This window comes from Gossypium raimondii, chromosome 13, assembly GCF_025698545.1.
Source record: "Gossypium raimondii isolate GPD5lz chromosome 13, ASM2569854v1, whole genome shotgun sequence".
NCBI lineage: Eukaryota > Viridiplantae > Streptophyta > Magnoliopsida > Malvales > Malvaceae > Gossypium > Gossypium raimondii.
This window is the reverse complement of record NC_068577.1, coordinates 4,224,107-4,296,195: the sequence shown is the minus strand read 5'-3', so window position 1 is coordinate 4,296,195 and position 72,089 is coordinate 4,224,107. Positions and strand designations below refer to the sequence as shown.

Genomic DNA, 72,089 nt, shown 5'->3' with positions numbered 1-72,089 from the left:
CCTTAGCCTGCATTAAATTGACTCGTCTACTTCTAAACCAAACATTTATCAAAATTCTAGATTTCTGTTCTTCAGCTATGGAAGCAGCTCATAATCTACTTCTTCCCTTTACTCTTTAATATTATTGGTCTATTACTTAAGTGGGTCTATATGAATATGCTAAAACTAAATATTTAGAAATAAAAACTTAATTGGCATGAATATTGTTAGTCATATAAGAGGATATGAGTTCGATTATCATCATGATTCATTATTAATTCTAGATATTGAGTAAAAAAGAAAAATCAATAAAAGATTCGAAATAGTTACATCATCAATGTTGACTTAAATAAGGCTTAGTCAAAGTTAAACTTTTCAAAAGAGTAAATATAAATAAATTTTAATGAAAAAGTTGAACGTAGGCTGCCGGCCAAGTTCTTATATAAACCATAGGCAACAATGCATTTCTGGCAAAAAGGAAAGAAACCCTCTGAAAGCTAAAAAGGAAACATGGTTTATTTAAGAGTTAGTGAAACAATCATGGCGGACACCTTGCTTTTCACCTGCCTGCTATTATTTCTTGCAGCCATGCAAGGCGCCCATGCAGTCGACTATGCCATCAACGACCAGACCGGCAACAGTGGCGGCGGCGTTCGTTTCCGAACCGAAATCGGAGCCCAAAGCAGCCTCCAAACCATGTCATCCGCCACAGACTTCATCTGGGACATCTTCCAACAAACCAACCCATCCGACAGGAAAAATGTCCCGAAAGTAACACTGTTCATCGAAAACGGCGACGGTGTAGCCTTTTCCATCAACAACGAAATCCATGTTAACGCCAATTACCTAGGAAACTACACAGGCGACCTGAGGAAGGAATTCAACGGGGTGCTTTACCATGAAATGACGCATATTTGGCAATGGAACGGGAACGGTCAGACCCCTGGGGGGTTGATTGAAGGGATAGCTGATTTCGTGAGGCTGAAGGCTAATTATATACCGAGCCATTGGGTGAAGCCAGGGCAGGGAGATAGATGGGACCAAGGATACGATGTTACGGCTAGGTTTTTGGAGTATTGTGATGGTCTGAGGAATGGGTTCGTTGCAGAGCTTAATAAGAAGATGAGAAGTGGGTATAATGCTGGGTTTTTTGTTGAACTGCTGGGAAAAACTGTTGATCAACTGTGGAGTGATTATAAGGCCAAGTATGGCAATTAAATCACTTAATTTACTATTGTATTATATATCGCCTTCTTATAAATTGTCCTAAATATTATCTGAATCTAAGGTTAATGAATAATTAATTACTTGAATCATTTCCTTCTTACAAAATGGTATAAGGTTACAGCTATAAATGTAACGGATGTTGCAGTGGCAAGTGAGGTTTCTCGTCACTAATTCTAAAAAGAAATTGTAAGGCTATAAATTTTTGGGATAATGTAACTTTTGGTCCCTGGTCTTTCTTTTATCCACTTTGACCCCTGAATGTCAAAACCATTATTCATTTAAGCCCATTCTCTTAATGACTGAAAAAAATGGGGATAATGTAACTTTTGGCCCCTGAACTTGGTAAGTAGGTCCACATTGGCCACTAAACTTGACAACTAGGTTCGCTTTAGTACCTGTACATTTTTTATTCATTGTGGCACTTAAAATTGACAACTAAGTCCATTTTGATCCCTAAACTTGAAAAATCTAAAATGTTACTTTTTTTAATTATTAAAAATCATAAAAATCTAAAAAGCCAAGTAAAACCAATTTTAGTTTTTTTTAGATTTTTATGAATTTTTAATTATTTAATTATTGTTGGTCCGACAGTCAAACCGGTTGAACTGGTGGTTTAACCTATTCAACTAACGGTTCGGTTATTAAAACACTGAATATGGCACTCTGAGATAGTACCACATCATCATCTAATTTTTTTTTTTTTAAACTCAGAGTGCCACATCATTAAAGTTTTAGATTCTTCAAGTTCAGAGATCAAAATTGACCTAGTTGTCAAGTTCAAGTGCCAAAGTGAACAAAAAAAAAGTACAGTAGTAAACCCAGCTGTCAAGTTCAAGGGCCAATGTAGACCTACTTGCCAAATTTAGGGGCCAAAATTTACATTATCCCATTTTTTTCAGAGTCATTATAAATGAGCTTAAATGAATAAAGCTTTTCAAGCTTAAGGGTCAAAGTGGATAAAAAAAAGTTCAGGGGTCAAAAGTTACTCCCATTTTTTTCACAGTCATTGCAAATGAGCTTAAATGAATAACGGTTTTTAAGTTCAAAGGTTAAAGTGGCTAAAAAAAAGTGCAGGGGTCAAAAGTTACCTTATCCCTAATTTTATTATAGAGCAAGATACAAATATCTAATCTAATACTTATATTTAAATTGTAACGCCTCAAATTTTGCCTACAATAAATGATAGAGATTGGATAGTGGAATTTTGAGGAAATTCAAAAGCAAAGCTTAATAAATGAAAACGTAAAGAATTTTTTTGACTTGTGGAAAGGTAATTTTGAGAGAATGATTATGACTAAGAGATTTCAACATAAAGGGATCAAATTATAAATTTGGAAAAGTTAAAGGACTATAATGCAATTTGATCAAATTGAGGAAATTGGAGTTAATGATGATTTTTGGGCACGAGGATGACTTAGGAAATGTACTATTATGGTTGACGCCACTTTTGGGACTAAACTGAAAAATGAAAAGTATGAAGATCTAAAGTGCACATTTTCAAAGACGAAGAAATGAGTTAAATAGCACTTATAAAGTGCCATATGATGGAAAAGTAAAGTGCGAAAAAAAAGAAAAGAAAAGTAACATTCTCAAATTCAAATATAAAATCATATATTAAAACAATAAATTGAAAATAAAATTTATTTTATTTTATTTAAATTATACAACTTTCATTTATGCATTATTAATATTTTTTATAAGACTTTATATTAAAATGTCCATATATTAAACCATAAAATAGTCTGCTGCTACATCGCGATAGACCGCTATTTAAAGTTTTAGGATTAAAGTATAATTTTACCATATAATTAAGCGATGTTAATCAAAATTGTTTTTAATCCACGAACAAGAAAAATATTTTTCAATTCGTAAATCAGAACATTAAGAATTCCTTTGCTAAGAATTTTACCCTTCTTTCCATCAAGAACGTTACATGACCACCATGGTTATCATCAAAGTCGAAAGAAAAGTAGCATTAACAGTCCTGTGGTGATAACATCCACTGTCAAGATACCATACATGGTCTATACTGGTCTTCAAAGATTGATGAGCAATAGGCAAACATTTCTGATCCTTCTTTCTCTAGACAAGATTTTGCTTCTTCCTTTGAACAGTGTTGGGACCAGTGGGCATTGGAGCTAGCACTACTTGTTTCCATCTCAAATCGTAGAGCATCATAAAACATATTACCTTGATGTGATCTGGTGCACCACAAAAATGACAAATGATCTTATGTTTGGAGTATACCTTTTTAACAATAGGCTTCTTGAGCTCTCACCTTAATTAACATTCGCAGCTTTAACAGAGACTATGGGTGGGTTTGGATGCGCGATTAGGTGCGGTGCGGTGCGTTTAGCTTACTTTTTGTCTCACGCTACAGTATCGCTACAGTATCTAATCTCACCGCCACTGCTGTTTTTACACTAACCGCAGGTAAACGCACCGCCCATCCAAACTCACCCTATAGATCCTTCAGCAATGGCTTTACCTTTTTCCTCAACCTAACCTAAACCTTCTTTATCAGGACTTTGTCTTCCTGCGGTCATAATTTCATTTAGTTTTTCGAGCTTCTACTTGGTTGACTCAAGCTCTTTCTGAGCATTATTTAAATTTTCTATTTTGATAGCAAATTCGGACTCTTTTGCTTCCACTTGTTTGATCAACTTCGGTTTTTTTTTTCTTTTAACTGGTTGTTGTAAATGATTAGTCTGAAGTTAACATTACACACCATTTCCCACTTGTCAAGTATTGTCTTTTAGGTCTTAAAAAACTCAACATTTGACTCAACTTTAGAAGCTTCATCAGTATCACTCTCAGTTGCAACAACAATGTCTACCCTAAAAGTAAATGCTATATAATTACTCAACTGTTCTTCATTAGAACCGAAGCTGCTGGTGGAATCTTCAGCACTCCATGGCTTTTGTCCACTATAAGTCTTCCTCATCAATCTTCGTTCAACGATGCGTGCACGGTGTGTGACATATGGACTATGGCTAGTAATCTGTTCGCGGTCGATACTAAAGCGAAGCAATCGAGGATTCGACATGAGCTTCATTCTTTAAAGAAATGTAATCTCTCTATTAAGGCTTATGTTGCTCGAATCAAAGATTTGTGTGCTATTCTAGAGACTTCTGGTTCGCGCATCTCAGAAGAGGAAAAGATTGAGGTGATGCTTGCGGGATTACCGCCGGAGTATGAGGCGGTTATTTCTTCCGCACTATTATCGACTGATGTTTTGGCCTTCTAGCGACTGGTTGATGCGCTAGTTGAGTGTGAGACTCGTCAAGCGCGAGTGTTTCAGGAAGCGGTGTTGCATGCGAATCTTGTTGAGCATGCGTCGTCCGATTAAGGGGTTGTTCGTTGTGGTCGTGTGCCTACTCGTGGTCACGGTAGAAGTTTCAGATCTCGCATTCAATGCCAGATCTATAGTCGATTCGGTCATGTGGCTTAAAAGTGCTACTACCGTTATCATTGGGACTCGAACGACTCGTCGGTCATGCCTCCGGTCTCACACCAATGGTACACGTCTGTTTTTGATGGTCCTTGATCTGGGGTGTTTGCGCAGCATGGTGACGGGCAGTTCGTGACTCATCAACAGAAGAATCCAAAAGTTATTTTTGGTCAAGGTTACTATGCAGGTCAAGGTTATTATACTGCTGGTGGTCAAAGCCCATTTGCTTGGGTACCTAGTGGGTCGTTTGCACGTGGGCCATTTATACCTTATGCTCAACATGGTTATGACTGTTCTTTCCAAAATATGTCTAAGCCCAATATGCGTGATTTTATTCCTGATGATGGGCTATGAAATAATGATAAAAATGGGCCAAATGAGTTTAGTGCTGGTGTATAGACAGAATGTTGCACATGGGCCGAATGGTGTGTCATCATCTAATTTCGTTCAGATTGATCCCAGGTAGAATGAACCAATTGGTGTTGGTCCAGGTCTGCGACCTACTGGTCCGATTAGTGTTGGTCTGGGTCTGCGGTCTACTAAACCGACACTCGGGTGTATATTGGGCTTCATCGGTTAGGTGATTTACATGTTTCTGATTACTTTGACTCTCCTGGTTCCTATAAATTCTGGTGATGATGGGTCATATGTTCCTATGTATGTTGGCACTACTTCCTAGTATATTGATTCTGGTGCGAGTCATCATGTCTGTCGTGATGTGTCCGCTCTACATGATGTCATGCCATATTAAGATACGTCATCTTTTTTAATGGGTGATGGTACTCCTGCAGTGATTTCGTCAATTGGTAATGTTGTTCTTCCTACTCAATCTAAGTCATTGCGTTTGTCTAATGTTCTGCGTGTGCCGAGTATAAGAAAAAATCTTTTATCGATTTTACAATTTGAGCATGATAATGGAGTGTTTTTTTAGTTTCATCCTACGCATTGTGTATAAAAATTATAAAAATTAAAAAATAAAAAGAATATTAAAGTTATAAAAAAACTTGTAAATATTATAAAAATATAATAAATTATAAAAAAAATAAAATTAGTAAAACTTAAAAAATGTATTAGAAGTCTTAAAAAATAAAAAAAATACTTAAATTGATATCAACTTATAAAAATTATAAAAAAATCATAAAAATTTGAACTGATTTGTTAGCCTGAAATCAACAAAAGTACTAGTTCGGGGGAAGCCATTAGACCTGTTGATATGGGAATCGGGCGGTTGAATCGATTTTTTATTTTTAAATGTTTTTTTATCAAACTATTAGCATATGTCCTAATGAAATATTCTAACCATGGTTTTCAAAATTAGATCAGTGGTCGAACCGATCAGGCCACCAATTTGTCAGTTTGGGTGACTCATCCAGTTCAATTAAATAAAAAATAAAATAAAAAAGAATTAGTTCAACCATTTGGTTCCCAAGTAAACCGGTCTAATGACTTTCTTTAGATCGATACCCTTGTCGATTTTGGTCTAATTGGTCCAACAGACTGATTTGGTTCATTTCAAATTTTTATGATTTTTTTATAATTTTATATAATTTTAATAATTTTAATACTTTTTATGATTTTATAGAAATTTAATGGGCAAATTACACATAAAAGCCCTATTTTTTTAAAATTTACCGAAATGGGCCCGATATTTTATTATTTATCGGAATGGGCCATTTTCCCCAAAATCGCGTCCACGCCAGCGCGATGTCAGGGGATGTGTCAGCAAACCGCGTCCACGTCAGCGCGATTACTTACGTGGCAACAAATCGCGTCCACGTAAGCGCGATTTGCTGACGTGGCATGAACAGTTTATGTTTTTTAGCTTGGAAAACTTTGAAAGGCCATAACTTTTGGCTCGGTTGTCCGATTGAGACGATTTTTTTTAATTTCGAATAACTTTTCAAGATCTACGTGACGACAAACAGTAGAAGGCGGTTTGTCATGATTTCATCAAAAAGATCCTTTTTGCCTCTAAATTTTGATTTTTCGGTTTAAAATTGAATTTTGAAACATTCAAATCATTATTTTCCTTATTTATTTGAAGTAAACACGAATTTTTTTACTGAATTGTTGTATTATTTTTTTGATTTGACACGTGTATGGAATAGGTCCGATAAATCATTAGAACGTAAGTAATATAATTAAGATAATAACAGTATTTTTATAATATGTCAATTAATTAGTTTAGCTTAGTTCGTTAAGATGCTTGTTTTTTCCTTAATACCTTGGTTCAAATCTTGTTGGTAATAATTTTGAATCTTTTTGTACTTGTTGCATTTATTTTTAATCAATTAACTCTTCAATATTACATTAATATATATTATTAGTACAATAGTATAGACGGATTGACAATTTGAGCTACAATATTATGAATATTAATTACAATACATAATTTGAGCTACATATTACAGTAATACATTAATATGTATTATTAGGGGCAAAATACTAAAAAAAGGGTCAAATTACACATAAAAAAGGGGGGTATTTATACTTTTTTTTTGGACCGTTGGGTACTGTTCACGCGCGGGCCGAAATCGCGTCCACGCCAGAGCGAGTTGCTGACGTGGCAGCGATTTCCTGGCGCGTACCCTGACATCGCGCTGACGTGGACGCGATTTCGCGGAAAATGGACCATTCCGGTAAATAATTAAATAATTGGCCCATTTCGGTAATTTTTTAAAAAAAGGGCTTTTATTTGTAAATTGCCCAAATTTAATATGTTTTTAATAAATTTTTAAATATATTTTATTTATTTTATATATTTTTAGAATTTTTTAGAAATTTATTTTTATAATATTTATAAGTTTATATCAATTTTCATATTTTTTATATTTAATCATTTTATATTTTGATATTTTCGATATTTATAATTTTTATTATTTTTATGAGAAAATATTAGATTAAACAAAAAGTTGTCACGTATCACCATTAGATTGGTTTGTCAATATATTTTAACGATCAACGTGGTAAATGATTGAAACCATTGACGGAGGGACTTAATTGATTATTTTAGTTAATGACAAAAGTTCAATTGGATACAAATTTAATACAAGGCTTAATTATCTCATTAGGATAATAATAATGACATGAAGAAAGAGTGATATATTAATTCTTTTTATTTGAGTTAATTATTCTATCAATTATGAATTTTATTAATTTATAAGAATTATGCCTATATGTAATTTTAATATTTAAAATAATTTTTATATAATCAAATTTGATTTTACGAATAAATTATATTAATTATTTATAAATATTTTTTTTGAACAATATCATTATAAGTTTTGATCGTATATGCTCTTTTGATACAATACCTTGAACTACTTATAATACCTCTCTAATCCATAAATAGGAGGATAATGCACTTCAACGCACTCAATCTAACGTCCTCCTGCATCGGCAACATTACTCATATCAATTGAGATAATATTTTATATAATAAATTTAAATTCATTTAATTTTTACTTTACGTATTTAAACAGGGCAGTTGACACCATTTTTTGATAAAAACTGGGTCGACTTGGATTTTGAAAAATGAAAACGAAACAGGAGTCGCCACCGATCTTTTTAAAGAGGTGAGATCAGGACACCTCGAATAGTGGTTGTTTTTAATAAATAATTTGATTTTATTAAAACAACGATTTTGGTCTACGAAATTCAGAAAAATGGGTTCGGGAGTCGGTTACGTACGAGGAAGGGTTAGCACCCTCGTAATGCCCAAAAATTGGTACCTAAGTCAATTAATTAATGTCTTAATGTCGAAGATTGAAAATTTTAAAGAGATTTAGGGTACGATCCTTAAAAAAAACTCGAATGACATGGATTGAAATTTAAGAGGATATTTGGCTATTTAGTCGAACAAGAAATCGAAACCCAGCACGTTAGGGCCCGTTCTCTCGAATTTCCAAATGCAAAACATTGCCTCGTTTTGAAATTTTGAAAGGATATTCAACTATTTGGTCAAACGAGTAATCGAAACCCAACACGTTAGGGCACGTTTTCTCGAATTTTCAAACTCGAAATATTGCCTTATTTTGAAAGTTTAAAAATGATATTTGGCTATTCGGTCGAACGAGAAACCGAAACCCAGCACGTTAGGGCACGTTTTCTCGAGTTTCCAAATGCGAAATATTGCCTTATTTTTAAAGTTTCTTTTTGATGTAAAGTGTTAGTAGGCATAACAAAACGGAAATGAATAAGACAAGCTAAGCATGAATAATACAACAATCATCAAAACGAAATAAATAAGTATAAGAGACGAATCAATCACATAATATCAAACAAATAAAAGAATAGAATTAAAATGTCCTTTTCAAAAAAAAAATAATGAACACGTGAATACATAAATAATAACAACAATAAAGAAGATGAACAAAATTATGAAAATATAAAAGATATACATGTATGTACACATATATATATCATAAAAATATATGAAAAAGAAGTATGTATATATGTATTTTAGAAGTATAAAACCAAGGATAGATATATATGCATGTATTTGTACGAGTTATATATATATATATATATATATATATATATATATATATATATAAAGGAAAAAAACTATGTATATGGATATATTACACATATATAACAAAGTTTGAAAGATAGGAAGAATATAAATAACATCAATACAAATATAGTAATATTAATATAAAGATAAATATCTTTGATATTTAAACTAGTTAATATAAATACATATAACGATAGTAAAACAAATAATAACCATGATAACCTCCAATTTATTAATATAAAATAATTAAAACAATAAAACAAAATCGACTAAATTGAATTTAGAAACAAAACATGGGGTCTAGAGTGTAAATAAACGGAAAATGGAACCCAGGGACCAAAATAAAATGCGCTGCAAAAGCGAGGGATTGATCAGGCAATAGGCCCAAGCCCTGAAGCGCAGCATTTATGCGCGGACTTAATTGGAACATGCAGCCAATTTGCGGGGCCAGATTAAATAATAAAGAAACAAGCAGCAGGATCAAATTAAAACAAAACAAAAATGAAAGGGACCGAGGGCACAAATAGCCCATTCAATAACAACGTGCGGATCCCTTGGAGCGGGTCGGGTCATGCGCGGATCTTAAGGGCCAAAACGGTGCCGTTTCATTTTTATTATTTAAACTAAAATATTTTTTTTACCCTCATCTCAGCCCCATTTCTAAAAAAAAAACTCTCCCCCTTCTCTCTAGGCTTTCAAACCCAGCCTATGCCGCCGACTAGCTTGCACGGTGGCTCCGCCACGCACTGCCGTAGCTCCGTCGTGCCGGAAGGCCCAAAATAGGTTATTTTTAGAGAGGGGTCCCCCTTTTCTTTTCTTTTTTAAAAAAAAGGCAAATAAACCCTATTCGGGTGTTTTTGGAACCTAAACAAAAGGCGACCTTTCGGCCTCACCGTCTTTTCGGTCGCGGTCCGAGCAAAGTCCTAAAGGCTTCCGTGACCTTGACGAACGGAGAAGATCTCCGACGGTGGTTCATGGCCAAACCTCAGGTACGTTTCAAAACCCTTTTTCGTTTTTTATTACTATAATAGTACGCGAAAAAAGGAAAAAAATAAAATCTAAAAAAGAAGCAGAAGTTCGAAATAAAAATATCAACCTTGGATTTTTCTTGATTGATTTTTGTTCTCTGTTGTATTTCTCTTCGTTGTGTAAAGATTACATTTTTCCTCAGGCTTTATAGCCGATTACAAAGATTCGTTTTTTCTCTGCGTTCTGTCCTCTATTTTTTCTTTGTTTTGCAGGGTTAGGCAAGGTCAACGGAGGTGACCTTGCCATTTCGGTGCAAAGGGGAGGCAGACCTCGGGACGAAGCACCTCGGGTGGCCCGAAAGGGGAGAGCGGCACGAGAGGGGAGGGAACTCTAGGGTTCCCTGGTGCTTGCTTAGTTTTTGGGCCCCAATGGGCCGTTCAGGGTTTTTTTAAGAATTTGGGCCGTTTCGGGCCCGTTGTACATAAGTTGTTTCATTTTGGGCCCGGGCATAAATTGGGTCCTACAAAGGCATTCTAACATTTTATAACATATTTTTTACATCAATTGGTTTAGTCATAACCCTTTTCAAACGTAACTTTAAGCTATCAAAATATTTGCACCAAAGTTTATGTGCCTAACACATTTACTTGGGGAAGGCCAACACTATGATCATACATTTATTTTATTCTCAATTTTCATGTTCCTTTTTCGTTCTTTTTTAATGTCATCATATATATTTGATGTTAGTTTTCTGAGTTATAAAATTGATCTTTTCAAGATCCGTAATTGTTCTTTTCAATAAAATTATTTTCAAAGTATAAATTTAAAATTTCTCTTTGAAAATAATATATCTTCATAACTTCTTATTCATCTTAAAAATAATTTTCAAAATATTTTATATGAAATAGTGTTTTTAAATAAATAATTTTTAACTTTATCTAATACAAATTGCATACTATGACTCTTAGATATTGCAGTTAACTTTTAAGTTACTTAAAATAAAGATTTTATCTATACTTATTTTAAGTAATTTTATTTGAATCGGATTAGACTGGTTGGATAAAAATTGGTCGAAGTATTAACTTAGTGGGGGACTTTGAATAAGTTGATTTCTATTTTATTGTAAGTTTTTATGTTTGATTTGCATTTCTGTTTGTTTCACAGTTGTTTGTTTCAAAACCCATATATCTGTTATTCTGTCTTCTTGTTGCCGTTGAGTCCAGGGAGGACGTTAGGCATTGTGTGAAGACGATATAGATAATAGACGGTCTTAGGTACCAGGAACAAACATTATGGAACAAATTGAGTGTCAATTTCAAGATAAAACTTGTGATCATATTACGCATATAGACTCTAGAAATGAAAATAACATTTCATCTCTGAGTAAGGGTATAAATAATCTTGTTGATATGACTTCTTTTTATTTTGGTAAATTATATAAAAAGTTAGTAATGTAGAAGAAAAAGTAAATACTTTAAGTAAAGTAAAAATTTAGACTTAAACTATGAGTCTAAAGAAATATTAACTAATATTAATAATAAATTAGAACAAGTTTTTAATAATAATATCGAGTCGATGTAGATTTAGGTCCTTTATATTATGGTAATGGTAAGGATAATATTTTAGTTTTACCTAAAGAAAAAACACTTCTTCCGATGAGTCAACATCTATGTTAAAAATCATAAAAACATAAAAACGTAAAAAGATGATAAACAAAAGAATATGATTTGAGTCCTATAAAACCCTTACGAACATTGGAAAGAAAAATTTTCTAATAGCAATGATCAACTAGAAAGAGTTGAATATTTAAAATTAATAGAAGAATTTTGTGAAAAACATAAAGATCTATTTAGTATGTTTAATTATCATTATATGTTAAAATATGATGATAGTAGCGATTCGAGTAATTCTAAAAATACAGAATTATTCAAAAATCAATCTGATGAAGAAAAAACTTCAGCAGATCATGATATAAAAATTAGTAATCAATCTGATGAAGAAAAAACTTCAACAGATCAGGATGAAGACATAAAAGTCTCTAATTATAATTCTGATGAAGAAAACACTTCATCTGAAGATGAAAATATAGATATTCCTGAACCCATGGATACTGAACTAACAGATCCTAATGGAAAAAGAAAATTAGAGTCGATAATCAAATAGATAATTATCTAATAACTTTTGATCAAAATACAAACAGTATTTTGACTAATAAATTAAAAAATTAACTATTAATAAGATAAAGTCTGAAAAAGCAGAAAAACCATTTAGTAGAGATTTATTAAGATTTAATGCTTCAATTAATAAAACTTTACTAGGCTGGTTAACTTTAAAACCTAATTCTTTTCATAGACATAAAAAGAAAATTTATAAATTAGTCGGAAGAAAAATCGAAATAACAAGTTTTCGATAATAATTATTTTAGAAGAAAAATTTCTAAAAAAAAATTTAAATTATTTTTAACTATTAAAGAAGGTCATATTGCTAGCAACTGTCCCAACAAAGGGAAAGCAGAATCAAACTCCAAAAAAGGATTTGTACCTGCACAAATACCATTTTATCTTAACCAAGGATATTATGTGTCTTATCCAATAGTAAACCAACCACTTGGACCAAATATTTTAAACTATCCAATAGTAAACCAACCAATTGGAACCTCTTTTTCAAACACGGTGTATCAATCACCAATGTCTCAAGATATGAATTTAGCATCACAAACCAGTTATGCTGAAATCATCAAAGGTTCGGAAAATTTGTTGAAAAAACAACAAATTGAAGATGAAAAAGAAATTTCAAAAATAAAAGATTTTTATAATCCTGGTTTATCACCAGAATTTTATGATTTTATAAATGAGATATGGAAAACCCATATTTCAAATCAAAGAGCTAATTTCCGAAGAGCTCTTACCAGATTATATTTTTAGTTGAAAAAACAACTAAAGAAAATGAAGTGAAGATTTATTATTAAAATCTATTTTATATAGAGATTGGGATGATTTCTAACTCTTTGTTATGGATATTAAGGAGATAAACAATTTTCTTGATATTATTCAATATTTTATTCATAAAGGGAAAAACAATTCTATTATGAATAAGGTATTTAGAATATGTATGTTTAATAAAGCTAGGAAATTATTACCGTTAGAAATATTCACAAAATAAATGAAGTAATTTTGACAAACAAATTCAATTTCAAAAAGCTTTTTGAATATTTTCTACAAGCATATGTTTTTAATGATTATTTAGATAATGAATTTCCTACTTTAAAATATAGATTAGATCATGAACCATTTGATATAACCAATATTGAATGGGGTTTTACTAAGGAAGTAGTTGTACAAATTTTTCTTTCAATCTTTTAATGAAATTTCTGCTATAGTAAAATCTCTTTTACAAATCATCGTAAGCAATAATGATTTCTTTTATTATTTTCATATCGAAATTAGTAGTCTAATTGGTATAGCTGAACAAGAAAAATTTTATCAGCCATATCAAATGTGGATCATTAAAAAGATGATTGGAACCCCCCAATTATCTACGATAATTGGTTAGTAATAATGATATTATCTGTCTTATCCTTGGTTAGGAGAGTGAAGGGATTTGAGAGTATGAGCGGAAGGAAATATAGACTCTTTTATTGACAAAAAGGAAAGTTTACAAGAGAGAAAACTAAAAACTAAACTATTTGGTAATTTACAAGATGATATTATTCTATAAAATTTCGATGCTATACAATTGAACTTTCCTATCTATTTATAGAGGAGATTAAAAATTCTATACAATTGTATTTTAAATCCCAAACAGTATTTCTGATAAGGATTCGGCTTCAAATGGATGTGGCTGCTTCCACGTCTCATTTATCTTCTTGTAACTTTAATTGCATGGACTTGGTTATTTCCACGTTGCATGCTTGAATTAATGACTGCTTCCATCACTTGCTTGTGTCATGGCTGCTTTCATCATTGCTTGCATCATCATTGTTTTGATGATAGCTTCCATGTTGCAAGACTTTGTTGTCTCACTTGGATTTCTTCTTTTGTCTTCATCATGGATTTGATGATGACTTCCACGTTGCCAATCTTTGTTGTTGGTATATGGATTTCGTTCATTTTAGGTTGCTATCTTTGTTGACTTCAACCTTCTTGCATATTGTTGAGATTCATTTATTCAATCTCGTCTAAATGTAAAGAATCTGATGAAAGTCTTGGTGGTGAGTTCCAAGTCTCCCATGTATTTTTTATTTTTTTTATAATATGAGATGGAAAATCTTCTATCTCCATATCAGCTATCTTTTTTAACAGCTTCACAGATTTTTCATCTCTTTCCTCCTGGATGTTTCCATTAGGAAATGCCAATATCCTTCTTCCATCCGTCCATAATTTATAAACATCATCATGGAGAAGATAATGAGCTTGTGATAATAAATCAATTCCTGTTTGGACTTGATAATGATTAAATTTATTATAACATTGATCAATAGTTTTTGACAAATGTTCTTTATCTTCATTGACTGCAGATAATTGGGGCGTTCCAATCATCTTTTTAATGATCCACATTTGATATGGCTGATAAAATTTTTCTTGTTCAGCTATACCAATTAGACTACTTATTTCGATATGAAAATAATAAAAGAAATCATCATTGTTTATGATGCTTTGTAAAAAGATTTTACTATAGCGGAAATTCTATTAAAAGATTGAAAGAAAAATTTTGTACAACTACTTCCTTAGTAAAACCCCATTCAATATTGGTTATATCAAATGGTTCATGATCTAATCTATATTTTAAAGTAGGAAATTCATTATCTAAATAATCATTAAAACATATGCTTGTAGAAAATATTCGAAAAAGCTTTTTGAAATTGAATTTGTTGTCGCAAATTACTTCATTTATTTTTGTGAATATTTCTACCGTAATAATTTCCTAGCTTTATTAAACATACATATTCTAAATACCTTATTCATAATAGAATTATTTTTCCCTTATGAATAAAATATTGAATAATATCAAGAAGATTGTTTATCTCCTTAATATCCATAACAAAGAGTTGGAAATCATCCTAATCTCTGTATAAAATAGATTTTAATAATAAATCTTCACTTCATTTTCTTTAGTTGTTTTTCAACTAAAAATAATGAAAATCTGGTAAGAGCTCTTCGGAAATTAGCTCTTTGATTTGAAATATGGGTTTTCCATATCTCATTTATAAAATCATAAAATTCTGGTGATAAACCAGGATTATAAAAGTCTTTTATTTTTGAAATTTCTTTTTCATCTTCAATTTGTTATTTTTTCAACAAATTTTCCAAACCTTTGATGATTTCAGCATAACTGGTTTGTGATGCTAAACTCATATCTTGAGACATTGGTGATTGATACACCGTGTTTGAAAAAGAGGTTCCAATTGGTTGGTTTACCATTGGATAGTTTAAAACATTTGGTCCAAGTGGTTGGTTTACCATTGGATAAGACACATAATATCCTTGGTTAGGATAAAATGATATTTGTGCAGGTACAAATCCTTTTTTGGAGTTTGTTGCTGCAATCCCTTTGTTGGGTTTTCTGTGAACGGTAGTCCATTCACCTACAATTTCTTTTAGTGGGTTTTTACCTCTATCCATTAAAAGGCCTGCTCAAAAATCAACAAATATTAGTAATAAATCACAAATAGTAACTAATTAATTTTTAATAGGTGTAAATTTTTTATTACACACAATTTTATTATTTTCTTTAAGTGAAATTTCCACAAAATCTTCTTTTACTGACAACCAAATAGAATGTTTGTCTATAGTAAAAGGTAAATATCTATAAATAAAATTATTTCCTAATAATATATCTCTTTCATGTTTGGAAAACATACTATTTTAGGAATCACAAATCTAACATTGTTTATGTAGATTGGTATATGTTTAGCTTTATGTTTTATAATAGTTTTACTACCATCTATTACCATTATTTTATGGGTTTTTCATTAATTCCCATTTTTCTACAGGAATCGCATTTTCTCTGCAACTACAGATTGTAGCTCCAGTATCTATCAAGACATTTAGAGAGTATTTTTTTATATTTTCTAAACTGAAATGTAACTTTGATATTTATTCCAACTTTTGACTTTTTATCAATTTTTGAAGTTGGAATTTCTTCCATTCTAGTTTGTCTAGAATTATTACTTGGATCAGTTGGAAATACAGGAATTTGAACAGTTTTAATTTCTATTGGTGTACTATTTGTACTAATATTATCCTCTTCTTCTTCGGGTTGAGAACTAGAGGGTAAAACTAAATTTTCATTTGTATTAGTTATACAATTATTTTTAAAATACAACTTATTGCCTGACGACATATATTCTATAGTACTTACTGGTTTAGAAGTACTAGAACTATTAATTTTTTCCATCATCCAATCTCTCGGAATTGACAGATCTCTTAAATCTAATTGTTGACATCATTTTTTGGATGAAAAACGGGGTCGACTTGGGTTTTGAAAAATGAAACGGGAGTCGCCACCAATCCATTTTTATGAGGTGTGATTGGATCACCTCGAAAAGTAGTTGTTTTTAATAAACGATTTGATTTTATTAAAACAACAAGTTTGGTCCACGAAATTTAGAAAAACGGGTTCGGGAGTCGGTTACGCACGAGGAAGGATTAGCACCCTCGATACGCCCAAAATTGGTACCTAGTTGATTACTTAATGTCTTAGTGTCGAAAAACTGAAAACTTTAAAGAAATTTAAAAATTCGATCATTGTATTAAAACGTTGACAATTTTCAAAAAAGGGGCATATTTCTCATTATTCGAGAAAGAGAATCATATCCAATAAGTTAGGACACAATATCTTGAATTCCCGATACGTAAAAATGCTTGTTTAAAAGATATTTTCGCAATCTCGGATTTAAAAGGGAGATCACGACCAGTAAGTTAGGACGCGATTTTATTTTAAATCCTGAAATTATTTAAAACTTGAGTTAAAAAAAATGTGCATTTAGATTTATTGTGAAAATCGAAACCCAATAAATTAGGGTACGATCTTCTCAAATCTGAACACGAAATGTCATTATTATTATTTTTTAGAAGAATCCTCATCTCGAGGAAACGACATGTCATATCCAATATGTTAAGACACAACGTATCGAATTCCCGATACGAGAATACATGCCGAAAATTTTATTTATTTAAGAAAATATTTGGCTATCTCGGATTTTAAAAAAAAAGGGTTATGCCCAGTGAGTTAGGACACGATCTTTTCTTAATTCTCGAGATCGTTTAAAACTTGAATTTGAAAATATTCGTACATTTAGATTTATTGTGAAAGTCGAAACCCAGTAAGTTAGGGTACGACTTTCTCAAATCTAAACATGAAATTTTATTTATTCGAAAGTCATAATTCATACATTGAATGAAATAATTTAACACGAAATAGTAGAAATAAGATAAGATGTCAATGCTCGTAACAACGCAATAATGAATCCGATAATGTAAGTATGAATAATACGAACAACAACAAATAAAAGATAAAATAAATAAAAGGACAAAACAATAACATACAAGAATACAAGCATATAAATAAAACTAAAGCATTCTTTCAAACTAATAATTGAAATGTAAGTCAATAGATAAAAAATAAAATGAATAAAATTATAAAAACGTAAAAGATATATGTATGACATATATATATAAAATATATATAAATATGTATTTATATTCATGAAAATTTAAAAAAGTATATAGATATGTATATAGATTATAGAATATAAAAATATATATAAGTATGTATGTTTATATATATATATATATTTATATATATATAAATTATGAAAATATGTACGTGTATAAATATATATATTATAGAAATGTATATATATATGTATATAACAAAATTTGAGATTAAAAATATAAAATGAGTAAATAATAATAATAATAATCAATAATAATAATACAAGATTAACATAATATAATAATATAATACTGAGGGATAAATATAAAAATATTATAATAACTAAGTTAATTAACAAAATAACAAAAAAAAGGACTAATTTAAATTCTAAAACAAAGATTTGGGGCAAAATCAAAAATAAAATAAAAGGAAGGACCAATCTTAACACGCTAATAACATGGAAGGACTGAACATGTAATTTTCCCTTTCCCCCAAAACGCACAATTTCATTAAGGACCAAATTGCAAACGCAACAAATTATGGGGGTCAAATTAAAAAAAATAAAAATACTTGATTAAAAAGCCTAAAAAGTCGGAAAGGCTAAAGGCGCAATTAGCCCTTCCAACAAAAACACGCGGATCTTAGCCTGGAGCGGGTCGGATAGCCTTAAAACGAGGCCGTTTTGACATTTTAAAGGGCTGAGCAAAACGACGCCGTTTTGCTTCCCTATTTAAACCCATTTTTTCAAAAACTTTCATTTTTCTTTCTTCTTCTTCTTCTTCAAAAAAAAATCCCCAAAAATCTTCTCAACTCTCCCATTTTCTCTCCGAGCGCCGTCCAAGGGTCCGGCCGAGGGCCACCGCACCGGTCGCCGGTCGTCGTGGTGGCAACACCACAGACACACGGCAATTGGGAGACTCAAAGTCTCCTTTTTACCGAATGGTCTCCTCGTCCTCCTGATCGCTCCGGCGTCGGTAAAAAATGGTAAAAAAGCCTCCTTTCTTGCTTTATTTTGTACTTTGAAATAAAAAAATGAAAATAAAAAAAAATGAAACAAAAATAAAAAGAAGAGTAACCTTTTATTGTTTTTTGTTAATCTTTGTTCTTCCTTTTTTTTTTGAATAGATTTCTTTTTTTTCTAAAGAAGAACCACCTATTTTACAAACATAAAGATCGGCCCCCCTATTATAGATCTTTGATGACTTTTATAGCCAAATCTATTCTATTTTTCTTTTTTGTCAAATATTGCTGCTGCTTTTGACATGTTTGTAGGTACTTGTGGCGGTGGCGACGTGACAGTGGCGGTGCAAGTGGGTGATGTCGGTAGAGGCAGTTGCGGCGGCAATGTCAGAAGGCCCTAGGTGCGGCGCACCTAGGGTTAGGGTTTCTTTTTTCTGATTTGTGTTTTGGGTAATGGGTTTGGTAATTGGGCTTGGGTAGGTTTTAAATTTTTGGGCTTGTTATTTGGTGAGGCCCGGGTAAATTTGGGCTGTACAGCTGCCCCTCTTTGCTCGTTGTCGTGTAACGAGAACAGAGCAAAGACTAAGAAAGACCAAATTTGTCCGGTCTCACCGAGTCTTGACCTCTTGGTGCCTTGCTTCTTCAAATAGCCTTCTCGCAATCCATTGTGTCTTGTTGCTTCAATCCACTTCACTGCACTTCAAAGAGATACAGCTTGTAGCTTCAATCCACTCTGCTGCAACTTCAGGGAGTGAGATTCGTGGTTTTAGTCTGCTCCATATCTTTGATCTGCTCCACTACTGCTTAGGGGGACAGAATCTGCAATCTTCAATCTATTCCACTGCTGTCCAGGGAGATAGAATTATTGGCTTCAATGTACTCCACTGTAGTCACAAGGAGGTAAAATCTGCCATATTCAATCTTCAATCTATTCCACTGCCAACCAAGGAGATAGAATTATCGGCTTCAATGTACTCCACTGTAGTCACAAGGAGGTAAAATCTGCCATCTTCAATCTGCAATCTATTCCACTGCCAACCAGGGAGATATAATTATCGGTTTCAATGTACTCCACTGTAGTCACAGAGAGGTAAAATCTGTCATCTTCGATCTTCAATCTATTCTATTGCCAACTAGGGAGATAGAATTATCGGCTTCAATATACTCCACTGTAGTCATAGGGAGGTAAAATCTGCCATTTTCGATCTGCCCCACTTTGGGAGATAAGATCTGAAATCTTCAATCTATTCCACTGCCAATCAGGGAGATAGAATTATTGGCTTCAATGTACTCCATTATAGTCATAGGGAGGTAAAATCTGCCATCTTCGATCTTCAATCTGAAATCTTCAACCTGCTCCACTACAACCGAGGAAGACAAGGCTTGTGTCTTCGATCTGCTTTACTGTCGATGCAGGAAGGCAAGATCTGTTATCTTCAACCAGCTCCACTGCAACCGAGAGAGGCAAGGTTTGTGTCTTCGATCTGCTGTGCTGTCAAGGCAGGAAGGCAAGATCTGTTGTCTTCAACCAGCTCTACTACAACTGAGAGAGGCAAGTTTTGTGTCTTCGATCTGCTTCGCTGTCAAGGCAGGAAGGCAAGATCTGTTGTCTTCAACCAGCTCCACTACAACCGAGAGAGGCAAGGTTTGTGTCTTCGATCTACTTTGCTGTCAAGTCAGGAATGTAAGATCTGTTGTCTTCAACCAACTCCACTACAACCGAGAGAGGCAAGGTTTGTGTCTTCGATCTGCTTCGCTGTCAAAGTAGAAAGGCAAGATCTGTTGTCTTCACCCAGCTCCACTACAACCGAGAAAGGCAAGGTTTGTGTCTTCGATCTGCTTCGCTGTCAAGGTAAGAAGGCAAGATATATTGTCTTCAACCAGCTCCATTACAACCGAGAGAGTCAAGGTTTGTGTCTTCGATCTACTTCGCTGTCAAGGCAGGAAGGCAAGATCTGTTGTCTTCAACCAGCTCCACTACAACCGAGAGAGGCAAGTTTGTGTCTTCGATCTGCTTCGCTGTCAAGGCAGGAAGGCAAGATTTGTTGTCTTCAACCAGCTCCACTACAACCGAGAGAGACAAGGTTTGTGTCTTCGATTTGCTTCGCTGTCAAGGCAGGAAGGCAAGATCTGTTGTCTTCAACCAGCTCCACTACAATTGAGAAATGCAAGGTTTGTATCTTCGATCTGCTTCGCTGTCAAGGCAGGGAGACAAGATCTGTTGTTTTTCATTTATCTGTTCTCTGGGGAACATGACCTGTACAATGAACCTAATTATTCCTAATGATTAGGATGACATAATCAAAATGAATCAAATGCTCCTAACTAGACATGTGTGAATGGTGTTTGCATGAAAGCAAAATTTTATTTCTCCGAGAATGATCCTGCTTAGGTTGTCATTACTCGAAGTTTATTAAGGCTTTGTCACTGACGTGCTACAACGCCTTCTTGCTCAGCTGGCTTATCCAAAGAAACACTTAATCTGATTGCCCCCCACTGTGAACGTCAAAGTTCAATCCACTGTGACATAAAAATTTGTACCATCAATCTCCCACTGTAACCCAAGTGTAGAAAAATATGGCTTTTCTCAATCTTCTCTTATCGTAATTCAAGGATACAGAATGTGAAGCTCTTTGGTCTTTTACCTCATTCCCAAGGTGTCATACCAAATGCTCATGCACAATTGCAAAATTTTTCTTCGAGAAAACCTTTTCTTATTACTTGGTGATCATTGAAGCCTTGTCACCAACACGACATCTTGTCATTTTGTTCAATCAATGTTTGGACAACAAAATCTGAAAGGATAGTCTTTAACTTAGACTCTTCCTTCTTAGATATTTCACCCTTTTAAACTTGGTGTTTTCTAAATAATAGTCTTGTTTCAAGTTCCTATATTATTTATAAACTTCTAGAGTAATATGCAAAACTTCCATTGTGAAAGTATTATTATTCCATTAATCATTATTCTAACGCAACATGCTTCCAAAAGATCATAACGATAGATAAAATAGAATTGATTTGAGAGCATAGCTCGAAATGAATAAATTATCAAGGATAGCAAGAATAAAAAGAGGAATTGATTGGAACATGTATCTTGAAAAATAAAGAAGTATTCCAAGAATAACAAATTAAATATATAAATAGTATGAAGGTTAGGTGCCCCAGATATAGCAGCTTGAACTTCTCTGTACAAATTTTCTGAAGACCTTTCTGAGTTTGACATGTGTTTAGGAGATCTATAGGACTCTGTCGATGCCCCAAGATGTCGCCTTACCCTTTATAGCAAGATCACCACATGCTCCAATCTGATCACTTTATGCCCCATTCTGATCAATATTTGAGCCGCCCTTCGGGTTTTCAACTCAAATCCCCTTTGGCCTAAGGTGCCATTTGCGGGTTTTCCCCTTAGCCTCTCCATTTTTACTTTTTCATTTTTTATTTTTTTTGGTTTTTTGGTTTTCATCATTCATTTTTTTATTTTTTTTGTTTGACTCAAAGTGTCCTTTGCAGGTTTTCACATTGGTCCTTCCTTCTTCTTTAAACGAAGTGTTTCTTAACTGGATCCGAGTTTATAGGATTGGCAATATCACTCAGGATCAGTGCTCCTCTAAAAATGGTCTTCTTTACAACATAGGGACATTCTTGGTTTGGCATTCATTTCCCTTTAGAATCCTTTCGTTAAGGAAGAATCTTTTTCAACATCCAGCCCTCTCGTGGAATTCTCTGATACGAGCCTGTTTATTATGGGCTCATATTATTTATTTATGGTACGTCCGACCCTGATGAATATCTTTTAACCCTTTTCCTAGGGCCAACTGATCACATCGCGATTGGATCCCTCCAACAAGCAATGAGGGGATTTTAATAGGTAAAACTACTTCAATCTTGTAAACCAAAAAGAAAGGTATTGCCCCAGTACATATGTTCGATAAAAAATGAGGGCAAATGGTAATTTCTCATGCCAGTCATTGTTCACCTCTAGGTAATTCGGTGACAAAATATGGTGTCTGCTTCTGAATTGATTTCAGACATCAGTTATCGTGCTATCATTTAAGTTCAATCCATTTTCCAATACCATCCTCTCTGAAATTCTGTATTGGTATAGGATGACCTTGATCCATGAAGTAGCCTCTCAAAAAAATGAAGCAATGCCCATTAGAAGTCTTCAATAATGGTGATGTCCATGCCCCATTTTGCTCAAATTTTGAGTCGCCCTTTTTCGGGTTTTCAACTCAGATCCACCTTTGGTCAAAGCGCCCTTTGTGGGTTTTCGCCTTGACCTCTCCTTTTTCTTTTTCCTTTTTTTTTCCTTCTTTCTTTTTCTCCTATTTTTGACTTTAATTTTTTTTATTTTTTTGATTTTTTGATTTTTGTTTTTTTTGTGTTTTTTTTAGTCTGAACTCATGAGATCAGGCAAGTCCTGGTCATGCTTTTCGACCAGAATCAATGTTATTCTAAAGTCTTCCACATAAGATCTTCCACTTTCATCTTGTATGTGAAAAACCTTATTTGGTACCAAATTTCTTTTATAGAGCCCTTTTGGGACGCAACTACGATAGAAAACTTTGGATCTTCCTCTTTAATCAGAATAAAATCCAACAACATCTTGAAAGGATGAAACTCGAGTTCAAATGGGCAAAGCTATGCTGACTCAACGAGGGAGGCATTGCCCCGGCAAAGAATTGCATCGTTCGCACTGTAAAATTCTGACATCGTGCTGTTGTGCAGGTTTTATTATAAGAATTGAGGCATACCCTGGTATGATCATACAAAGACATCTTTGAACTCTAGAGGTAACTCAACAAGGTCTTGCTTCGTCTCTGTGGTTAGGTCAATTCTAGTCTTCACCAAGCTTACAATTTCTAATGATTCCTTAAGAGGTAGGATCTGTTTATCCTATTGTTCTACCATCCTCAAAAAGTTTGGAGATAAGCTACGATTTATGTCATCTTCAAAGTCGTGGGATCCCTCTAAACACATGTCTCGCTCAAAAGGAGATTCTAAGTCTGTAGCAGTGTCATTCATGTCGTTGATATCCAGGGACCTATTGTAAGTACAAAATAATATACAAAGAATATATGAAGTTAAGAATAATTATCTGCACAGTATGATTATGAATGAATGAATGAATGAATGATTTGAATGAAAGAATAAAAGAATAAAAATAATCATTCATAAGAAATGAAAGAATATTGGTTCAAAAGATCGCAAAGATGCATTCCATTCAAATAATGACGTTCAGACATGAGCCTATTTCACCAAAGACTTCTTGTTGCCTCTAGGCTGAAAGCAACAAGTGTGTTTTGAATATTACTCTGAGTAAGCTCTAAATACTACAGGGGTTTCTTTAGAACACTCCCAAGTTTATAAGGGCGAACATCTAATAAGATCTCTTCTCCGGTTGCTTCTTCGTATTCGGTACTGATGTGAACATTTCCCAACATCTCTTCATTCATCGCATTCCTTTCATTATCTGTATGATTGAGTAGCAGGTTTTCTGTACTGAGTGAATCCTCAAATTTGACGATGCCCATATTGATAAACCTTTCGACCAGCTTTTTAAAGGCAATGCAGTTTTCTATAGAATGCCCCGTAATTCCTGCATGATAGTCACATTGCGCATTTGTGTCGTACCATTTGGGGTACAGAGGTTGTAAAGGCTTCAAGTAGAAAGAGGAGACAACATGTGCATCAAATAAACTCTGATACAGCTCCTGGTACGACATTGAGATTGGTGCAAATTGAGACCTCTTAATGCTTTGCTTTGTGCCGGATTCTTGTCTTGGGGATATCTGATGGCCAGTAGCAACCGACCTTTGCTGACCTGCGGTAATCAGCTTTGAATAACCCTCATTATGCCTACCTGCATTATTCACCTCATTTTTGCTCTTCCTCGAGACCTTTGAAGTATTGTTTTGGGGGTTACACTCTTGCCCTTTCCGTTTGTAACAATCTTCAAATTGTTTTGAGAACTCTACCCTTGCCTGTTTTGTTCCCGCTAGATCATCAAGGACAACAGGATTAGTTAGATTGCCCCTCAGATTGAAACCTGAACATGTCGCGAAATTCACCGGTGTCGAGGTATTGGTCTGGTATTGTGGTCGAATGTTAACAGTTACCCTTTGTGGATATGTGTTTGGTTGTGCTTGGATGTTGGTTAGGGTAAAGTTTGGAAGATATGCAGGACCTTCATCATTCCCAAAGTGGACCACTGGGTTTTTTCCTTTTCCCAACCTCATATCCAATAACTGGGTTAACTGGCTCATCAGATTTCTTTAGACTTCTAGCATCTGATCCTTCATATCTTGCTAAAATTTGGCCAATTGCTCTAGCATCTGTATTTGCATCTGCTCTAATCTCTACAACCTTTGGTCCATTCCTTTAGTTTTTTGTTCGGGTACCGCAAGAATGCTGGTTTTCCAGGTTAACTGAAATAATTTTATTCAAGTAGAGTCTTTTAATGGTCCTTAATGCACATGATGTTATGTAATGCAAATGCATGAATGCAAAAAGAGACGTTGATTCTTGGTTCAATTCTTATTAGAAAAACTTTACTAGAAAACAAATCTTTTTACATAAAGCGGATATATATACGACCTTGTCCTTATATTCCATGACAATGATCCTTTTCTTCCTTCGTGCGTTAAGATGAATCTCACGAACTCTTCAAAAGGGACGTCTCTTTTATCTCTTTTTCGCTTGATCCGGGCCGTGATTCGTTGCTCGCTCATCCTCGTGATGCTTATTGGCTTCTCTTTAAGAAAGTTCAGCGGCTCTCGAATAATCTTTGTCACCTTAAATCTTCGGGGCAACGGAGCAATAGTTGTGTTGTCCTCTATTAAACTATCATCTTTCTCTTGTTGTATTTTCTTGGAACATATTCGGGCAACCGTATTATTTTCCACTTTATCAAAAGACCCATTTTCTTATGACAAGCTCTCTATTTAACAACCGAACGTGAATCAACACCTCTTTTTATGATGAAAATGCAATGCAATCATAGCAAAAAAGAAAACAGGTTAGTACAAAGCAAAAGAAAGCAATAATAAATAGAACACCTATTCGGGTGACCACTAGGGGTTTGAAGTGGTTCTACCTAGGGTGGGTTCCTAAAGTTCATTATATGAGGTTTGGCTCTAAAGTAAAGGTACCCGAACCAGCAGATTCCTCGATCCTCACACATTATAGGTTCATACGGACCGAGTTCAGTTCAAGGGAATACATTTCCCTATGGCTGCACGGAGATGAAAATCTCACGAAGACATAGGTACGAATGTATCCCGAAAGCGATCCACTATCCTGTACGGAGGTGAAAACCTCACGAAGGAGTAGCTTCTCACTCCCACTTAAAAGGTGTGACCAATGGTCATGCAATGCAATGTGCAGAGATATAAAAATTTAAAATACTAAACATGATGAAAACCATAACTCAAAACAAATGAAATGCAATGAGAGGATTGTATATTTAAATAAAATTTTCAATTTTCGACAAAAGACAAAAATTAATCAACACGTGGCTTGACTCTCTTATTTTATTTCCCCAGTGGAGTCGCTAAGCCGTTGACACCATTTTTTGGATGAAAAACGGGGTCGACTTGGGTTTTGAAAAATGAAACGGGAGTCGCCACCAATCCTTTTTTATGAGGTGTGATTGGATTACCATTTTTTAGGGTTTTTTTTTTTGATTTGTGTTTTGGGTAATGGGTTTGGTAATTGGGCTTGGGTAGGTTTTAAATTTTTGGGCTTGTTATTTGGTGAGGCCTGGGTAAATTTGGGCTGTACACTAATAATTTCGGCTGAATTTCAGTAGTGAACCTGTTTGGTTTAAAGAGTTCAATAATTTTGTTATTAATCTCTTTTATTTCTACTTCTGCCGTATTTGTATATTCATTAATAGAAGTCCAACTGATTCCTAGATCTTCTGCTAAATCACTGATATCAGAAATTTTTTGTCTGAATCCTTAGGCAAAGACACTATTCTATTAGAGGGTCTGTAATAGAAATAAAGTAATTTGGTTTAACTTTAAATCCTATTACACCTGTATGTAAATTAGACTGAATTTCTCCAATAAGTGCTTTTATTGGATTATCAAATCTTTTATCTAAAAAAACCGCTATTATAGGAATGTCGTGACCTCTCCTAAATAGGGCTCTAATAGTGATCATGATTATACCTAAATGTATATATCTGACCTGAGGATATTTCTTTCTAATCCTCTTAATTTTTTCTTTAGTAAAGAGAGATTTTGTTAATCCTCTTCGTATCTTTAGCTTAATCGTGTTACCGCTAATTTTTTCTATATGTCTCTAAGTCAATATTTTAAACTTAGAGATCTTATATATTTCTTCTTTAGAAATATGATTTTTATTTATTTTTCTATCATCTCATCGGAAGAATCTTTTTCTTCTCCAATTAAATTTCCTAATTTAATATCCTGCTTTTCCAAGATAGGAATTTCTTCCAATTGATTATTAGAACTATTTCCTATATTAAACATAAATATATATTCATCATTATTATCGAGTCCGTTTCGATATTAACTCATATAATATTTCTTGAGGATTTATTTCCTTTTGAAAACATATTTCTAATTCACAAAAAGAAAAGGTTACAAGATGTAAGAAGAAACTAAAAACTAAACTATTTGGTAATTTACAAGATTATATTATTCTATAAACTTTCGATGCTATACAATTGAACTTTCCTCTCTATTTATAGAGGAGATTAAAAATTCTATACAATTGTATTTTGAATCCCGAACAGTGTTTCTGATAAAGATTCGGCTTCAAATGGATGTGGTTGCTTCCACGTCTCATTTGTCTTCTTGTAACTTTAATTGCATGGACTTGGTTGTTTCCACGTTGCATGCTTGAATTAATGGCTGCTTCCCTCACTTGCTTGTGTCATGGCTGCTTCCATCATTGCTTGCATCATCATTGTTTTGATGATAGCTTCCATGTTGCAAGACTTTGTTGTCTGCACTTGGATTTCATTGATTAATGGTTACTTCCATCATGATAACTTCCACCTTGCCAAACTTTTTTTTTCGTATGTGGATTGCCTTTATTTCAGGTTGCCATCTTTGTTGATGTCATCCATAATGATGAATTGTAGATATATCTTGATGATAGTTTTCCCATGTATTTTTGATTTGTTGCAAAATATGCGGTGGGAAATCTTCAAAATCCATTTCTGCTATCTTTTTTAGTAAACAGATGGATTCTTCATCTTTATCACCAATTCTGGAGTAATACGCCATTATCCTTCTTCCATCAGTCCTGAGTCGATAATTTCTTTCTTGATGAAGATATCTAGCTTTAGCCATTAAATCAATTCCAGTTTGAATTTGATAATAGCCGAAATCTTTCTGACACTTGTCAATTGTTTTTGTCAAGTGTTCTTGATCTTCATTTAAGGCTGATAAGCGAGGACTGCCAATCATAGTATGAAAATACCAAATTTGATATGGCTGAAAAAAATTTTCTTTTTCAGAGATACCAATAAGAGTACTAGTTTGAATAAAAAATAATAGAAAAAATCATCATTGCTTATGATGGATTGTAAAAAAGACTTTACTATTGCTCGAAAATCTTTTAAAAGATGAAAAGAGAAATTTTGTACTACTATTTCTCTAACAAATCCACATTCAATACTTGTTATATCAAATGGTTCATGATCCAATCTAAATTTTATAGTTGGAATACTATTTCCAATAAAATTAGTAAAAACATAAGATTGGAGAAAATATTCAGAAAAGTTTTTCTAAATTGATTCTGCTGATTGCAGATCATATAATTTATTTTGTTAAATATTTCCAATGGACAAATCTATCTAGATTTGTTATATAAACATTGTTATATAAACAGATTCTAAATTTTATATATAATAAAGTAATAAAAAATTATTTATGAAATTTAAACTCAGGAACATGTCTTTGTTTTCATACCAATCAATGTCAAAGTCAAAGTCAACAAACAATGATGAAAATCCATGGCTGCATTTCTTTATTCAAATTTGACCCAGTCTAGTTTTTTTGGAGCAAATTTCTCCACCATCCCCCTTGTTCTGCATTAAATTGACTCATCTACTTCTAAACCAAACATTTACCAAAATTCTAGATTTCTGTTCTTCAGCTATGGAAGCAGCTCATAATCCACTTCTTCCCTTTACTCTTTAATATTATTGGTCTTGTAAAGCCCAAAATCTGCCCGGGCCCAACAGTCCAATTAGAAAAATAAACCCCAAACAATTATGGCCCAAATAAATCAAAAAAACCCAAAACCCATGAACCTTTTTCAGCAGAAGGGGATATCTGCGCCGCATGCTACTGCCCCAGCCCCGGCACCACACGTGGCCGCCTCGCGTGCCCTTCGTGCCGCCGCACGCCACTATCACCTGGCACCTGCAAAAATACAACAATGGAGAAGTGTGCAAGTAGCAGTAGGAGTAAATGGCAAGAGACAAAAAAATAGAAAGGGAAGGGGCTTGTAATTCGGTTATAAAAAGAAACAATACATCTTTTTAGTTTTTTTTTACGAATATACAGAGATTGAAATCAAAAAAATCAAGATAAAAGAAAAGGTTTATTTTGAACTGTTCTCTTCGTTTCTTTTTTTCTTTTCTTTCTTTTTCTGATTTTGTTCATTTGTTTCATTTTATTATTCTTTTTTTCTTTGCAAATCTCTTCTAATTAACTAATAAAAATCGAAAGCAAAGTAAAGGGAGAGGGAACTCACCGGAAGTGGCCTTGGTTCCGTCGTCGGAGGGTCTCTCCTCCGTCGTCCAAATCGGGTCCAAGAGGTAGAGAATCTCCCTTGTTTTTGACTCCCATGGGTGGAGAGAGTCTTGGCTCTCAAGGACGCCGTAGGACAGGGGCTAACGGGATCGTTTTCCAGCGCCGATCGTTGTTTTTTTGTTGGTGGCGCGCCGGAGGTCTTAGGACCGTCGGCCATTTGAGAAAAGGGGGGGTTGAGAAAGAAGCAGAGGCTCTTTCTGTTTTCATTTTAGCAAATCTGAAAAGTGAAAAAAAACATTTTGGTTTTTATTAACCATTGAACGACGGCGTTTAAGGGAAGGAGATATGCACATTCTTACCCTAAGGGGTAATTTGCGCATTGGGTCCGTTCCCCTTTGTGGCGTATTAAATCGGGTCTTCCCTTTTTTCCGTTTTTGGCCCAGGCATTTTAAACTCGTTTCAGTTGGGTCCAGGCTGAGACTCAACGCATGAGGGCTGGGGATATTTTCCCAAACAGTCCCCCATGTCCTCAAAGAATTTCATTTTGGTCCTCCGTTCCATTTTTTTTTCTTTCAAAATTTTGATTAGTCCCTTTAATTTCATTCTGATCTCGATCACGTCCCTGACCTTTTGTCTCCATTTTTATATATCTATATATATATATATATCTACTTTTCTCTAATCTGTATTTGTATTTTTGTTGTTGATATTTAATATTTTCTTTTATGTATTATTTTATTTTAAACGGTTAAGATCTATTATTTATTTCAAGTTTTTATGTATGATATTCATTTCAAACATATGCATGTACCTTACCCATTTTGAACTTATATGTACTATATAATTTAAACTGCTTCTAGGCTCTTTATTTTTGAACTTCTATACATCATTTATTTCCAAAACTGTTTTGTTTTTACTAGTTCAAGTTTCTATACGTTAATTAAAAATGTACATATATTATTTATTCTCATTTTTCGGTTTCATTAGTTTTTTAATTCCTTTTACGTATTTATTTTAAAATTTTACAGGATATTGTAAAAATGTTTATTAGTTATTTATCTTAGGTATTTTATATATTATTTTATCTTATGTTAAAATGTATTGTATATATTAATTATTTTAAAACTGCTTTGTACCCTTTTTATTTCACTATTTGTTTTAAATCATTTGTTATCCATTTCAAGATTTTTAGATATTCCTTATTTTGTGCTTCCATATGTTATTATTTATTTTAAAATTTTTCATAAAATTGTTTTGTATATAGTTGATTTTAAATTTCGTTTTTACATTATTTATTTAAAATTCATTTATTATCATTCTAAATTTGCTCTACATTTTATTTATCAATATTTTGCTCTATACTACTCATCTTGAAATTATTATGCATATTATTTAATTTATTCGTCTTTGATTATTAATGCTAGTCTTTAAATAATGTATGTTGAGTGATTAATTTTCATTGTGTGTGCCGTCGGTGTAATTTTATTCATGTGTCATTACTCTATGTTTATTATTGTATTGTTAGTTCACATCCTTGTTTTCTAAATTAAACCCCAACATGGTTATCCAACTTAGATTGCTTTGTCATCTTTTTTTCTAACTAAGATAAATACTTACTTCAAATATCTTACTCATCATCATCAAAAAGGAAATTTTTTTAAGGCAATATTTTGCGTTTGGAAAATCGAGAAAGCGTGTTCTAACGTGCTGTGTTTCGATTTCTCTTTTGACCAAATAGTCGAATATCCTTTCGAATTTTCAAAACGAGGCGATATTTTGCGTTTGGACATTCGAGAGAACGTGCCCTAATGTGCTGGGTTTCGATTTCTCGTTCGACTAAATAGCCAAATATCCTCTTAAAACTTTAAAGTATGGTTTCATTAAACTATAAGGTGATCTTGGTTTCGATGGTTTAGAGTATCGTGTCCTAACGTGCTGGATGTGATATTCCTTCGGGACAAGAGGATCTTATATTTCAATTCACGTTATCAGAGTTTCTTTTAAGGATCATATTTTTAAAACTCTTCAAATTTTCAATCTTCGACACTAAGACATTAATTAAATTAAATTGTTTATTAAAAACAAACACTTTTCGAGGTGACCCGATCACACCTCATCAAAAAAGATTGGTGGCGACTCCCGTTTTCATTCTTGTTTCAAAATCCAAGTCGACCCCTTTTTCATGCAAAAAATGGTGTCAACAGGTCTATTACTTAAGTGGGCGTCTGAATATGCTAAAACTAAATATTTAGAAATAAATTCTTACAATCGGTTGAAATTTAGCTAAATTGGTATGAATATTATTAGTGATATAGGAGGATATGAATTCGATTATCATCGTGATTCATTATTAATTCAAAATATTGTGTAAAAAAGAAAAACAAATATGATTAATAAAAGATTCGAAATAGTTGCATCATCAATGTTGACTTAAATAAGGCTTAGTCAAAGTTAAAATTTTCAAAAGAGTAAATATAAATAAATTTTAATGAAAAAGTTGAACGTAGGCTGCCGGCCAAGTTCTTATATAAACCATAGGCAGCAATGCATTTCTGGCAAAAAGGAAAGAAACCCTCTGAGAGCTAAAAAGGAAACATGGTTTATTTAAGAGTTAGTGAAACAATCATGGCCGACACCTTGCTTTTCACCTGCCTGCTATTATTTCTTGCAGCCATGCAAGGCGCCCATGCAGTCGACTATGCCATCAACGACAAGACCGGCAACAGTCGCGGCGGCGTTCGTTTCCGAACCACAATCGGAGCCCAAAGCAGCCTCCAAACCATGTCATCCGCCACAGGCTTCATCTGGGACATCTTCCAACAAACCAACCCATCCGACAGGAAAAACGTCCCGAAAGTAACACTGTTCATCGAAAACGGCGACGGTGTAGCCTTTGCCATCAACAACGAAATCCATGTTAACGCCAATTACCTAGGAAACTACACAGGCGACCTGAGGAAGGAATTCAACGGGGTGCTTTACCATGAAATGACGCATATTTGGCAATGGAACGGGAACGGTCTGACCCCTGGGGGGTTGATTTAAGGGATAGCTGATTTCGTGAGGCTGAAGGCTAATTATATACCGAGCCATTGGGTGAAGCCAGGGCAGGGAGATAGATGGGACCAAGGATACGATGTTACGGCTAGGTTTTTGGAGTATTGTGATGGTCTGAGGAATGGGTTCGTTGCACAGCTTAATAAGAAGATGAGAAGTAGGTATAATGCTGGGTTTTTTGTTGAACTGCTGGGAAAAACTGTTGATCAACTGTGGAGTGATTATAAGGCCAAGTATGGCAATTAAATCACTTAATTTACTATTGTATTATATATCGCCTTCTTATAAATTGTCCTAAATATTATCTGAATCTAAGGTTAATGAATAAATAATTACTTGCATCATTTCCTTCTTACAAAATGGTAAGGTTACAGCTATAAATGTAATGGATGTTGCAGTGGCAAGTGCGGTTTCTCGTCACTAATTCTAAAAAGAAATTGTAAGGCTATAAATTTTTGGGATAATGTAACTTTTGGTCCATGGTCTTTCTTTTATCCACTTTGACCCCTGAATGTCAAAACCGTTATTCATTTAGGCCCATTCTGTTAATGACTGAAAAAAAATGGGGATAATGTAACTTTTGGCCCTTGAACTTGGTAAGTAGATCCACATTGGCCACTAAACTTGACAACTAGGTTCGTTTTAGTACCTGCACATTTTTTATTCACTTTGGCACTTAAAATTGACAACTAGGTCCATTTTGATCCCTAAACTTGAAAAATCTAAAATTTTACTTTTTTTAAATTATTAAAAATCATAAAAATCTAAAAAGCCAAGTAAAACCAATTTTAGTTTTTTTAGATTTTTATGAATTTTTAATTATTTAATTATTGTTGGTCCGACAGTCAAATCGGTTGAACTGGTGGTTTAACCTGTTCAACTATCGGTTCGGTTATTAAAACACTGAATATGGCACTCTGAGATAGTACCACATCATCATCTAATTTTTTTTATTTTTTAAAGTCAGAGTGCCACATCATCAAACTTTTAGATTCTTCAAGTTCAGGGATCAAAATTGACCTAGTTGTCAAGTTCAAGTGCCAAAGTGAACAAAAAAAAAGTACAATAGTAAACCTAGTTGTCAAGTTCAAGGGCCAATGTAGACATACTTGCCAAATTTTGGGGCCAAAAGTTACATTATCCCCATTTTTTTCACAGTCATTACAAATGAGCTTAAATGAATAAAGATTTTCAAGCTTAAGGGTCAAAGTGGACAAAAAAAGTTTAGGGTAGGTCAAAAGTTACATTATCCCCATTTTTTTCACAGTCATTGCAAAATGAGCTTAAATGAATAACGGTTTTCAAGTTCAAAGGTCAAAGTGGCTAAAAAAAAGTTCAGGGGTCAAAAGTGACCTTATCCCTAATTTTATTGTAGAGTAAGATATAAATACCTAATCTAATACTTAAATGATAGAGATTGGATAGTGGAATTTTGAGGAAATTCAAAAGCAAAGCTTGATAAACGAAAACGTAAAGAATTTTTTTGACTTGTGGAAAGGTAATTTTGAGAGAATGATTATGACTAAGAGATTTCAACATAAAGGGACCAAATTATAAATTTGGAAAAGTTAAAGGACTATAATGAAATTTGATCAAATTGAGGAATTGGAGTTAATGATGATTTTTGGGCACGAGGATGACTTAGGAAATGTACTATTATGGTTGACGCCACTTTTGGGACTAAACTGAAAAATGAAAAGTATGAAGATCTAAAGTGCAAATTTTCAAAGACGAAGAAATGAGTTAAATAGCACCAATAAAGTGCCATACGATGGAAAAGTAAAGTGCGAAAAAAAAGAAGATTTTTGGACTAAATTAAATTAAAGAGAAAATTTTATTTATATATGAAAAAAAGACTCAACATTTATCATTCCACCTTAAATTTTATAAGTTTTATTTTATAATTCGTTACTATCTTTATCAAAAGTTATTTTTAATTGTTATATGGTAGGTCATACTTACTTAAAATTAATAACATGAACTAATTAAATCTAATAAAAATTAAAAGAAAAGTAACATTCTCAAATTCAAATATAAAATCATATATTAAAACAATAAATTGAAAATAAAATTTATATTATTTTATTTAAATTATACAACTTTCATTTATGCATTATTAATATTTTTTTATAAGACTTTATATTAAAATGTTCATATATTAAACCATAAAATAGCTGTCGCTACATCGCGATAGACCGCTATTTAAAGTTTTAAGGATTAAAGTATAATTTTACCATATAATTAACTGATGTTAATCAAAATTGTTTTTAATCCACGAACAAGAAAAATATTTTTCAATTCAGGTAAATCAGGAACATTAAGAATTCCTTTGCTAAGAATTTTACCCTTCTTTCCATCAGTAAACGTTGCATGACCACCATGGTTATCATCAAAGTCAGAAAGAAAAGTAGCATTAACAGTCCTGTGGTGATAACATCCACTGTCAAGATACCATACATGGTCTATACTGGTCTTCAAAGATTGATGAGCAACAGGCAAACATTTCTTATCCTTTTTTATCTAGACAAGATTTTGCTTCTTCCTTTGAACAGTATTGGGACCAGTGGGTATTGGAGCTAGCACTACTTGTTTCCATCTCAAATCGTAAAGCATCATAAAACATATTGCCTTGATGTGACCTGGTGCACCACAAAAATGGCAAATGATCTTATGTTTGGAGTATACCTTTTTAACAATAGGCTTCTTGAGCTCTCACCTTAATTAACATTCGCAGCTTTAACAGAGACTATAGGTCCTTCAGCAATGGCTTTACCTTTTTCCTCAACATAACCTAAACCTTCTTTATCAGGACTTTGTCTTCTTGCGGTCATAATTTCATTGAGTTTCTCGAGCTTCTACTTTGTTGACTCAAGCTCTTTCTGAGCATTCTTTAAATTTGCTATTTTGATAGCAAATTCGGACTCTTTTGCTTCCACTTGTTTGATCAACTTTGGTTTTTTTTCTTTTAACTGGTTGTTGTAAATGATTAGTCTGAAGTTAACATTACACACCATTTCCCACTTGTCAAGTATTGTCTTTTAGGTCTTAAAAAACTCAACATTTGACTCAACTTTAGAAGCTTCATCAGTATCACTCTCAGTTGCAACAGTAATGTCTACCCTAAAAGTAAATGCTATATAATTACTCAACTGTTCTTCATTAGAACCGAAGCTGTTGGTGGAATCCTCAGCACTCCATGGCTTTTGTCCACTATAAGTCTTCCTCATCAATCTTCGTTCAACGATGCGTGCACAGTGTGTGACATATGGACTATGGCTAGTAATCTGTTCGCGGTCGATACTAGAGCGAAGCAATCAAGGATTCGACATGAGCTTCATTCTTTAAAGAAATGTAATCTCTCTATTAAGGCTTATGTTGCTCGAATCAAAGATTTGTGTACTATTCTAGAGACTTCTAGTTCGCGCATCTCAGAAGAGGAAAAGATTGAGGTGATGCTTGCGGGATTACCGCCGGAGTATGAAGCGGTTATTTCTTCCGCACGATTATCGACTGGTGTTTTGGCCTTCTAGTGACTGGTTGATGCGCTAGTTGAGTGTGAGACTCGTCAAGCGCAAGTGTTTCAGGAAGCGGTGTTGCATGCGAATCTTGTTGAGCATGCGTCGTCGATTAATGAGCTGTTCGTGGTGGTCGTGTACCTACTCGTGGTCGCGGTAGAAGTTTCAGATCTCGCATTCAATGCCAGATCTATAGTTGATTTGGTCATGTGGCTCAAAAGTGCTACTACCGTTATCATTGGGACTCGAATGACTCGTCGGTCATGCCTCCGGTCTCATACCAATGGTACATGTATGTTTTTGATGGTCCTGGATCTGGGGTGTTTGAGCAGCATGGTGACGGGCAGTTCATGACTCATCAACAGAAGAATCCAAAAGTTGTTTTTGGTCAAGGTTACTATGTAGGTCAAGGTTATTATACTACTGGTGGTCAAAGCCCGTTTGCTTAGGTACCTAGTGGGTCGTTTACACGTTGGCCATCTATGCCTTATACTCAACATGGTTATGTCTGTTCTTTCCAAAATATGTCTAAGCCCAATATACGTGATTTTATTCTTGATGACGGGCTATGGAATAATGATGAAAATGGGCCGAATAAGTTTAGTGCTGGAAATAGACAAAATGTTGCACATGGGCCGAATGGTGTGCCATCATCTAATTTTGTTCAGATTGATCCCAGCTCGAATGAACTGATTGGTGTTGGTCCGGGTCTCCGACCTACTGGTCCGATTAGTGTTGGTCCGAGTCTGTGGTCTACTAAACCGCGCACTCGGGTGTATATTGGGCTTCATCGGTTAGGTGATTTGCATGCTCCTGATTACTTTGACTCTCTTGGTTCCTATAAATTCTGGTAATGATGGGTCATATGTTCCTATGCATGTTGGCACTACTTCCTAGTATCTTGATTCTGGTGCGAGTCATCATGTCTGTCGTGATGTGTCCGCTCTACATGATGTCACGCCATATTCAGGTATGTCATATCTTTTAATGGGTGATGGTCCTCCTGCAGTGATTTCATCAATTGGTAATGATGTTCTTCCTACTCAATCTAAGTCATTACGTTTGTCTAATGTTCTGTGTGTGCCGAGTATAAAAAAAAATCTTTTATCGCTTTTACAATTTACGCATGATAATGGAGTGTTTTTTTAGTTTCATCCTACGCATTGTGTTCTTAAGGATGCCGTGACCCGAGAGACGTTGCTGAAGGGCTGCATTCATGATGGGTTATATCAATTTTCTGTGCCAGTGGTACCTACTCCGTCTAATGTTGTTCCATTTGCTGCTCATTCACAAGTTCCAACTAAAGTTCCAGATTGTCCTATATTTGCTTTATGGCATAATCATCCAGGCCACCCGCTGCTTCTATGGTTAAAGCTGTTCTTGATCAATGTAATGTTGTTTCAAATAAATAATATTTTGATGGTATATGTACTGCGTGTCAAAAAGGGAGGTCACATAAGTTTCCTTTCTCGAATTCGACCACTAACTATCTTCCTTTTGAGTTGATTGTTTCTGATCTTTGGGGACCCGGATCTGTTACGTGTGATGATAAGTGGTATTACATTTCATTCATTGATATGTGCACTAGGTTCACCTGGATTTATCTTTTACAGCAGAAATTTCAAACAGTAGAATATTTTACTCAATTTCAACAGTTAGTCAAGACACAGTTTGGCAAGCCTATTAAGCAATTTCAGAGTGACTAGGGTAGAGAATATCGTGGTTTCACGTCTGTCTTAGCATCTCAGGGAATTGTACATCGGCTAACCTGTCTGTATACTTCTAAGCAAAATGGAGTGGCCGAACGTAAACATTGACACATTGTTGAAGTGGGCATTACATTGTTGGCTCAAGCAAATTTACCTATGGAGTATTGGAGATATGCATTTTGTTGCACAGTTTATCTTATAAATTAACTTCCTATTATTGTTCTTCAGGGGTGTTCTCCATTTAAGGCTCTTTATGGAAATGATCCCACTTATGACCATCTTCGAATTTTTGGTTGTTGCTGTTACCCTTACTTACGTCCATTTGTAGGTCATAAATTGGAGTTTCAATCTCAACCACCTACGTTTTTGGGTTACAGCCCTCGTCACAAGGGGTATTAGTGTCTTTTACCAGATGGTAAGATTATTATTTCATGACATGTGACATTTGATGAGAAAAGGTTTTTATTTTCTGATACTAGCTCTATAATACATGTATCGCAGTCTAGTCAGACTAGTACGACGGTTGTACCTCTTATGTGGCCTACTTCTCATCAGTTTCTTGAGCCCTTCACGTCATCACTAGCTCTACAAGGTTCTCCATCAGATGTTCAGTTGATGCAATCTTAGTCCAATGCATTGCCGTCTCAGTTCAATGCATCGCCATCAGATGTTGATTCGATGCAATCTCAATTCAATGCCTCTCCACCAGATGTTGAGTTAATTCAATCTCAGTCCAATGCTTCTTCGACTGATCTTCCAATTGCACATGAGACTCTTTCATCGGATGTGCAAAGTGGTAATACTCGATCTATCACAAGAATGTCTGAAGGTGTCTCGTCCTCATCTGATAGTTAGATTAGTAGGTTACCTGTGATTAACAATCATTCAATGATCACTCGGGCTAAAGCAGGTGTTTTCAAGCCTAAGGCCTTAATTGTTGAAGCTATAGAACCTTCTACAATTGAGGAAGCTCTGACTACTGCTGAATGGAGAGCTGCTGCACAAGACGAGTATAATGTTTTTATTTGTAACTCTATGTGAGAGCTAGTTTTAGCTCCACCTAATCGTAAGGTCATTGGATGTAAGTGGTTGTTTAAAATCAAAAGGAATTCTGATGGTACCATTGCCCGACGGAAGGCTCGGTAAGTAGCAAAAGTCTACTCTTAGGTTTCGGGGTGTGATTTTAAGAAAACTTTTAGTCCGGTGGTGAAACCAGCTACTATCAGAGTTATTTTGTCTATTGCTGTTTCTAGGGGCTGGTCGCTTCGACAAGTGGATGTTAATAATACTTTTCTCAATGGAGATCTTGATACTGAAGTTTTTGGGGCAACAACCCCAAGTTATGTTCAATATGATTCCAATAGCAAACCTTTTGTGTGTCGTCTAAAGAAAGCGTTATATGGTCTTCGTCAGGCTCCCCGTGCATGGTTTGAGAAGCTGAAAAGATTTCTCGTGTTTCTGGGGTTTGTCGTATCGAAGTCTGATGCATCCTTATTTGTTAGGATCAAGTCAGAGTCAACACAGTATGTTCTTGTGTACGTTGATGATATTATTGTTATCGGTAGTGTGACTACTGTTATCGAATAGTTTGTTCAGTTGTTGAATAACGAGTTCTCACTTAAGGACATGGGCGATCTTTACTATTTTCTTGGGATAGAAGTTACTCGTTCTTCATCAGGATGCCTTCATCTATGTCAGAAGAAATATATACGAGATATTTTTGTTCGGTGTTCGATGAAAAATGCGAAGAGTGTTCATACACCGATGATTTGTTCGTCTGTTATGTTTAAAGATGATGGTGAACGTTTAGAGGACCCGACTGAATATAGGAGTCTTGTTGGTGCATTGCAGTATGTTACTCTTACAAGGCCTAATGTTGCATATGTTGTAAATCAGATATGTCAGTTCATGCATAGTCCCACAACTGCTCACCTGATTGCCCTGAAGCGTATTTTACGTTATTTAGCTGGCACACTTAGTTTTAGGGTTGTTTTTCACCCGTCCACTAGTTTGCCTTTAGTTGGGTATGCCGATGCTAACTAGGGGTTGGATTTTGATGATCGAAGATCTACTTCCGGGTATTGTGTTTATTTTGGGTATACTCCCGTGTCTTAGTGTACAAAGAAACAACAGGTGGTTGCTCGGTCCACTACTGAGGGAGAATATAGGAGTCTTGCTGTGGTCACAAGTGAGGTTACATGGTTATTGCCATTGCTTCAAGAGTTACATGTTCAATCTGTTGATACACCCAATATTTGGTGTGATAGTTCTGGTGCGGTTGCGGTTGCAGCTAACCTTGTACTACATTCGAAGTTCAAGCACGTTGAATTAGATTTATTTTTCGTTCGTGAAAAGGTTGTTGATGGCTCTGTTATGGTTGGAGAAGTTCTAGCATGTGATCAAGTTGCTGATGTTCTCACTAAGCCACTATCTGTATCAAGTTTTACTCGATTTTAGAGTTTTCTACGGGTTTTGCCTGTAGAGAAGATGGATGAATATTAGATAGTAGAGTAGGGAGTTGTTAGTTAGTTTTGAATCTGGTAAATGCAGTTGCTCAGTTTGTTATAGAGCAGTTGTTCAAAACTCTATATATACGTTCCTCATGTGTACAGAAAAGATAAGTGTGGAATATAATAAATTCTTTGTTATCATCTTTGTTTTCTTTTAGTTAGATTTATCATTTTCTACCTAGATCCTTACAGGCGATCTTGCTGTGTGAACATCAGAGCTGCTGGATTCGAGGTATGAGTTCCATCGGGCAGTTGAATAAACCTTGATGGCGGAGGTAAAGTACTATCTAGAAAACCAGTAAGTCCATATCCATCAACAATTAATTTCACCTGTTTATGCCATTAAAGATAGGTGCCATCATCAAGCTTGACCACCTCATGCTTAGGAAAAGCAGTAGTGACACGATCTCCAGCAAACGTAGCAGAAACAAGCTCACCAAAAATAGAATCAGCGGAAGCCATGACATCCAAGAATTCAGAATCAACCAGCGAATGATACCATGTAAGGATCTAGGTAGAAAAGGATAAATCTAACTAAAAGAAAACAAAGATGATAACAAAGAATTTCTTATATTTCACACTTATCTTTTCTGTACACATGAGGAACGTATATATAGAGTTTTGAACAACTGCTCTATAACAAATTGTGCAACTGCATTTACCAGATTCAAAACTAACTAACAGCTCCCTACTCTACTCTCTAATACATGTGACATACAAAGACTTCTCTTTTTTTAAGTGTTTGCACACTCTGCCTGAAAATGCCTGAAACCATGACATTTGTGACATTGAATCCCTTTCTTCTTATCCTTTGACTACTTCTTCGTTTGACAACTTTTTTGGCCTTCTCTTTTTGAGCATCCTTGAAGGTTTCAAACTTCTAGCATCTTCTAGAATGCTTCTTAAATACCTTGTTGAAGTTCTGAGTCAAAAGAACTACCTATTCCTGTAGCTCTTCTATTATAGTGATATGATAACTGCTTCAGTAACTTGTAATGCTAAGCTATTTTCTCCTTTAATCTTGTTCCTTTTAGCTTCATCCAAATTGATCCCAAAGGTTTCTAAAGACCTAATCAACTCATTAATATGCATAGCATCAATGTTTTTGGTTTCCTTGAAGGCTGTTATTTTATACTGAATCTTTTAAGCAAGGATCGAATAACCTTTTTTACTAGTTTTGAATTTGAGTACTATCTCCAAAGGTGAAAGCGTTGTTAGATAATTCATAAAATTTGGTATAAAACTCACCAATTGTCTCATTCTCTTTCATCTTCAAAGTTCAAACTTTGTTGTAAGCATATGTAGCTTTGATTGTTTCACAGTATTAATACCTTCATGAGCTGTTTCAAGGATATCCCAGACTTCAATGGTAACAGTACATTTGGAGATTCACTTGAATTCTTGAACATCTACTCCACATAAAATTGCATAGAGAAATTTTAAGTTAGCATTGATAAGCTTTTCCTCTTCTTTGGTCTGAGCCAATTCTATACCTTAAGTGTCTTGATTCCATCAATTTCAGTGATTGGACGCTCTCATCTAGAAAAATCTCTAAGCCTTTTTGTCAAGTAACTTTATGAAATTCATCATTCTTGCCTTTCAATAGGCATAGTTTGCACTATTGAGGGTAAGGGGACGAGATACTGATAAACTTTCCATTGCAAGCAAATATCAACATCAAGAAATCTATTAAATGTGTTGAGTGGTAGACTTTGATACCAATTAAAAGAACTAAATCAATATTTGCAAATAAACTTGAGTAGTGCCAACTAATTCAAGCACTGATGACTGAACAAAATAAAAAAGTAATGAAAACTCGATATTTTTATGTAGTTCAATCTCCTTATATCTAAGAGGTAATTCAACACCTTAACTATTAATTAAATAAGTTTACAACCTCTAATACTCGTCAAATTAGATTACTCATTTTTCCCCTAAACTCTAAAAAAGATTTTCTCTAAGGTTTTCTCCTAAAATATGAAGACAAAACAAAGTAACAAAATTTTTCATTCAATCCACTAAAAAAGTGCTCTCATTTCATTATCTCACCGTCTTTCTCAGGTCATTTACATTTCTGGTCGAAAGAATTTCCTTTTATAAGTTAGCAAAACAACCATGGCTGACGCTTTGTTTTTCTCCTGCCTGCTATTATTTCTTGCAGCCATGCAATGCACCGGTGCTGTCGATTATGCCGTCAACGGCAACACCAGCAACAGCGACGGCTGCGTTCGTTTCAAAATAGAAATCGGCGCCCAAAACAGCCTACAAACTATGGCTGACGCCTCAAATTTCATCTGGAACGTCTTCCAACAAAACAACCCATCCGACAGAAAAAAACGTCCTGAAAGTAACACTGTTCATCGAAAACGGCGACGGGGTAGCCTTTGCTAACAACAACCAAATCCACGTTAACGCCAATTACCTGGGAACATACAAAGGCGACCTGAGAAGGGAATTCAATGGTGTGCTTTATCATAAAATGACGCATATTTGGCAGTGGGATGGGAACGGGCAAACCTCTGTCCGGTTGATCGAAGGGATAGCAGATTTCGTGAGGCTAAAGGCTAATTATATTCCGAGCCATTGGGTGCAGCCAGGGCACGGTGATAGATGGGACCAAAGGTCCGATGTTACAGCTAGGTTTCTGGAGTATTATGATGGTCTGAGAAATGGGTTCGTTGCAGAGCTTAATAAGAAGATGAGAAGCGGGTATAATGCTGGGTATTTTGTTGAACTGTTGGGAAAAAAACTGTTGATCAACTGTGGAGTGATTATAAGGCCAAGTATGGCAATTAAATGACTTCATTTACTATTGTATTATATATCACCTTCTCATAAATTGTCCTAAATATAATCTGATTCTAAGGTTAATAAAGAATTAGCTACTTGCATAATTAGCCTTGGCCTGAAAATGGTTAAATTGTTTATTGATCCTTCTAAAAATGGTAAAATATAATGAAAGTTGTATTTGTACTTCTCAAAAACGTTCCATTGGGTTTTTAGCACCATTTTCATTGTATTTAGTATTTTCTCAAAGGCTCAAAGCAATCATGGAAAACTTTCCATTTATTTAGCACAAAGGATTGCTAAATGCGGACAATACAGTAGTTCAACGATTATACATACATATTTGAAGTTTTTTTGAGGGAACCAATATCAGTTTTGAGGTATATATATACACACATTACTCACTCACTGTGTATATATATATCTACAAATGTATTTGAAGATTTTTACTTGGGGAACCGATATCAATTTTCAGGTGATTTCCATCATGATTGGACTTGCATGATGGGTGATATAACTTCACCAATGGCCAAGAATTGTTGCTTCTCCTTGAGATGAGAGTTGGCTAATTCAAGTGCCTTTGCCTCACTATCTGCTCTTATGCTACCTTCTCTGATTGATTCAAAGTCCTCAACATGGTCAACACCACCAATTCTCCTACAAATTTTAAACACAAAATTATCCAAGCTAGTATTGAATTTCATTTACTTTTTCACATGGGGATGAAGTGGTGGAAACCCTTTTGTTATCTGTCACCTTATCATCTTAGCAATACCAAAACCAAGTGTGTCATGGAACAATTCCTTCATATATTCCTCTTGGATAAGGTTATATATTGCTGGAAGATAAGCCTTCCCTGACTCATCCTTGTTGAGTTTTTGGTGGAAAAGATCCCATGTTTGCTCAATTCTCTTCAATCTCCACTCTTTGTATATCTGCATTGCAATATGAAATTCAGCCATGCTTATGTAGTGTCTATAAATCATGCTTTGCAGCCTGTAAACAAAGCTATATGCAAGGTAAATTCATATGTCTGTGTAAGTAAAGATATGGATCAGAGAAAACAATTTCCTCACTGAGCCTACAGAGTTCCACATTCCCACAACATTCAGCCACTGCACAAAAACATTGACCGCAGCTGCATTAGTATCATATCTCCAAACCCATCATCAATAATAGAGCTAAACTGACATAGCTGAAAATCATGCATCTTTTTTCCAAGTATTCATTCTAAAGAATGCACTTATTTATGTGTTGTGGCGTGAGTTTGAATATCTGGAAGTGCAGCTCAAGGCATATGAATAAGTTACCTGCACATTTGTCCTCAGTGGTTGGCCTATAAAGAAGAGAGTCGACCATGTATTCGAACATATGCTCAGATAAAAATCGATATTCAATTGCAGTAATCAACCCTTTTCTCAGGATTATATGGGGAGGCTCTGAACATTGCATTCCAATGGTACGGTCCAAGTGATCAAGTTGAGGAACATATTCACGGCATAACCCACCATGTTCTTTTGATGTTACTGCTTCAAAATATTCTCCTTCTATTATCATTGACAAAGATTCTCCAATACATCGTTCATATGTAAGTGCCTATAATATTTTTAAAAAAAAATTATAACACGTCGACCCCTAAAATACTAATACTTTTTCTCACCAAAATATTCCATTTCAACCAAAACTAGATTCAATTTTTATATAAAATTTTCCTACCATAAACTAATTTATATTACAATCATTATGCAACTGCAGTGCAACCCAAAGGAATGAGAGTAGTACTTTACTGATCCGCTGTGGTGACAATTTTCATTTCTTTAAATTGAAAATGGAAGAAAAAGAAAAGAGTGAAACCTGTTGGATGATAAAAGAAGCACAAGTGGCAACGACGATGTAGACGAAATTAAGGTTGCCATCTCCGGCTTCCTTTATCGTCACATCGTCGTGCCTGTTTCCGATCTCCGACAACAAAGACGGCGTCTTTTCTATGTACTCAATGAGTGATTTCGTTGAAATGGGACCGATTTGCTTCACTGTTTGGTCTGAAAATGAAACAGTAGCTTACTGTTTGGTTTGCATCGGGGAAACTGGTGAAGATATATATATATAAAGGCATTTTTGTAGTACTTGGTTTTACCGTCGGTAATGAACTTGGACATGTTTTCGAGTCATATGCATGCTTCACACCTTAGATTCTTCCACTGTTGTCTTCCATAATCACTTTTGTTCTCTTTTATCTTTAAATTATATTAATCAAAGAATCATACTAAAATTGGAATTTTATCATGTGTTTTTTATGTTTATTTCAATGATTTAATGTCGTATCGATATTTTTATCTTAAAATTTTAATTTTTTTCCGAAAAAATTAAATTTTAATGTAGTATTAAATTATTGAAAATAAATAATATCTCTATTTTATACAATTGTTTTCGTATTGTCTTTTAGATTTATTGAATTTAAGACAAAAAAAGTAGGTTAAATAGCTCATAGTAATAATTATTTAGTTAATTTAAGTTTTTTTCCTTTTACACTTGATTCATGAAAATTTTATTTTAATTTCTCGATTTAGTAATTTAATTTTAACTCTTTTAACAAAATATTTTTACCTTTGCTTATTATAATTTTCTTAAAATTTGTAGTTTTGTCTCTGTATTTATGAGTTCTATCCACTGGGGAAATTAGGGGGCTGGTGGGGCCCGACTCCTCAAAATAAAATTTTTTTATATGGTTTTTTTAAAATTTTTAAAAATTTAAATGAATAAAGGTAAAATTGTACTTTGACCCTCTCTGAAAATATTAAAATTTAATTTAATCTTTTAAAAATTATAAAGATATATTCTATTAAAATAGTGAAATTGTATTTTTTCTATCGTAAAAAATTACAATTTAATTTTCACTCCCTCTAAAATATTGTATGGTTTCGTTCCTAGTTTTTGAGATAATTTGATTATGTTTTGTATTATTTAATATTAGTTATGATTCCTTTCAAAAAAACAAAATATTAGTTATAATTATTCATATATGTTTTATTTTTTACTATAATTGTACTCAGAAAATTAATGTAAATGTTTATTTGAATTTATGAACAAAATCCCTTAATAAAGTTTAAGAGAAGAGATTATATGAAACTGTGATTCCACACCATCCCTACCCCTTTCTAATAGGAGAATAATAAATCAGATTTGTTTCTCCTGATTTTCAACTTTTTCCTCCTGAAAAAATTCAAATTCAACTAAAAATGTTAAAAATCAAGAGAAAAAAATCTGATTTGTCATTCTCCTATTGAAAAATAATAGGGATGACGTGGAATCACAGTTTCATACAATCATTTCTCTTAAGGTTAAATATATTCTAAATTTCAGTTGACTTCAGACTATACTAATTAAAATTTAATTATAAATATTCACACATGTATTATTATTTTAAAATTGCATTAGATATAAAATAATTCAAACTCGAAATAACATAAAAAATTTTAAAAATATTCAACTTAACTAGAATTAATTTTTACGTGTATGTGTGAAATGAAGCTGGAAATGTTTAGGGTTCATGTGCAAGCATTACAGAATTGGTATTTTTGGACCATTTTCTTTAATAATCTCTTTTATATTTTCCTCCTATTATAATTATATTAATCAAAATATTTAAAGTTCATATATTCAAGCCAAAGAAGCAGGCACCAAAAAGACAAAGTTGAGGTCATCATACATAAATATTCTAGGGTAAAAATTACTAAAATAGTCACCAAACTATGCCTTCAATTCCATTTTGGTCATCTAATTATTAATTTTTTTCATTTTATTCATTCAACTTTTTAAAGTTAAATATTTTATTCACTCTCTTATTCAGAGGCGAAATTGGGGGATGGCAGGAGCCCCGCCCCCCCCCCTAAAATGGAATTTTTTTCATTTAGGCCCTTTAAAATTTTTAAAAATTTAAATTTATAAAGGTAAAATTGTACTTTAGCCCCTTAAAAATATAAAAATTATAAAGATATAGATTATTAAAATAGTGAAATTGTATTTTTGCTATCGTAAAAATTACAATTTAATTTCAACCCCCTTAAAAAAAATTTCTAGCTTCACCCCTACTCCCATTAGTTGTGGTTAGATGAGTCATGACAAGCTAGCATGAGCCTTTTTGTATTGACCTAATAATAAATTTAGTCCTCCAATGTTTACATATTCTATCAATTTGATTCCAAATCTACAAAATTCAGCAAATTTAGCCCTAAATATTTACAAAATTTTTCACTTTAGTTCCAATTCTAAAAGTTTCAAAAAAGAGAGGAAAATATTAAGAAATTTCATTTATAGATAAAAATTTATAAAAATAATTTTAAAATATAAAATATAAAAAAATACAAAATAAAAATATGTGTGTATATATATATATATATGCATATATCTCAGATGGTTCAGAAAGAAATGAACACAAAATAAAATGATAGGTATCAGATAAAGATGAAGTTAGGCATCCCTATGAAACATGGAATTGACAAAGTTATCTCCTTTTATTCGGTTTAATTTGTATTTTCAATTCCTATATTATATTTTCTGGGACTTTGTTCGTTTGAACGACGTACTCAGATTACCTCAAGTTTGGAAGTTAGTAATGACATTTTCAAGCCAATAAAAAAACAATGTGAAAAAAAAATCAAAGTTTTCATTTCATGAAAGATTTTTCGTTACATTGTTTTTTCTTCTCGAATATTAAATCTCTATATATTTTTAAAATAATAAAAAAATCAAAATAATTGTTTTGTAATATAGTTTAAAAGTTGTTATTTTTAGAAAAAAATTAATTGATGTGATATTAAATATGACACTTCACTTGATTTTTTTACCTATTCACAAATGTGACATTAGTTAAAATGAGCACAGTATGAATGGTGTTAAATACTCTTATTGTTCAATGTGTCTTGGAGGTACGTTAAGGAATATTTAAAGAATGATTTTAAAATATATATATATTTCCTTTTTCTTGAAATTTTAGAATTATAATTAAATCGATAAATTTTATAAATGTTGATGGTTAGATTTATTGAATTCTAGAATTCAAACTAAAATGACAAATTTTGTAAACATTGAGGCTAAGTTTGTTGAATTTTTTAGATTTAGAGTCAAATTGATATAATGTGTAAATATTTGAGTGCTAAATTGGTTATTAGGCCAATAAAAAAAGGCATATGTTAACTTTCTATCACTCATCTAACGACAACTAGCAAGAGAGCAACTAAAATATTCAATTTCGAAAAGTTAAGTGACTAAATCGAAAAAATTAATATTTGTGTTACCAAAGTAGAACCAGAGGCATAATTGGATGACTATATTTGTAGTTTACCCAAGGGCTAATGTGTTGTTTGTCCCCTAAGCTTGTCAAAAATTACCTAGTTGGTACTTGAGCTTTTTTTTTTGGATCTAGTTGGTATCTAAACTTGTATTTCATCAACCAGGTTGGTACCTCCGCACTAACACTGTTAGTTTGTGCATACGTGGCACAGCTATCAATCAGATGGTGACACGCGGCAATCTCTTAGTATGCCATGTGGCATATATAAATTAAAAGAATCTTTAAAAATGTATAAATTAATAAAAAGTATATCTTTCACATCAAGAATGAACCTGGACAAAATTTAGTCCAGATACATTTAAATCTAGACACATTTATCCATATTCATTCTAGATGCAATTTTTTTAGTAAGTTTATATGTTTTTAATTTTTATTTAAAATATCAAGGTATTATTATTTTAAATTAATATATATATATGAACATTTAAAATATATAAATTAATAAAAAATATTTAAAAGTTTTTACATCAAGAATGAACATAGATAGATTGTTCCAAATTCAAATGCATCTGGACAACCAAATGTGTAGATTCATTGTAGATGTGCTTTTAGTTCTTTTATATATTTATATATTTTATAAATTTATAAAATCTAAAAATTATTTATATATTATATATTGTGAATTTTTGTATAAAATTCAAAATATTTGAGGCTTTATATATTTTTATAAAATTATATTTCATATTCTTTTAAGTAATAATAACCTAAAAAGTGATATTTTAGCTTGATTGACATTGATATTATTACCAATAAATTTGGACACAATAAAACATATTTATTCTCTTAATTAAAGGTTATTCCAAGTAAGAAATTCAATTTTTGGACTGCAAGAGGAGTCTTATCGGTTAATGCTGAACTTTCAGTAATGTCTTTGTGGAATCCACCAATGAAATTACTTCATCCGGGGGAGTAAAATTTAAGCAGTTATCTTCAGTTTAACTCAAGTTTAGTTGCTTTCTTATCTGTGTAGCAAGTTTAACTTTGGGAGATTCAATTCTCGTCTCTTAGCTCTTGAACTACTTGTTCTTCAGTTTTCATTTATTTTACTTTTAATAATAAATTTTAGATCTTGATTTACCTTAAAAAAAAATCTGAGTTAAGAGGACTTCTCTTTATCTTCCATGAATTGCAGTAAAAAAAAATGATTCTTTTTCTTGCTTGGAAGAATCCGATAGTGGTTATAAGTGGAAAAGCCAAATGGATTAGCCTAGAAAGGAGATGAAGGGTTGACATGTAAAAAAAAAATACTTAAGTGGCATGATTTTATTGGTTGTACAAAACCTAAATTTTTATTTAAGTCATTGAACTATTCAAAAGCTTTTATATTTAAGTCACTATGCAGCGAGCTCCAAGTGACGATTCGACGATCGAAATGGTAGATTAGTACTCATCGACGAGTAGAAGAATATACTTTAGATCCAAGTCGATTTGACGGTCAATGTTAGAGATTAGAAGAAAAAGTTGTTTGAATTTTGATTTGCATATTCATGATGTTCAAAGTTGTTTCATGGAAAAAAAAACTTCAACTATAATAGAGTTTTCGATTGATGCACGCTAGGCGAACAGAGAAAGCCATATAACATTAATTTTAACAACCCAATAACTTAAATGAAAACTTTTGAATAATTCAATGACTAAACTATATAACTTTTTTTTTAATTAAGTGACTAAAATAAAAATTGATAACTAATGATATAATTTGCCCACTACATATTAACCATTTACCCAAATATTATATGTGAGTTTTCTTTCAAATTTATTCTATATTTAAATCACCCCATGTATAGTCATATAAAGCAAAATTATGATCACTAAAAAACACCAACGTATGATGTGTCCCTAGAGAGCGCACAATTGGTCGAACCCAAGACCTAAACATACAATGGCTTTGCTCTAAACCAACTTCAAGAGGCATTGTTAAACTCTTTATGGATCAACTTCTAATCACATTTAAAGACAACAATACTCGATTTATGTACCGTTGCGTACTAGAGTTTTCCATCTGCCAGGTTAGTCGGCTCGGTCCAAAGTTCCGTCTGAAAAATAAGAGAATTTGAACAAAAATATAAGTTCGAAAAATGGGTTTGAATTGCTACTATTTTATTGTTAATGTTTGAATATTATATAACACTTGTTTTATTGTTAATTTTTCTACTGTATTATAGGTATTTGCTTGTTAAGTTACACTTATCTTCGTGTTATATTTAAGTATAGAGACTTTTTAATGTATTTTTAATTTGTTTGGAAACATTTATTTTAATATTTTTAATATATTTTGTGTATGATATATATTTTTAATTTTTTATATAAAAAGTAAAAATAAAAAAATTAATACGGCCGGGCCAGGCCCAAATTTTAGCTTTTTTATCCGAGGTAGGCTTGGGTAAAAATTTAAGCCCGTTTTTTGGGTTGGGTTGAGCCTGAGCCTATCAATCGAGCGTAAAATTTTGTTCGTGTCCGATCCGACCCATAGACAACTCTATTATGTACTAACAAAAATGTTATAATTATGTTTAATATATATTTATATATATTTATAAAGGGAGGCATGATAAACTTAAAAAAATTAAGTATTGATTTTTTTTTTGGTTCAAATAGTATTGAATTTTAATACTAGAATTACATATGATAAAATTGTGATATATTAATAAAAGTTAAGCACTGAATATAGTTATAGTTATTTTGTTTAATACTAGCAAATCTTGATTTTAAATATTTATTAATTCAAAATTTTGATCTTATTAATATGGTATTGTTTATTTTACTTTGACTAGTTTTGGATAAAAGCTAAAGATAATAATTTGAATATTTTAATTTTTACTAAAACGAGAATTGAACTTGATCATGGATTGGGTCACCCGTCCAAGCCCGAGGGCTCATCCGAAAAGTGGGAGAGTTTAGGTAAAAATATAGACTCAAAAAATGGGCTTGAATAAAAAAATAATACTCATTTTCTAAACGGGCCAAGCCTTGTGTGGAATTTTTTGACCTAAATCCGGCCCAAATCACATGTCTCTCTCTCTATATATTTTTATATTTTCAATTTGTTGGGAAACATTTATTTTAATATTTTGTGTTTATGATGTGTTTTATTTTTAAAATTTTTTTATATATAAAAATAATCTTAAAAAAATTACGATCGGACTCGGGTTTAGCATTTTTAACATGGGTCGAGCTTAGACAAAATTTTAAACTCATTTTTCAGGCTAGACCAATCCTAGGCCTAGAAAGCGAACTTAAAATTCTGCATTGGCCCGACTCAAACCGGATCCATAATCAGGTTTAATAAGAATTCAAAAATAAGGTTTTAAAAAATAAAATCATGTCATATTTAACATTTATTTCTTGAAAATTTTATATTAAGTCAATATAGTTATCAAATACAATTAGAAAAAAAAAATATTGAAAAAATTTTCAATGATTTACCAAACACCTTAAAAGCAGTTAATGATTATTAAAGCCCACATCAAAATATAAAATTATTTTTATAATTTTTAAAAGAAATTATAAAAAATTAAAATGATAATTTTTTATATTCAGTTTTTCTAAAGTTAATAATTAAAATTATTTCCAGCTTTACCTTATCGAAAATAAGCTCACCTTGATTGAGGTAAAGAAGGCGTAGGTGAACAAGAAGAGAAAATAAAAAGCCCATTTTGGTTCCAAAGTCTGTCGAAATCAAATTGCGGAAGAGACGAAAACAGCCATCGCCCCATGGCCATGGGAGATTCCGTCCCTACTCCTCGCATATCAGTTCATCAAGCTTTTGGCGGCGGCTTAGGTCTCATCTCTCTCTCCCTATGCACCACCTTGTTCATTTCTTTTTCGGATACATCTATTTCATTTCCATTTACGCTTCTACCATCATTCCTTTAATTTGACCTTTCCCGGGCTTTTTTTTCCCGATTACTAATGTTTTCGGTCAGAGTACTAAAAAAAATAGGTTAATTGTATTGTTTCAACAGCGCCTTAAAAAGGAAGTTTACATGATTCTGATTTATTTTGGGTTGTTGGGGTTTTAATATTTTTTTTATGGCATGTTTTGTTTGTAGTTGCTGATGTGCTGTTATGGAGAAAATGGTGTGGGGGAGTTGTGATGCTAGCCTCAGCAACCACGTTTTGGTGCCTCTTTGAATTAGCTGGTTATAGTATCTTGTCTTTCGTGGCCAATGTATTGTTACTCCTTGTTGTTATTCTCTTCTTCTGGGCCAAATCTGCTTCACTTCTCAACAGGTATTTCACATTTTAGACCTGTTGCAGGGTGTACCCTCGTAACAGGTTTTTATCTCCCTACTCTGCCAAGAGCCTGACGGGTTCACAGGGTGGGAGCAGTTCCTACTGCCTGAACAGGCGGAACCATGTTCAAGTGGTACCCCAACAATGGCCTATACACGATAAGTCATGGGGTTGAGTCAGAGCATAAGCTAACTCTTCATTTTACACATGGTTCCGACTGTTCAAATATTTCAAGGCACTCAGAGACGAAACCCTGATTGGGGACAATACTAGACTTGTACCCTTATCATCATCCTTTCTATGCATTCCATTGCTTTGTGTACCCTGGATAAAGAACTAGCTTTGTTAGTACCCTTTTTTAATGAGAGGATTTATTAGAGGAAATCCTTTTTATAAAGGGGAAAATTGGAAGTTACAGTATGTTATGATTTGGGTTTAATGCGGAAAGTCATTCTGCTGTCTGATACAGACCTTTGCCGCCACTTCCTAATTTGGAGATCTCTGAGAGGACTGCTGGGAAGATTGCTGATGAGTTACAAGTGTGGGTCAATATTGCATTGTCGATTGCGCATGACATTACCCTTGGCAGAAATTTGAAACTTCTTTTGAAGGTTAAGGTCTAACTTTTCTATATAAGTGCATTTTCCATTGGTTTGATGTAAAACACTAAAACTTTAAGATATCTTTGCCTTATGTGTATGCATCTCAGGTTGGTGTTGCCTTGTGGTTTGTTTCTTTCATTGGTAGTTTCTTTAGCTTCCTCACTGTGATCTATATTGGTGAGTCTTATTAGATCCTATTCATTTCTATAACTGTGATGAGTCCTTTAATTTTATTCATACATGCTTATTTCACTTGGTATGTTCTGCAGGGGTTATTCTTAGTCTATCAGTTCCCGTGTTATATGATAAGTATCAACACCACATTGATGAAAAGCTTTCTGTAACAAACAAAATCATACAGACGCAGTACAGGAAAATCGATGAAACAGTATTAAGGAAGCTTCCATTGCCCTCTAAGAAAGAAAAGAAGATGCAGTAGGTAAGTTTGTTTTTCTGTGTCTTCTGATTATATCACTTTAGAGTTTAGCCTACATGACTAAGATGCAAGCCTATTCTACATTGTTTGGTTTGCATTAATTTGAGTTAGGCAATCAATTAACCTGTGTTGCAAGGAATTGCTTTTACCTCATAAATACATATTTATGCAACCAATAAATGTGTATTCAACAACCAATGTTCCTGGAGAAGTTACTTGATGGCCAAATCAGAGAATTATCCCTTGTTTATTAAGGATTTAATGATTCTCTGATGTTCATCATTCAAGCATGGCATGCTATCTAGATTATATTACTCTGTTCCAATTTAAGATTATATTTTGTTGTAGCATTTGGGGGCTCATGACTTGCCTTGATATCTTCCTCCTGCTATAAATTTTGTTTTTTACGGAATGAGTATGAGCATGGATTAAGCAAAGAGATTCTAGTCTATTTTCGATACAAGAATCTGCTTTGTACTGAACTGTGTTCAGGAAAACAGGCCATTTTCCAAATATCATGTGTTCCATACAAGTTTTTAGGTGTAGAATATAATTATTCTAATCTTAAAATTTATAAATGTTATATATCGGTTTGGGATGTGATCCCTTTATGATAAAAGCTGTAATGTCACCTTGAGCAAACTTAGCCGAAAAATCGGTTTAGCCATTTGGAAAAAAAAACCTATCTGACAGAGCTTTGATCAAACCATGACTTGGTGATAGCGAACTATATGCCTCTAACAGGCCCGCTTTTGAGGCTAGCTGGGATGAGATTATAAAATTAATGTGACCAAAACATTTAACCAGGAGTCGTTTTGTAGGTAAATTGGTAAGTTCTGAATGGTTTCTTCAGTCTAATGATCGGATGTGCTTCTGTGATCTACGTGCTGTGTGCAGAGAGTGAGAATCATGTACTTCCATTGATTCAACATTGAATAATTTAACAAGCGTCAGATATAATTAGTTGAGAACAAAATGTCAAATTGTTGAAGCCAAACCGTCTTGTTTGGATTCAGTTGTTGCTTCTCTGTTGCTCCCTGAAGCATATGCACTTATTTTATGCAGGGTATTCAGGTGAAATGTGACCAGGGGCTTAGAATTTGGTTTTCAAGATGTGAAGCTATTGATTCAACTATTTGAGTTAGCAAATCATTGGGAGCAGGGATAACCTTGATAAGTTTTTTTACTTTCAGGAGAAGATTCAACCATATATTACTTTTCCCCTTGTGGGGATCTCTATATTCTTGATTAAGTCTTTGGCCTGCAGTTTATACATTTATGATTTTCTTTCTATATGAGCTTTTTATCATCCCTGTCTGAAAGGAGATGTAGAGTACTAGTGTGGTGCTTTTTTTTTTTACTAGGAGAGAACTATTTATGTAATAGACGTATACAGGAATCTGTATCATCCTAAATTCCAAAGTTTGTCGTTTTTGTATTGCATGATAAACCCCTGCGTTTTTGGGTGAATTTCCAGGGCTGATGGTATATTCATTTGTTTTCATACAATAAGAAATTGGTTTCAGGTAAATCTGTTTTCCAGAGGCTTTCTTTTCTTCCTTCCTACGTCATTCGAAGCTTTGATACAAATGTGTATACTTGTCTTTAGGATCAATTATGCATTGAAAAATAAGAGGCGAAACACTATAAGCTTCAGGATTTGATCACCCTTAAATGGTGGTTTGTAGTTGACCACTAACTCAAATCAATAAAGAATATTTTCCTTTCCCAATGAAAAAAACAACCTATGACTAAATCATTGCCACATGCTGTACAATGTATTTAGAGCAAAAGGAAACTTGTAAAACAGTTCTGAGATCATACAATTGAAATTACTTGTCAAACGGCTTGAAAGATGGAATTTAACTATTCTACATTTGAACAACTATGACTACAAATCATGTTCCAGCAGAAGCTTCAAGTTCATGATGTTTTACCAACAGCACAATTTATGCAACCTTGGGTATCGGAATACCGTCTGACTGAGGTAATGTCACCGAGCGCAACAGTTCCAGCGAGAATACAAGCCCCAGAAAATGAGATAGGATAGTGTTACCAGATGCCTGCATGAGCACGAGATTCATAAGAATATGCAATAACCAAGACTCTTTCTCATTATAAGTTTCTCTTTTATCAGGAATAGTGTACAAGAATAGTAACCGGACACGTATAACTGTTTCCGGGTCTGCAAAACCATGAATTTTAATATCAGACCGAAAATGTAGCATAGAGGAAAGCAAACTTTAAAGCCATGCATACAGCGAACTATGTTCTTCAAGGCATCTGCAATTGATTAATATAAATTCGAAAGGCCTATTGTATGTCGCTCATTATACAAAACTAGATACAGATTGCTTGCAGGTCCTCTTGGATGCTGACTGGTAACTGAAAACCGGGAATTTCATATTTTTCATGGGTCAGGCTCCTCTTTCTTTCAATTACCATTTTCTTTCTTCCTAGAAGAGGGAGGTGCGTAGAGGGTCGAACTAATGCAGTGACTACAGCCTCGATTTCTCAAACACGAGTAATTCTGTTAAACATTATTGATAAATCGATTGGAAGGCTCAAATTAGATTAAGTACCTGCACCAAGAATACATCCAATGCGAGAACTGGACTATAGCCAGGAGAAATTCCTTGATAATATGGATTGGTGGAAGAAGTAAGAGCCTTGGCTACCAGTAAGCCCACTGTAGCTTGCATGCCAAGAATAGCAGCACCCATTCCGAGGAGATTCAGAACTATGCCATTTTTCAAGCTTTTCACAACATCAGCTCGAGGAGGAGCCTGAAAATCCAAGGGGAAGATTAGGATTTATAAGAAATTGAATGAGGCAACAAAACTTAACCAAAAGCTCAAATAAGCCCTGAATTTGGGCATTATATACCAAACCGTATAATCTTCCAACCACAAAAGCAGTACACGCAATAAGTGGCTCAATCTAGACCAAACTCAAATAGACCACTACAACTGTAATTCAAGGGAAATAATATGGTGACAGAAACCAGGAAATAAAAACCTTCATCTTCATGCCAATCCTTGTACACTCTATGTTTCTAATGACGCCTAGCAAAACCTCTGTTCAATTATAAAAAATGAAGCATGAGGAAACAAGAAAAGAAGTGAACTATTATTTGTTTAAGTTGTATTGCACTTCAACAAATCATTTGTTAACTTGCAGTAGAATCTTTGGTTTACTCAAGAAAAATGGCAACACCAACAATATAAAACGTCACCCTTTTCATCCAGGTAAGTCGATAAAGTTCCTAAGTTTAGATTCGACAAACTAGATTAAGCATATACTAAATATGAGAAAGAAATGACTATAAGCATCCAGTTTAATTGCTTTGAAGTGGGCTAATTCATTTACTTCAAATATGAAATGATAATTAACTTAAAGAATATAGGAACGATTGCTCTCCAACTCTCAGTATTCCGTCCTTAATTGATCATTCAAACCTAACTGAATATATATATACCGCATAAACAATCAGGTTCATGTCCAACATTCATACTAAACAATAAGACATGATAACAAAAGAAGATTACAGGCAACACAGATAAAAATTCAGATATCTATATGTGTGTGTGTGTGTTTCTCCTAACCCCTAGGAGCTAGGACTTAAATATAAGAACAAATATACAATAAGCACAATGCGTTTCAAGTTGATAACACGTCAAACAGTTTAAACCATTAACAAAATCACAACTTCTACCTACCTTTGAAGGATCATTAGCAGTTCTCTTGAGTTTCTCTGAAAGCCGAATATACCCAAATGACCAGAAAACCGATATGAAAGCAGCCACGATTCCACTGGCGGTAGCATAAAAAGTAGCCGGCGATGTGATTTTCCCAGTAATAACAACAGAAAATGAGAGTATCACCGCTGATACCAAAGTGCACACTAACTGTCCCCAAAACCCTAAATTGCCCAATCGCTTAAAGTACCTCGACGTGTTCTCTAGCCTCTTCGAAACCTGCACCATTTCCATTCAAAATCCTAATAACTCCTCAAACAAACCTTCATTTACACTAACATTAAAACCCCATTAAACAATCCAAAATTAGCCCACAACATATCTTCTAGTTCTAATCTGTATTTTGATGTTACTGATTACATGAACAATGCCAGTTACCGGTTGCATTTCTTTAGCCTTACCCAAAAGATATTATATAAAAAAAAAAAAAACTGAACAAGTTGAACCAAAGAGCAGAAACCCAATCCAATAAAGTTGAAACTTCAGCACCAAACAATTCAAATCAAATAAAAAAAAGTAACAGTTAAAAGGGTAAAATCTGAGAATAAGAAAAGGAGAGTGAAGGGTGGGGGGAACCTGAGCAAGCTTCGCCTTGTCAGTATCATCATTAGAGGAGGTAAAACTGGGTGAAACTGAGGACGAAGAGACTTTGGGCGAAAAAAGCGTAGATCTTAGAACATTAAGAGGGTCGTAGGATGCGAAAGGGGACAACGGAGGTTTTGGTTTCCGAGTTTTGATTGAAGTGAGAAAATTTGGAGGAGAGAGAGTGAGCGGTGGTCGGAGGGGACCCACCGCCACCGCACATATACCGGAGCGAGTAGCCGGGAGCAGTAGCGTTTGCATGATTTCGGGGACCGAATTGGTGCGTCGGACTTGGAGTTAGAGCGTAGCAGTGATTTTCAACTTCGTTATTCAATTTTTAAGAAACTTTCATTTTATTTAAGCTAAATTGAGTACCCTCTAATTTTCCTTAAAAATAATCATTTCAAGTCGCCCAAACCATAATAAATTCTTCCGTTGAACCACAACTGCAAAACCCATGAAGCAAAATATTTGTAATAAATATATTGGTCGGTGAAATTTTGGTGCATTTGACAGTATTAGACTACAATGGATAGAAAATGGCCACATGGGCCCAAAAGAAATAGAATAACATTTAGATTGCAATTTTTTTTTAAAAATATAGTGTAAGGGAATTAGAATGTTTTAAAATTTGTTTATGTTAAAAAATGATAAGAATGAGTTTGTTGATTCAGTGGTAAAACTTTAGCTTATCTTTATGTCTTACATTTGAAATCCCTTGTGTGCATTCAACCAAAATATTTTTATTTCCTTATTTTTACCATACAAAAGTGCCAAATTTTCAAATTAGCCTAGCCAAAAACTACTTTTTTAATTTAGTCATTGTTTTAAAATAAGTCCCAATTCAACATGAATTTTTAAAACCTAATTCAACCAGGGAAAGAAAACGTTATCAATAGATAATTTTATTCAAACCTTGGAATTTTTACCTAACAAAATTTCAAGAAAAACACCCTCAAGTTCTTTTCTTACCAAATCAAATTTCAAGCATTTGGATTCAAAAGTTTTCAAAATCAACCTTTTTTTTCCAATTAAGTTTTTTGTGTTTTCAAAATTAGGTGTCAGATCTAAACCTAAATATTTGTGTATAATTGAAAATACTAGGAAGTAGAGAACTAGTATAGGCGAACCTAGGGAGAGCCTGTATATGAGGCAGTGTGCAAACCCCCTTGCATGCAAAAACCCATGTATGCGAACCCTCCTTAATTTGTATGAGAAAACCCTTTTGTATGTGAACCCCTGTATGTGCGAGCCCTTGCATGCGAACCCCTTACTGCGAACCCAGATGCATAAACATATAGGATTCCTTATGCGAACTCTTAGTATATCCATACGAACCCTATATGAATATCATGTGAACCCTAGGTTATTACGCGCGAACCTTGATTCTTATGTGCGGAACCTATATTGTTGTACATGCGAGTCAGAATATAACATGCGAACCACTATCTATGTGAGTCATATTATTACATGTGAGTCAATACGTGCGAGTCAGAATTTTAAATGCAAACCCTAATTGTTTATGACATGCGAACCCCCTATGATTTATATGCAAACCCTAGGTCATGATATTTGAACACTAAGTTATTACATGTAAATCTTATGTGTTTAATTATGTCGGCTTATATGCTATAATAGCGAGCCATGTTATGCGAACCATGCTTATGTGAACAGTAGTATGCAAACCCTATAGAATAATATGTGAACCCTAGCATGAATAGGTGTGCAAGCCCTTATGTGTGAACTATTTGTGCGAACCTTAGGTGCGAACCCCTAGATATGACCCCTACTTGTGCGGACCCTTAGGTGCGAACCCCTAAGTGTGCGAACCAATATGTTTGACCCCTGTAAGTGAAAACCCTACTTATGTATGTGTTAGCCAAACTAAGTATGTTAATTTGCATGAAGATGATGTATGTGTAATACTGTTTTAATTCACAAAAATTAATTACTTATGTGAAATTGATGTGAATGAGCGCATGAACACATGATGTTATATGATAAGTTTAAGGTATCAAATTTAGCATCAAATAATAATAAATAGCATGATATACTAAGTACATGTATATAAATATATGAAAACAAGTATGGAGGACGGATGAGTTCCGTAGGAGATAGTGGCAATTTAAATCCACACTAAAAGATAGTAGTATTGCACGAAGTAGGTGGCAATGCCATCAAAACCGAATTAAACCAGGATGATAGTTAAAAACCCATCAAAACCGAGCAACCAGGATGGTAAGTTATTGTAGTAAAAGTCATTGTCACAAATTACAAGTGAACAACCATCTTCACCAGGAAATCCGGGATGGTTAGTTATTGATATGTGTTTTGGGGTGTTGAGCAATGCTTGAGGGCGGATAAGATGGATAGATGAGAATCTATGATTATAATTACATTGCACATGTGTAAAAACTGAACATGCATTATTTTTTATAATGTTCCTTATAATATGTTTAATTTGCTATTATGCCATGAACTGTATACTTTACTGTTTGCACAATTATACATATAATGATTTATAATTTAGACTCATATTGAGCTATTGTAAGCTCACTCCCCCTTTCTTTACCTATCAGTTAATGCATAAAACTAAGATTCAGGGATGGCATTAGAGGAACCTCAGATTAGCAAGTTTATTTTCATTATTATTATTTTGAAGTTTTATTAATGCTTTCTTTAATCATTCTATTTTCGGATTGTAATTGTTAAGTAATTCTTGTTTAAATTTTAAGATAAAGTAGTTTAGCTTAATTATTTTAAAGCATGACATTTGGTTAATACTCTAATCATTGCATGGTATTTTGGTTTAAAAATCGTTATTTTAAATATTTTCCACGCTTTCCAAAATACTTAAGTTTTTTTTTATAAAATCTTTCCTTGAAAACTCTAATCGTTTACAAAACGCCACAATAATAATGTAATTGAATCACTAAAGTAAAACCAGATTAAAAATAATGAATGTTTTCCTAAAAACAGAAAAGCGGTTTCCTTTCAAGACAACGCAAGCAAAAAGAGTACCTTACAAGATCACTTCGATGATTGAATTAACGCTTTTGGCTTAGTCAGAACTCCTTGATCAGGTCGAAAGTGTTAGAGAGATAGATAACAATGGAATAAAATGGGTTCTTCAATTCATGGAATTGATAGCTTCTGCCTCACCGACACAAGTTTGACTTTGGTCTCTCTTCCTTCTTGCTGCTATTGATTGTATTGCAATAAAATGTGTTCTTCATATTGTAATAATTGTTATTTTGAGATGTCATCATTATGTTCCCAATTTTATTTTTAATTCTACCATCGACCTGTAATGGCCCAAATTTAAGGTTATTAGAACAGTGGTTTCGGGACCACAAATCTGATGAGGAAAATTTTATTTTTCTTATATTTTTATGGTCTACAATTTCACAAAATGATTTCGTGAAAATTTCGTTCGAAAATTTCGACGTTTGGGCAATCAATTTAGTCAAAAGGACTAAATTGTAAAAAGTGCAAAAGTTGAGTTCTACATGTTAGAGGTGTCCAATTGTTATGAAACTTTAAATTGGAGGTGCTTATATGGTAATTAGACCATTGGTTAAGTTGGTAGACAAAAATGGACATGAGATAAGTGAAATAGAAAAATTTTAAGTTAGGGGCAATTTGGTAATCTAGTAATTAAAATGAATTAAAAGAGAAAAAGATGGCAAATTATGCTCATCTTCTTCATAGTGAACGAAATCAGCAAGGAGGGAAGCCATAGTTAGGGTTTTCAAGCTTCCAAGCTCCATAGTAAGTGATCCCAAGCCCCGTTTTTAATGTTCTTTATGTTTTTGAGATCCCAGTAGCTTAATTTAGCTTATTTTAGCAATAATTTAACCTAGGGTTTTTATTTGGAAAAATACCCATAGGTGAAAAGTGTTTATTTTGATGTTTTATGATAGAATATGAAGCTAGAAATTATGTTAAACAACTTTTGCTAGCCGATTTTAAGTGAAAACGAGTAAAACGACATAATCGGTAAAAATACCTAATGCTCTTAAGTACATGTTAGAGTGAAAATTTGATGTTGCCATAGAAGGGAAAAATGTTCAGCATGTCATAAAACATAATAATAAGGGATGAAGTTTAATTTCCGAGCCTTGGGGCAAAAATGTAATTATGTAAAAGTTTATGGGTAAAATCGTAATTTTGAAAAAGTTAGAGTCGAGGGCAGTTTTGATGAATGTGAGTATTAAATAAGTTAAATTTCTATTTTAGATCAAGAAGAACGAAACTCGAGGTTAGACAATGGGAAGAATAAAGTTGAAGACTAAGTTGGTGAATTGGACTATATTTGATACCGAGGTAAGTTTACAGTAAATAAATACAATATTTCAATAATTATTATTAATATTGTTATTTTCCAGCAATTATGCATTTATTTTATGAATTTATTTAATGTTGATCCAAGCATGAAATGATAGAGAATTAAAATTAAAAAGTCCCGTTGATACATAAGGATGGTACTGGATACAAATGCCATGACATTTGGGTAAAGAGGTCCCATGTAAGACCATGTCTGGGACATGACATTGGCACCGAGATGAGAGGTCCCATGTAAGACCATGTCTGGGACATGGCGTTGGCACCGAGATGAGAGGTCCCATGTAAGACCATGTCCGGGACATGGCGTTGGCACCGAGATGAGAGGTCCCCTATAAGACCATGTCTGGGACATGGCATGGGCACCGAGATGAGAACATCCCATGTAAGACCATGTCTGGGACATGGCTTTGGCATGTTATTATCAGAAGAGACCCGAATATCCTTATTGTTCCAATGTAGCTCAACGGGCTAATAAGCGAATCATATTCATGAAAGTTCAGTTTAAAGCATAAGTGGCAAGCTCAGGTAAGTTATAAGAGTTAAGAACTTATTATACTATCAATTGATGTTCAACGATGCAGCAAGAGATGAGTAAGTTAAGCACACAAGTATTCCAAGTAAATAAGCAAGAGAACTAGAATGAGATTAACTAAAGAGTAAACTAGAGATATTGTCACTTGAGTTTAATTATTTGTGTTTAATGTTGTTATTTATTTGCTAGTAAACTTACTAAGCTTTATGCTTACTTCTTTTATTTCTCTTTCTCTTATAGTATTGCAAAGCTACTTCAAGGATCCTAAAGAAGTCGGAGATCATCCACACTATCAACCACAACTGCTCGGTATTTTATGTCAAAACACGTTTGAGTTATGACATGTATAGGGATTTAGTTATTTTGTATGTTTGTAATGATGATTTTGCTAATGAATGATGTGTAAGCATTTGATGGTGTATGGTAATTAAAATGGTTAAGTATGAAGGTGTTTGTTGTTATGAAAGATTAGGTGATAAATTATGCATGGAAATCATGAAAGGATAAAATTTTGTAAAGAAACAGAATTCAGGCAGCACAGTGACGTGAATTTGAAAAATCACCTAGGATGATATAAAATGAATTAGAGGGCGAATGATATATGGAATTAAATATTGTTGAGTCTATTTTCATGGAAAAATAACGATGTAGCAAAAGGAAATTTATATTTTAAGATATGTGAATTTTAGTGAGACAAGGTCAGAACTGTTTTTGGAGTCCCCTGTTCTGAGTTTAGAAAATCATGAAAAATTGTATAAAAATGGTTATGAGTTATAGTTTATATGTCTAGATTCCTTATTTAGTATATTTTCTGTATAAACAAGTAAGAACTTCATATGAAAATGCTATAGTGAGAAAATTTATTTTTAGTGACAAGAGGTCAGGGCAGTCGATTGGTGAAACAGGGGAGACTTTAACTAATAAACTGTACTAATTGGTTAATCCAAAAATTTTAAAAATTTTATGGTAGGAATATATATGAGTCTATTTTCAGGGAAAATTTACAGAATTAAATTTTGAGTCCCGTAGCTCGAGTTATAATCAATTTAGTAAGTGCTGCACGATTGGACAGGTTTGCTGTAAATAGTGAAATTAATTTTCAAAGTAAATTTTTAAGCTCCGAATTAGTAAGATAAGCTAAGTAATGCCTCGTGCTTGACTCTGGAAATGGTCTCGAGTAAGGGGTGTTACATTTATTGGTATCAGAGCAGGTTTAGTCGGTTCTCAGTAATATGCAGTATGAATATGAGTCTACCTATACATGCCATACTTATATATTTTGATAGTGTGACGACTCCTGACGATTTTAAAATGTTTTCTTTTATAGTTATGGATCCTGAACGAGCTGGTACAGATGAAGTAGAAAGTAATGCGTCTGCTTCCGCAGAAGGGACGGCGCCACTAGATGTTAATGTTAGTGAAAGATCTGCATCAGTTAGACAGGGAGGAGGAGCTAGAAAAGCCTTCTTCCAAGCCATGAATGATTGGTTTGCTAAGTTTGTTCGTACGAATCCGGCTGTAAGACCTCCACCCCCTCAAGATTCACAGGTTCCCCATGTAGCTTCCCCAGCTACAGGTATATTTATCAGGGAGAGACCACCTGTTGATAAGTTTAGGAAGCAAGGGGCTGAAGAATTTCGGGCGACCAAAGATGATGATGCAGAAAAAGTAGAATTCTGGCTTGAGAATACCATCAGGATTTTTGAAGAATTATCTTGTACACCGGAAGAATGTATGAAGTGTGTGGTCTCACTTCTCAGAGATTCAGCTTATCATTTGTGGAAGACTCTCGTGTCTATAGTACCGAGTGAGAGGGTTACTTGGGATGTCTTTCAAGAGGAGTTTCGAAAGAAGTACATCAGCCAGAGATTTATAGATCAGAAAAGGAAGGAGTTTCTTGAGCTAAAACAAGGTAAGATGTCCGTGACTGAATATGAATGCGAATTTGTCAGACTTAGTAAGTATGCCCGGGAATTTGTATCCACCGAAGCCAAAATGTACAAGAGATTTGAAGATGGGCTTAATGATGATATCCGACTATCAGTGGGTGTATTGGAAATCAGAGAGTTTGTTGTTCTGGTAGAAAGAGCCTGTAAAGTAGAAGACTTATTAAAAGAAAAAGAGAAGAACAAAGTTGAAGTCGGAACGCAGGATACAAAGAAGAGGCAAATGAGTAAATCATTTCAGTCTACGTCTAAGAGATCTAGGGAGCTCTGTAGCGGATCACATTTTCCAGATAGGTATTCTGGCCGAAGCAGAAGTAGAAGATTCGAGCGTTTTAGAGCTCAAACCACTACGAGCCAGGCACAGCAAGATTTTCGACCTCCTAGGCCGGAATGTCCTCAATGTGGTAGACGCCACCCCGGAGAGTGTAGAGCAGGTGAAAATGTTTGTTTTAGATGTGGAGCGTCCGATCACTTTATCCGGGATTGTCCTGAAATAACTAAAAGAGAAGAGACAACGAGTGTGAGATCAGGAAATGCTCCTATCAGAGGAAGACCGCAGAGAAACCCAAGAGCAGGAGCGAATAACAGAGGTGCATCTAGGGATTTAGCAGCTAGATCTGATGTTAGAGCACCCGCAAAAACATATGCTATTTGAGCTCGTGAAAAGGTGTCCTTTCCTGATGTAATTGCGGGTACATTTTCTCTCTATGATACTACTGTTATTGCATTAATTGATCCTGGCTCTACACATTCATATATATGCACAAAGTTAGCATTTGTTAAAAATTTGTCTGTTGAACCTACTGAATTTATGGTTAAAGTCTCGAACCCCCTGGGCCAGTTTGTGATAGTGGATAAAGTTTGTAAAAATTGTCCACTGATGGTAAAAGGTATTTGTTTCCCGGTTGACTTGATGTTATTGCCTTTTGATGAGTTTGATGTGATATTGGGCATGGATTGGTTAACTCAGCATGATGCAGTAGCAAATTGTAGACAAAAATATGTTGTGTTGAAATGCCAGAATGGAGAATTACTTCGGGTTAAATCGATCGATGAAGGATTATCCGATATGATTTCGATTATGATGACTCGGAGGTGTGTCAGAAAAGGGTATGATGTTTATTTGGCGTATGTGTTGGATACTAAGGTATCTGAGTCAAAGATACAAGCAGTACCAGTTGTATGTGAATTTTCTGATGTGTTTCCAGAAGAGTTATCAGGGTTGCCACCAGAAAGAGAAGTGGAATTTTCTATAGATTTGATTCCGGGAACTGCCCCAATTTCCATAGCTCCGTATCGTATGGCTACTACAGAATTAAAAGAGTTAAAGACACAGTTACAGGAACTTGTTGACAGAGGTTTTGTTCGTCTGAGTCATTCACCTTGGGGTGCTCCAGTTCTGTTTGTGAAAAAGAAAGATGGGTCTTTGAGATTGTGTATCGACTATCGGCAGCTCAATAAGGTAACCATAAAGAATAAGTACCCGTTGCCTCGAATTGATGACTTATTTGATCAGCTGAAAGGTGCCACAGCATTTTCAAAGATTGATCTCCGATCTGGTTATTATCAGTTACGGGTAAAAGAGCCAGACGTGCCAAAGACAGCTTTCAGAACCAGGTATGGGCATTATGAGTTTCTGGTTATGTTGTTTGGGTTGACTAATGCACCTGCAGTATTCATGGATTTGATGAACCGGATATTCAGACCGTATCTGGACAGGTTTGTAGTAGTTTTCATTGATGATATTTTAATCTATTCTCGAGATGAAAATGAGCATGCAGAACATTTGAGAATAGTGTTGCAAATTCTGCGTGAAAAGAAGCTTTATGCTAAATTCAGTAAATGTGAATTTTGGCTTCGAGAGGTAGGTTTTCTTGGACATATTGTATCTGCAGAAGGTATCAGGGTAGATCCGAGTAAAATTTCAGCCATTGTCAATTGGAGTCCACCGAAGAATGTATCTGAAGTTAGAAGTTTCTTGGGATTAGTTGGATATTATCAGAGATTTGTACAAGGGTTTTCTATGATAGCTTCTCCGATGACCCGTTTATTACAGAAAGATGTTAAATTTGAATGGACAGAAAAATGCCAGCAAAGTTTTGACCGATTGAAGAAATTGTTGACGGAAGCACCTGTGTTGGTACAGCCTGAATCGGGTAAGGAATTTATTATTTATAGTGATGCATTATTAAATGGTTTGGGTTGTGTCTTGATGCAAGAAGATAAAGTAATAGCCTATGCTTCAAGACAACTTAAGCCACATGAAAGAAACTACCCGATACATGATCTCAAATTAGCTGCTATTGTATTTGCATTGAAAATATGACGGCATTATTTATATGGTGAGAAATGTCATATTTATACTGATCACAAAAGCTTGAAATATTTGATGACACAGAAAGATTTGAATTTGAGACAACGCAGGTGGCTTGAATTGATAAAGGATTATGATTTGGTTATTGATTACCATCCGGGTAAGGCTAACGTGGTAGCTGATGCTTTGAGCCGAAAATCTCTATTTGCTTTACGAGCTATAAATACCCGGTTGTCACTGGCTGATGATGGTTCAATCATAGCTAAAATAAAGGCTAAATCGATGTTTCGTCAACAAATATGTGAAGCTCAGAAAAATGATGAGAAGTTACAGGCTAAATGGGCACATTATGAGTCCGGTAATGATTCAGAATTTCGGACTGAGACTGATGGTTGTTTATTATTCAGAGGCCGAGTATGTGTACCGAAGAATTTCGAGCTTATACAGAAGATTCTACACGAGGCCCATAGCGGTACTATGTCTGTACATCCGAGGAGTAATAAAATGTATAATGATTTGAAAAAGATGTATTGGTGGTCGGGTATGAAACGTGATATCTCTGAGTTTGTATCAAGATGTTTAGTATGTCAGCAGGTTAAAGCTGAACATCAGGTACCTTCGGGGTTGCTTCAGCCAATCACTATACCGGAATGGAAATGGGAAAGAATCACTATGGATTTTGTATCTGGGTTACCATTATCTCCGAGGAAGAAAGATGCCATTTGGGTAATTGTCGACCGATTGACAAAGTCCGCGCACTTTATCCCAGTATGTATGGATTATTCTTTAGATAAATTGGCTGAATTGTACATATCTGAGATTGTTAGACTACATGGAGTGCTTGTCTCCATTATATCAGATAGAGATCCCAGATTTACGTCTCGTTTCTGGGACAAATTGCAAGAAGCTTTGGGTACTCAGTTGTATTTCAGTAATGCATTTCATCCTCAGACAGATGGCCAATATGAGCGTATAATTCAGGTATTGGAAGATATGCTCCGATGTTGTGTATTAGAGTTTCAAGGTAATTGGGAAATGTATCTACCTTTGATTGAATTTGCTTACAATAACAGTTATCAGTCCAGTATTAAAATGGCTCCGTATGAAGCTTTATATGGTAGAAAATGTAGAACACCGTTATATTGGACAGAGCTCAGTGAAAAGAAGATACACGGGGTTGATTTGATACGGGAAACAGAAGAAAAAGTAAGGCTAATTCGGGATAGTTTAAAAGTAGCTTCCGATCGGTAGAAGTCATATGCCGATCTTAAACGAAGGGACATTGAATTTCAGGTGGGTGATAAAGTATTCTTAAAAGTGTCTCCTTGGAAGAAAGTTCTTCGGTTCAGTCGAAAGGGTAAATTGAGTCCAAGATTTATCGGACCATATGAAATCATAGAAAGAATTGGACCGGTTGCTTATCGATTGGCTTTACCACCGGAACTCGATAGAATCCATAATGTTTTTCATGTATCTATGCTACGACGATATCGGTCAGATCCTTCACATGTTATTACTCCGACAGAAGTGGAGATTCAGCCGGATATGACTTATAATGAAGAACCAGTTAAGATATTAGAAGGGGAAATTAAGGAGCTTAGAAACAAAAAGATAAATTTGGTGAAAGTGTTATGACAAAAGCACGGGATTGAGGAAGCGACATGGGAACCGGAAGAGGCAATGAGAAAACAGTACCCAAACCTCTTTACTGGTAAGATTTTCGAGGACGAAAATCCTAAAAAAGGGGGGGAGTTGTAATGGCCCAAATTTAAGGTTATCGGAACAGTGGGTTCGGGACCACAAATCTGATGAGGAAAATTTTATTTTTCTTATATTTTTATGGTCTACGATTTCACAAAATGATTTCGTGAAAATTTCGTTCAAAAATTTCGACGTTTGGGCACTCAATTTAGTCAAAAGGACTAAATTGTAAAAAATGCAAAAGTTGAGTTCTACATGTTAGAGGTGTCCAATTGTTATGAAACTTTAAATTGGAGGTACTTATATGGTAATTAGACCATTGGTTAAGTTGGTAGACAAAAATGGACATGAGATAAGTGAAATAGAAAATTTTAAGTTAGGGGCAATTTGGTAATCTAGTAATTAAAATGAATTAAAAGAGAAAAAGATGGCAAATTATGCTCATCTTCTTCATAGTGAACGAAATCAGCAAGGGGGGAAGCCATAGTTAGGGTTTTCAAGCTTCCAAGCTCCATAGTAAGTGATCCCAGGCCCCGTTTTTAATGTTCTTTATGTTTTTAAGATCCCGGTAGCTTAATTTAGCTTATTTTAGCAATAATTTAACCTAGGGTTTTTATTTGGAAAAATACCCATAGGTGAAAAGTGTTTATTTTGATGTTTTATGATAGAATATGAAGCTAGAAATTATGTTAAACATCTTTTTCTAGCCGATTTTAAGTGAAAACGAGTAAAACGACATAATCGGTAAAAATACCTAATGCTCTTAAGTACATGTTAGAGTAAAAATTTGATGTTTCCATAGAAGGGAAAAATGTTTAGCATGTCATAAAACATAAGAATAAGGGATGAAGTTTAATTTCTGAGCCTTGGGGCAAAAATGTAATTATGTAAAAGTTTATGGGTAAAATCGTAATTTTGAAAAAGTTAGAGTCGAGGGCTGTTTTGATGAATGTGAGTATTAAATAAGTTAAATTTCTATTTTAGATCAAGAAGAATGAAACTCGAGGTTAGACAATGGGAAGAATAAAGTTGAAGACTAAGTTGGTGAATTGGACTATATTTGATACCGAGGTAAGTTTAAGGTAAATAAATACAATATTTCAATAATTATTATTAATATTGTTATTTTCCAGCAATTATGCATTTATTTTATGAATTTATTTAATGTTGATCCAAGCATGAAATGATAGAGAATTAAAATTAAAAAGTCCCGTTGATACATAAGGATGGTACTGGATACAAATGTCATGACAGTTGGGTAAAGAGGTCCCATGTAAGACCATGTCTGGGACATGGCGTTGGCACCAAGATGAGAGGTCCCCTATAAGACCATGTCTGGGACATGGCATGGGCACCGAGATGAGAACATCCCATGTAAGACCATGTCTGGGACATGGCTTTGGCATGTTATTATCAGAAGAGACCCGAGTATCCCTATTGTTCCAATGTAGCTCAACGGGCTAATAAGTGAATCATATTCATGAAAGTTCAGTTTAAAGCATAAGTGGCAAGCTCAGGTAAGTTATAAGAGTTAAGAACTTATTATACTATCAATTGATGTTCAACGATGCAGCAAGAGATGAGTAAGTTATGCACACAAGTATTCCAAGTAAATAAGCAAGAGAACTAGAATGAGATTAACTAAAGAGTAAACTAGAGATATTGTCACTTGAGTTTAATTATTTGTGTTTAATGTTGTTATTTATTTGCTAGTAAACTTACTAAGCTTTATGCTTACTTCTTTTATTTCTCTTTCTCTTATAGTATTGCAAAGCTACTTCAGGGATCCTAAAGAAGTCGGAGATCATCCACACTATCAACCACAACTGCTCGGTATTTTATTTCAAAACACGTTTGAGTTATGGCATGTATAGGGATTTAGTTATTTTGTATGTTTGTAATAATGATTTTGCTAATGAATGATGTGTAAGCATTTGATGGTGTATGGTCATTAAAATGGTTAAGTATGAAGGTGTTTGTTGTTATGAAAGATTAGGTGATAAATTATGCATGGAAATCATGAAAGGATAAAATTTTGCAAAGAAACAGAATTCAGGCAGCACAGTGACGTGAATTTGAAAAATCACCTAGGATGGTATAAAATGAATTAGAGGGTGAATGATATATGAAATTAAATATTGTTGAGTCTATTTTCATGGAAAGATAACGGTGTAGCAAAAAGAAATTTATATTTTAAGATATGTGAATTTTAGTGAGACAAGGTCAAAACTGTTTTTGGAGTCCCCTGTTCTGAGTTTAGAAAATCATTAAAAATTGTATAAAAATGGTTATGAGTTATAGTTTATATGTCTAGATTCCTTATTGAGTCTATTTTCTGTAGAAACAAGTAAGAACTTCATATGAAAATGCTATAGTGAGAAAATTTATTTTTAGTGACAAGAGGTCAGGGCAGTCGATTGGTGAAACATGGGAGACTTTAACTAATAAACTGTACTAATTGGTTAATCCAAAAATTGTAAAAATTTTATGGTAGGAAGATATATGAATTTAGTAAGTGTTGCGCGATTGGACAGGTTTGCTGTAAATAGTGAAATTAATTTTCAAAGTAAATTTTTAAGCTCCGAATTAGTAAGATAAGCTAAGTAATGCCTCGTGCTTGATTCCGGCAACGGTCTCGAGTAAGTGGTGTTACATTTATCCCTCTCTCTCTCTCTCTCTCTATCTTTTAAAATTGGAAGAGTTCTTTAGTTGGCAAGTTGCCTTTCATGGCAGTCATGATATCAACATCAAACTTCAAATTAATTTTAGATCTAAAAGAAGGGATGAAGAATATGGTGACTTAGGTTTAGGAAAATTATAATTATTATTTTTTGGTAGAAATTAGGGGTTCAATTTTAAATTATATTCGGGTTCTTTTAATAAGTTTATCTTTTTCCACATAAGATAAATTGACAGAAAAATATTGACGTTATTATCAATTGTTTTGGTTATTCACTTTTGAAATTAAAAGTATTAAAATGTTTCTTTTATTTGAAATGAACCGATTTACTCAATTTTAAAATTGAGATGAGCCAAATATATATTTTTAATCAAAATTTTAAGAAGTCAAATATTTTTTGTCATTTTATCATTTATAGATTATTTTATGAAAAGGTTATAATATATGAAAATATATATATTTGTACGATTTGTATTTTAATGATCCAACTGTTGAATTTATCAATATAACCGTACTTACCATGCATGCAA

The 72,089-nt window shown here is 33.9% G+C and overlaps 4 protein-coding genes and 2 pseudogenes across 4 annotated transcripts; 4 read left to right on the top strand and 2 right to left on the bottom strand.

The window, feature by feature from the left end:
* The first annotated feature begins 439 nt into the window (after positions 1-439).
* On the top strand, positions 440-1,295 carry LOC105784401 (uncharacterized). Its single transcript, XM_012610285.2, has one exon. The coding sequence runs from the start codon at positions 490-492 to the stop codon at positions 1,195-1,197; it is 708 nt and encodes a 235-aa protein (XP_012465739.1). The 5' UTR covers positions 440-489; the 3' UTR covers positions 1,198-1,295.
* A 30,772-nt stretch (positions 1,296-32,067) lies between these two features.
* LOC105784550 (uncharacterized) lies at positions 32,068-32,895 on the top strand (annotated as a pseudogene).
* Positions 32,896-42,368: 9,473 nt separating this feature from the next.
* LOC105781905 (uncharacterized) lies at positions 42,369-43,196 on the top strand (annotated as a pseudogene).
* A 128-nt stretch (positions 43,197-43,324) lies between these two features.
* LOC105781304 (methylthioribose kinase) lies at positions 43,325-45,231 on the bottom strand. The gene is made up of 6 exons (XM_052626533.1): positions 45,210-45,231; positions 44,927-45,132; positions 44,383-44,668; positions 44,146-44,187; positions 43,829-44,009; positions 43,325-43,729 (listed from the first exon to the last, which is right to left on the bottom strand). The coding sequence occupies exons 1-6, from the start codon at positions 45,229-45,231 to the stop codon at positions 43,558-43,560; spliced, it is 909 nt and encodes a 302-aa protein (XP_052482493.1). The 3' UTR covers positions 43,325-43,557.
* A 6,807-nt stretch (positions 45,232-52,038) lies between these two features.
* On the top strand, positions 52,039-55,230 carry LOC105783055 (reticulon-like protein B11). The gene is made up of 6 exons (XM_012608235.2): positions 52,039-52,206; positions 52,478-52,658; positions 53,131-53,272; positions 53,371-53,440; positions 53,533-53,702; positions 54,765-55,230. The coding sequence occupies exons 1-5, from the start codon at positions 52,140-52,142 to the stop codon at positions 53,700-53,702; spliced, it is 630 nt and encodes a 209-aa protein (XP_012463689.1). The 5' UTR covers positions 52,039-52,139; the 3' UTR covers positions 54,765-55,230.
* Positions 55,231-55,346: 116 nt separating this feature from the next.
* On the bottom strand, positions 55,347-58,485 carry LOC105783054 (protein TIC 21, chloroplastic). Its single transcript, XM_012608234.2, has 4 exons — positions 58,034-58,485; positions 57,419-57,676; positions 56,282-56,485; positions 55,347-55,762 (listed from the first exon to the last, which is right to left on the bottom strand). Exons 1-4 carry the CDS (start codon positions 58,298-58,300, stop codon positions 55,649-55,651), a joined length of 843 nt encoding a protein of 280 aa, XP_012463688.1. The 5' UTR covers positions 58,301-58,485; the 3' UTR covers positions 55,347-55,648.
* Positions 58,486-72,089: the final 13,604 nt, after the last annotated feature.

What these genes read in the sequence shown, in the direction of transcription:
- LOC105783055 (XM_012608235.2), top strand. Translation starts at nt 52,140, where the DNA reads ATGGCCATGGGAGATTCCGTCCCTACTCCTCGCATATCAGTTCATCAA. An exon ending in AGCTTTTGGCGGCGGCTTAG is followed by an intron (nt 52,207 to 52,477) that starts GTCTCATCTCTC and finishes TTTTGTTTGTAG; the next exon opens with TTGCTGATGTGCTGTTATGG. An exon ending in TCTGCTTCACTTCTCAACAG is followed by an intron (nt 52,659 to 53,130) that starts GTATTTCACATT and finishes TGTCTGATACAG; the next exon opens with ACCTTTGCCGCCACTTCCTA.
- LOC105781304 (XM_052626533.1), bottom strand. Translation starts at nt 45,231, where the DNA reads ATGTCCAAGTTCATTACCGACG. An exon ending in CTTCTTTTATCATCCAACAG is followed by an intron (nt 44,669 to 44,926) that starts GTTTCACTCTTT and finishes AAAATATTATAG; the next exon opens with GCACTTACATATGAACGATG. An exon ending in GGTATTGCTAAGATGATAAG is followed by an intron (nt 43,730 to 43,828) that starts GTGACAGATAAC and finishes TAAAATTTGTAG; the next exon opens with GAGAATTGGTGGTGTTGACC.
- LOC105784401 (XM_012610285.2), top strand. Translation starts at nt 490, where the DNA reads ATGGTTTATTTAAGAGTTAGTGAAACAATCATGGCGGACACCTTGCTT.
- LOC105783054 (XM_012608234.2), bottom strand. Translation starts at nt 58,300, where the DNA reads ATGCAAACGCTACTGCTCCCGGCTACTCGCTCCGGTATATGTGCGGTG. An exon ending in ACAAGGCGAAGCTTGCTCAG is followed by an intron (nt 57,677 to 58,033) that starts GTTCCCCCCACC and finishes GAAATGGTGCAG; the next exon opens with GTTTCGAAGAGGCTAGAGAA. An exon ending in TGGATGTATTCTTGGTGCAG is followed by an intron (nt 55,763 to 56,281) that starts GTACTTAATCTA and finishes GTGCTCATGCAG; the next exon opens with GCATCTGGTAACACTATCCT.